The sequence below is a fragment of the Periplaneta americana genome, chromosome 4 (genome assembly GCF_040183065.1).
Source record: "Periplaneta americana isolate PAMFEO1 chromosome 4, P.americana_PAMFEO1_priV1, whole genome shotgun sequence".
Lineage (NCBI taxonomy): Eukaryota > Metazoa > Arthropoda > Insecta > Blattodea > Blattidae > Periplaneta > Periplaneta americana.
The window spans coordinates 16514782-16586870 of NC_091120.1; the positions used below are offsets into that span (position 1 = coordinate 16514782).

Below are 72089 nucleotides of genomic sequence, written 5' to 3' on the forward strand. Positions count from 1 at the left end.
ACATAATGCTATAATGTTATTACAGTAACTTCGGAGTGAATTGAGGACAGGTAAGATTAAAATAGCTTCTTATGCACAAACAACTTGACAGGCTATTCTGTGTATTCGTTTCCTGTATTTCTTAAAATAACGTTTATCTCAGAGAATTAACGAACCACAAGAGTGTATTGATTTAGTATGCAGTAATAATATGTTAGCTTAGCATTCCATTATTTTATAATCCAAATTTTAACTATGCTCAATTGAATCGTGTTAAAATACATAAAATACATATGCATTAAAGGCAATGCAAAAAAATTGGGTAATGAGCCAAGCAGGTTATGTTGCGCTGTTGTAAAATAAAATTTGTTCCTCCCGAGATTCAAGAGCCCCCATAACAAATTAAAAACTTACTTATCGGTGTACATCCGTTATCAACACATTTTTATATAATATAATATAATGTAATATAATATAATATAATATAATATAATATAATATAATATAATATAATATAATATAATATAATATAATATAATATAAGTTATTTGAAGGGTTCAGAACCATAGTGGCCCAAGCGCCATTTACTGAATACGTAGAAAACAAGGGTTAAAATTAAGTTATTATCATAATTCAATGGAAACATATAGCAAGTAAAATGAAGTAAGTATACACATTAAATCTAAATGATGTCAATCTTCATTAAAGTATGGATGCATGTAATAAAAATTAAGAAACATGTTAAAGGAATTGTCATTGCACCAAATGAGTGGTCTCTGGACCAAAATGATCGTATTTTAATTATTTAAATACAATTTAAATTAAGTAACATATTAAACGATTTATCCTTCTATCAAACACGAATCTTCCCTGGATCAAATGTCCTATTTTAATTATGTAATTACTTTATATTTATTTCTAACGGGTGCAGCGGAGCGCACGGGTACGGCTAGTAATAATAATAATTGTTTCGGACAAGTGGAGGTATATCGACTATTGTCACAGTTACTTCGATAGATCGACTGGAGTTTGCTCATTGGAATACAAAATTAAATTGCAGTTATATTTTTCTATGGATACAGGACGGCCTTAAAATAACACGTAAAGGGCCACATGCGGCTCAAGGGCCGCAAGTTTGACATACCTGCTCTAAAATAAAACGAAATCTCTGAACCTAGAACATCACACAATTAATTAATACACAAAATGCGTCCTAGATGGCGTTGCTCAAGTCCATTCGATCTGATTGCGAGATGGTCGCATAATCTGTTGTGTTTGTGTGCAGTGTTGCCAACAGGACGGAAATTCCGTCAAAACTGACGGAATTTCATCGTAGCGGACTGGGGGCGACGGATTTTCTGGTGTAAATTACGATTTACATAGTCTTTTTACTTTTTAGCTCCTGTTTAATTTTTGTAGGAGCGCAGACGTAGACCAACCCAGCACATCAACTGCAGAACTAGAGGCAGATGATGTGGATGTATTATTAATATTATTTTAATCAAGATTTGTAAGGAAGTTGCGTTAATATTTCCTCATATTTGTATGTACATATATTGAGTGGTCTTTTTCTTTTACGGATTCTGACGGATTTCCTGGTGTTAGACTGACGGGGATACAATTTAGTGTTGGCGACACTGTATTGTGTGTTCGATTCAATAGTAACATGGCGGTGTGTATGTAAGTCAACGAGTTAGAATCTAACTCGTTGATGTAAGTTATTTATATATATATATTGTACACAAATATAAATTATCATGCCTCAAGAAATTAATCTGAAGAAACCAGGTGAAAACGCACTTAAGGCTGTAAAACTTATAGAAGAGTTACAGGTATTTAAAAAACCACCTGAACCGCATTCCGTTCCAAAAATAAGGTTGAAGAAGGTTTTGGATGAAGATACATACATTCAGGTTAGTAAGTTATGTTGTTTTTCATTTATGCAATTTGCATATTCGTTTTTATTTTGGATTGGCAATATTTAATTAGTAGGAGAGCTTGAACTGATAACTAATAATAAAATAATGACTAACCTTTTCAAACGAGTAATTAGACCTAAATCTCTTTTCAGGAAATGGGTCGAATTATTCAGAGAGACTTTTTCCCAGATTTGGAAAAATTAAGAGCACAGAATGCGTATTTGGAAGCTGTAGAAAGAAACGACGTAGAAAAATTGAGGGAGATTTATGCCAAGTACAGCTCTGGAAAACGTCCGCCAACAGAAAGATGTAAGTGTGTTGTCTTATTATTTTACTAGGCCTAGGCCTATATGTTATGGATACTGCGAAATCGGCTGTCTGGTTATTATGTTAGTGTAAATTATATCCGCATTTAATATTGTCGTCACGGTAGCCAATATTACAAAGTTGCGATCTCGGAGATACGAGATCTCTTTGTAGTAATTCTCCATAGAAGCTACACTAGGTAAAGGAGGCACAACTTTTTTTTCTTGATTGGCTTCTATGAGATGTAGGCCATATAATGGTAAACACATTGTTTTAGTTAACCACATCAACAAATACTTTCAACATTAAAATCCTTTGATAGTTACACTTATAAAATATTCTAATGCACTTTTACGTACCGGTAGCCATGTCATAGCCTATTCAGTAAAGAAACTCGGGTAATTTCATAGAAGACGGGCACTTTGTTGAATATAATACGTATTACCAACTTTTTTATTTCAGAGTTAAATGTTAGTGATCTTTTAGTGACTTTTACATGTTAGTTCTAGGTTTTTTATACTAGGTGTCGCCGTGATTTTCTTTTAATTTGTTTGGTTATAGTTGTCATTTGTTCTAGAATTTTCGTTAATTTTGAATGGATAATGACGTTATCAGTTGTTCTTGGTTGTTTGACGTGAGTGGTGTTATGTTGTGTCTGATGGCTAAAGCTATTGAAAGTTTGTCATTTTATGATTTTCTTTCGACTTGATTGGTTATAATTGTAATTTATTCTAGAATTTTCATTAATTTTGAATGGATAATGACGTTGCCAGTTGTTCCTGGTTGTTTGACGTGAGTGATATTACATTGTAGATTTGTCTGCATTTGTCTAATGCGCATCATCATGCTTACGAAAAGGCACTTTTCAGTGCCAATAATTTATTTTGTGTGCACAAGGTTGGAATTTTGAAGTAAGAGGGAAAGGAAGGAATCCGTGTTGTGATATTATTGATTAAATTTTGTGTCGATTTTGGTTTAGTTCTTTCGCTGGTGATTAAGGATTGTGTTGAATGTTGAGGAGAAAACTGTTTTTTCTGTGGTTTAAAGAAATTATTTACTGAATTTTCTGTAGATGTTATGGTGTAATAAGTGTTCGAAGAGAATTTCATTTAGTGTAAAGACGTGGTTTATTTATGCAAAGTTGACTGTACGACAAAGTGTTGGTTTAGTACTTTGTTGCCTGCATGGTTTAAGTTTAGACTGCCTTAAAGCCTGTGTCATTTATATTGGAAGTGAAGTGGTTGTCGATGAAGACGTCAATGAGAATTGAATTTTATTTGATAAGGTGATAAATTATGTTTTGTTTTGTGTTTTTGTGATTTTTAGGGATAAAGTGCGGTCGAAAACTATCAGAAAAGTACTACCAACTATGAAGTTCGAATGCCACGAAACGCCAAAAAAAATCAAAGGCGAAAAATTAAATATATTTTCATTTTTTGGAGGGCTTGTTCTTATTTAAAAATACGAATATATATTTGATTTTTCATCTTTGATTTTGCTATGTTTGGTGACATTTGGACTTCATAGTTGGTAGAACGGTTTTGGTAGTTTTCGTCAGCCTTGTTGGATTTTGCCCGTCTTCTAGGAAATTACCGAAACTCGGGAAGCCAGAAACTCCTCGCTTTTCTCTCCACTGTGCAGCACTCCACCCGTTGCCCTTGCCACCCCCCCTTCCCGGCCACTTTAAAAAATAAGATACATACCACGTTGCGAATCCAACTTTTATTTCATTTTTATTGTATTTTTGGCTAGGAAAAACTCTTCTTTTACGAAAATATAGAAGTAGGCCTAGTTCTTACTGCAGTATTGCTATGTAGTCTGTACACTGACTTCCTAATGTCATATTGGATTAATATAGCCTATTATAGTTGCCATGTTCCTAATAAATTTATAAAAACCACGGAATGCATAATATATATCCAAATTTACAACATTTTAAATCTCCCTTAGCCCCCAAAAATTCACTGTGTCAACAAAACTTTCACACATCATATATCACAACATATAATAAAATAACATTTCATACAGAAACCAAAAATATAATATTTTATACAACACAAAACGTTAAAAGAGTAGGCCTACACAAGAAATAAAGAGATATTATTCACCCACAACAAAATTGAAAACGACAGTCAGAACCACAAATTGTATGATTATAACATAAATCTAATCGACATGAATATCGTACTTGAAGACAAAAGTCAACTTTCCCATTAATTGAGTCTAAATGTCATACAAGTGCAGCTCTTAAACATGGTGCTAGTTTCGACCCAAGACTTTATAATAAAATTACAAACCATTTTCCAAATTTGAAATATTTTAAAATTGAAACTTTTAAAAAAAGAAATTTATGCAATTATTCATGATTAACAAATGTGTGTATTTTTTTACTTTTTATTTCTGTCGGCTATATTCATGTTTTTATAGAATATCACTGGTGTTCTTCAAAACTCAGCCTTAAGATTATGCCAAGGAGTACCAAAAACCACGTCAACTGTTGCCCTAGAAATTGAATGTAATATTCAACCACTCAGACACTATATATTACAAAAGGATCTAAAAATACATTTAAAATTGCAAGCCTCATCCAGATCTCAGATATTCTTCAAACTGTCAGATGATATCCTGTGTAATTTCTATAAAATAAAAAAAGAATAAATACCAATATATATCACAGACACACTCATTGCTAAAACTCCAGTTGTGAACGAAATCCCTCCATGGAAATGGGTGATTCCAGAACATAGCATACAAATTCTAGGAAATCATTCCAAAAGTGATCCTCCATACATTCTTAAGTTAGATGCAATGGAACTACTCTGCAGTACATATAAGGATCACCTTCAAATTTATACAGATGAATCTCTAAATCCTAATAATGGGACATCAGGAGCAGGGTATTATATTCCAAAATATCAAGAAAGTTATTTCATACCATGTTCATCCTCCTCCGTCTTGACACTGAATTTCTAGCTATTGATGCTGCTCTTTAGTGTGTTACTCAAATTTCTGAAAAATCTATTTGCATACTTACTGACTCTAAGGGGGCTATATTTAATATAATTAAATATGTACCAAACCTATATGCACATAGAATTATTCCAATTCAGAAACAACTAAGTAAACTAAAAGAACTCCAAAAGGAAATAACATTTCAATGGATACCTAGTCATTGTGGTATACCTGGAAACGAGAAAGTCGATAATATTGCAAAACAGGCAACATATTTGCAATCAAGACCTCTTCAAGTGATATCTCTATCCAATGCTTTTGCTTCAGTAAAGTCTCATTTTACAAACCTATGGATCAACAGTTGGCTCTCTTCTGACAAAGGAAAAATTTTACAGTCTGTACAAAAGAAACCAAATGACCTGGAAATGTACAAAAACTTGCCCAGACATGTTCAAACATTTTTAACAAGAGCCAGAACACGATTTCACATTTCTGATAATCCTACTTGTCCGTGGTGTAATAATCATGATGAAGATCTGGAACACATTCTTCTATACTTCCATCCATAAACCACAAAAGAAGTAAATTAAAATCATCAGTACCAGTTGCAGAAGACACAGCCCTGCAGTATATATATTGACTACACCCCACCTCTAGCTACTAGCAACAGGCATCATTTCTTGTGAAAAACAACAACTGAATAGACTACAGTGGACTATAGTGGACTTTATGTTGTCAGCAAACAGCTGGATACATTAAGAAGATTGATAGAATATCACTGGCTTCTGTCTGGTTGTGAATTTATATTGAATGTGTTTTTTTCTCTTTTTTCCCCCTTTTTTTTTGTGTTATTTATTGGTTTGCATTAAGTTACTTACTGTATTCAGTAAACTGTCCCTGTAAATTTTATGTTAACTTATAGTATTGATTAAGGCCACACTGTACACGAGCTCTTACGGTAGTGCCTAGAAACATTTTTGTTTTATAATTTTAGTTTGTCCTCACTAGTTAGCTAGCTAGTTAAATCAATTTAATATAGGCCTAAGTCAACTTCAGAAAACACGACTTCCAATATACAGTAAAATCATGCAGTTAATAGTAAAACAACTCTCCACATTTCTCCAAATTTTAGCTAAACTTAATCAAGTAATCCGTTGATCACACTCAACATAATGTTTTACCGCAACTACCCAACTTTAAAATGTCAAAAACGTTCAAATGTCAAAATACCCTACAGCACAACTCCTTCTATCATAATACCACCTCTTACGATGTAGTAACACATATCATATTTATTTATTTATTTTTATTTATTCGATCCCAGGTGGTGACAGGATTTTTTCTCGTTGCCAAACTTTCAGAACGGCCCCGAGGTTCACTCAGCCTCCTATAAAATGAGTACCAGGTCTTTCCCAGGGGTAAAAGGCGGCCAGAGCGTGGTGCCGACCACACCACCTCATTCTAGTGCCAAGGTCATGGAAAGCATGGGGTTCTACCTCCATGCCTCCCAAATGCCTTCACGGCATGTTACGGGGATACCTTTACCTTTTTTTTTTTTTACCTTTTTATTTATTTAATACTTTACACTTGAGCTACATTAGGCATTGCAGCCCGAAAGAGCAGAAGCTTGTGCTCGGGCACAGTTCAGATCAGTTATACAACATATATCACAAAATTAAGAGAGTTCATTGAGCACAATAACATTAATAAATGGTAAAATACATACAGCATGTAATAATAGGGTCTATATACAAATAGAAAATACAAAAGTACATAAATATTAGAGTATCAATTTTTAACTCAATTAGCTTAAAGAATTAAATAATTAATCTGATTTGTTTCTTAAATCTATGTGTGTTAAGTGTACTTAGCTCAGGGTAAGCTCTAATTAATGCATTATATATTTTGGGTCCAAAATTTCTGCTGTGTTTTAATCCAGCAGTTGTGTGGCATTTGGGAGTATTTAGAAAGAAATCATCATAGCCTATACACATGAAACATACAAATATCTAAATAATATGCGTCTAGAACATAGCAAACAAAATAGGGCCAGAACTAGAAATCTGTTCCTACTCACAAAGTAAGTTTAGTAGGAAATATCATAAGTATGGCAACTAATGACCATGGGTTAGTATACTACGGGCATAGTATCGAGATATGACGTGAAGGAAATGACGACATATGGTGGTTGAAGAGGCGTGAGACATAAGAGAAGAAAGAAAGAAAGAAGAAGACAGAAGAGCCCTCTAATAAAAGTATATAAGTCAACGACTTGTTTCACTTCTTACCAGTGTTGTTGTTGTTGTTGTTTTCTAATGCCAGGTGTTTGACAATAAAGTCATTTGACCTCTTGCACTCCAATATTTTTCAAAGATATTATCATGACCAGCCAATGAACCACAGATTTTGAGGTGTTCCGAATCCATTTCTTGGTTTGAGTTGCACAATGGGCAGTTAGGGGACTGATATATTCCAATTCTATGCAGGTGTTTGGCCAAACAATCATGGCCTGTTGCCAATCTAAATGCAGCTACAGACGATTTTCGTGGTAAATCGGGAATTAACTGTGGATTTTGATGCAGAGAGTTCCATTTTTTCCCTTGGGATTGTGTTATCAAATTTTGTTTGTTGAAGTCTAAGTATGTAGATTTAATAAATCTCTTCACAGAGTAATACGTAGATTTAGTAACAGGTCTGTAAGTAGCAGTGCTGCCCTTCTTTGCTAAAGCATCCGCATTCTCGTTTCCCAGGATTCCACAATGGGATGGTATCCATTGGAATACAATTCTTTTATTGAGTGATATTAATTGAGAGAGCATTTTAGTTATTTCTTCTGTTTGAGATGAAGGTGTGTGTTTAGAGACTATTGATAGAATAGCTGCTTTGGAGTCTGACAATATAACTGCATTCCTAAATTTATTGATGTGGTACAGAAGATTCCTGAGACTTTCACTTATTGCAATGATTTCACCATGAAAACTTGTTGTTCCATATCCAAGTGATCTATAAACTGAGAAGAGACAGCACGTAACACCTGCACCGGCACCTTGTTCTCTGGAGATCAAGGATCCGTCGGTGTATAAATGAAGCCAGTTTTGTGAAGGGTACCTAATATTAATTGTCTCTAAAGACAATTGTTTCAGTATTTACTTCTGATTTCAGTATTTCTTCTGTTAAATTTAGATTATGTTCTATATTTAATAGAGTTAAAGGGTTTGGTTTAATTTGTAAGTGTTCTTTTAAATTCGGATATTGATTTACTGTTTTAATTCTTCTTACCAATGTTTATTTGAACCATTCTCGCATTGACCCCTTGTGAAAAGACTTGCTTTCCCCCCCCCCACTCTTTTCCCATCACCCTAATGCTTATTGCAGTGGAGGAAAGTGCGGTATCAGTCTAGCTTATATGGAGAATTACCAATCATAACTTGCTCGTCACATCCACATCTGGATTTCTTTGTTTATATTGCCTCTGTTCTTGACTGCCACAGATTTTTAAAAGGAGAGCTGTTAATGTCTTAATTGTGAGCTAACTTTTGATGCATTGGTTCATAACAGATGCAAGTCCTGCAACATTCGAGACACCGTTGGATGCCAGGAGGGAGGATGACCCCCCGCAGACTGAGCCAAACTCTGATAAGAATGAGCCGTTGGTGGGGGACACCGAGTCTGTGGTGCAGGAGGAAGCGATATCTTCCCAGGACACGAACAAACGTAAGATGCTCTTTGATACAAAGCCTTCCAGAGACCTAGTACTAATTTCATAGAAAGCTGAATGGTTGTAGAAATGCTATGTGAACCTTGGAAGTAACTTCAGTTCCGTCACTTCACAGCCTGCCACTCTGCCACCAGAGCCAATTCTATTATCTGAAGTAATGCTGATGTTATCAGTAAATAGAAATGGACTTTAGAAAATCCTTGACGAATTTTGGTGCACCTTATCACTTGCGCTTCTTAACACTTGACGCCCAATTTGCATCACATTGCACATTCTTACTTCCAGCGCATTCGTTTTGAATGGATGTAAAAACTGGAATAGCTTTAAAAGAATTATTACAATGAAATCTGTATTAAACGACTAATTGATAGTTCCATGTGAAGTTGGTCTTTTACAGGTATGGTTACTTGATTGATAGGAGGAGGCTTTTTTTTTACATTAATAAATTAAACTACTGTACATATAAAAAATAAAAGAACTTGGAATGTATTGTTAATTATAATAAGTTGTGTACAGAATTTTATTCTCTAACGGTCTTACTAATAAAACCCCTATATACAGACGTTTAACTGTCTTATACCTATACAATGAGTAGCTCGTTTATACGTCGTGTGTAAATTCCTTACTAATAATCACTACATACGTCGTGTATAACAGTACAACTGTTACACAGCTACGTCATAGTTTCGTCATTACTTCATTACGAAAGGTAATAGAATATCTGAGGTTCTCTATTGCATCCGGTAGAGCGCTCTAGTGTGGTGTGTTAAATATCGATAGTACAACTGGCTCTAATCGATTACCACACTATATTTTGGTCAAAGAGTACAAGCTACAGCAATATTATTCTAATAATTCTATGATCTTTGGTTTGTTCTTCTGTGGTTACAAGGTAACCATCATCATAAAATGACAGTCGATGTTAAAGGGGCGGCCATTTTTCCCTATATACAACGCTTAAGCAAGGAGTTTCGTGTATATAACTACTGCAAAGCAATTCCCATTGTATAGTTACAGCCTGTTTATACGTCCATAGCTTATTCACGATTTATTAGTAACATTTTCTGTCTCAACTCTGCATAAGTCTCGTATAAAAACTATACACGGTTTATTAGTAAGACTGTAAGTCATTACTTCTGCTTTAGGAAATCATAACTGTTGTTGTTGTTGTTATCTAATGCCGGGCTTTGGCAACGAAGCCATTAGCGTTCTTTCTCTCCAATATTTCTCTGTGGTGGCTCCATCAGGTAGAACTTCACAGGTTTGTAGAGGGAAATCATAACTTGAATTCTGCGTCATTTTATTTTTTCTCTACAGTTTCATTCTGTTGCTTTCAAAACATTAAGAAAGCCATTTGTATGTTCTCCAGTCACTTTAAACGGAATTCCACTCAGTTATAATACTTTGCTTTGATTTTAAAATTAATATATTGTCACATTTAAATTTTCGTGCTAATTTTGTTCCAGATAAACCACTTTCACTTTCACAAATCACTCGATCCTCAAACAATAGTAAATTTCTCATTTTACTGAATATTTTTTTACTTGTAACAATTTTAAACAGTACCACAAGAAATGAAACTGTTAAACTTTAAGTGCATATTTTTCTTTAGCAACATTCTTTCGTGGCATATTTAAGTGCATATTTCTCTTTAGTGGCATATTTACTCGCTCACAACACCATATCACACTCTCCATTCCTAAACACAGAACATCCTTCTACTCTTCATCTTTCACCGTCTCTGCAGCTCATCTCTGGAACTCTCTACCACAACATGTCAGAGACTGTCGGACATGGTCTAGTTTCAAAAATAAATTAAAATTGCACTTTTTGAATTAGATTCCTTTCAGTTATAAGCCCTTTTCTCTGCCATAGTTTTGTAAAAATATAGGCTATATATTTCTTTTTCCTTCCTTTCCCCTTTTTTGTTCTCTTTATCAGCCGATGAATTTATTATCATAGCCTTTTTATCATGAATTTTATTTAATTTTCGTATTTCTTTTCTTTTTTATTATTATTTTATTACATTCCATTTTGATATATTCTTCCTTATGTTTTTCCATATTAAACATTTGTATTATGTATGGTTGTGAAACTTGGACTCTCACTCTGAGAGAGGAACATAGGTTAAGCGTGTTTGAGAATAAGGTGCTTAGGAAAATATTTGGGGCTAAGCGGGATGAAGCTACAGGAGAATGGAGAAAGTTACACAACACAGAACTGCACGCATTGTATTCTTCACCTAACATAATTAGGAACATTAAATCCAGACGTTTCAGATGGGCAGGGCATGTAGCACGTATGGGCGAATCCAGAAATGCATATAGAGTGTTAGTTGGGAGACCGGAGGGAAAAAGACCTTTAGGGAGGCCGAGACGTAGATGGGAGGATAATATTAAAATGGATTTGAGGGAGGTGGGATATGATGATAGAGACTGGATTAATCTTGCACAGGATGGGACCGATGGCGGGCTTATGTGAGGGCGGCAATGAACCTTCGGGTTCCTTAAAAGCCATTTGTAAGTAAGTAAAACATTTGTATTAAATGAGTTGCTTTCACTATATTCCAGTGTATTTTACTTTCTTTTTTTTTTTCTATTATGGTACTATTTTCGTGCTGTTTAGTGTCGATTTTATTATGCTATTATTATTATTTTTTTGTAATATGTTAGTATTCTGTTCTTTAACTTTTTGTTAAATTTTAACTGCTTGTATACTTTGTGACCTGGTAGAGTGTAAGAGAAGGCCCTATGGCCTTAACTCTGCCAGTATAAATAAAGAATTATTATTATTATTATTATTATTATTATTATTATTATTATTATTATTATTATTATTATTTAAGTGCATTTTTCTCTTTAGTGGCATATTTAAATGTCTATTCTTTAGTGGCATATTTATTGTAAGTACGTATTTCTCTTTAGTGGCATACTTAACTGCATATTTCTTTTCAGTGGCATATTTAAATGCACATTTAAATTCATACCGGTATTTGGTTCATAATATCTTTGAAAAATATTGGAGTGCAAGAGGTCAAATGACTTTGTCAAATGCCTGGCATTAGAAAACAACAACAACAACATATATAGTTCATAAAAATGCGATGTCTAATTGTAACCAGTAGAGATAGAATTTAATGCGTTATTTCGTGTTTTTTAGCTTTATATTTTTGTAATTTTACATTTTTGTAATGTTATGTTTATTGGTGGTGGTGATGATGATAATTGTTATGGAAACCTATCCTTTTGTGTGCAGAGGAAGTAAAGGCGACCTTGGACGTGTATCTGAACTCCCACACAAGCGAGGATAACCAGAGTTTCCAAGAAATCATGAGGGAAGCAGATCTTAAACACAGACAAAAGGTATGTAGCTTTAGTAGAATAACTGCACAGTTGCATATCTTCTATCTGGTTATAACTAGGGGAAACCCGGGCAAAGCAGATAAGCCAAGAATAAACAATGCCACAGACTATATTTTGGTGTTCCAGAAATAAAAACTTCGTGACTTTGGTTGTGACACATGTTGTCCACATATCTAAAAAACAGCAATTCGTTTCTCGTACCTATGGAGAGTGATATGATTTGAGAAAGAAAATATAGTTAATTATTCGCTTTGCCCGGGTACACAGGCAAAGCAAATAATTAACCCGGGCAAAGTGAATATCCCTATAACATTTTCACCTTTCTATTTAATTCCTATTCACTAATAATAAAATTAAATCAACACATAAACACCATGTTAATGAGTGTAATTGATGTATTGAATATTTCGTCAATCCCTGAAGATGCTGACATCACAGAGGTGGTTGATTCTGAGTGAGCATTAACTGTTTCTTCAGCCGCTGAAGAAGCTGGCACCGCAGAATTTGTTAAATCTGAGCCAGCTGTCGTTTCGCTGATTTCTGTCTCAAGTGGGCGATCTGTAAGTTCATCTGGAGCAAACTCTTCATCAACAAACACATTATGGTTGTATGGCCAGATAGCGGAACCACTGATTGGAAGATTTTACTTCTTCAAGTGCTTTCTTCATGTCTTTTTCCGACCATTTGGCTTGCTCCGTCTTCCTCTTGAAAAATTAAACCATCTGAAAACATATTACGACCTTTTAAGTAAAAATTAAGATCAGTGTTGCTGATTTATAATTTAATTACTGTGACTTAATGCCTCCACTATGTAAAATTATCTAACACTCTTTATTACAATAGACAAATATAACAGCTGCCACTTATATAGGGGATAAGTTATCCACTTTACCCTATTTACTTTGTCCGCAGATGCCACTTCGCTTTTCATTTAAGGTTATACAAACATAAATGTCAATAATCTTCTTCGTAAGTACAGCATTTTAGAACTAATTCTATTGCCTATATATTACTATCACATAACAAAGATTTTCTGCAGTACTGTATGTTGTACATATGTTTCTCTTACCTTGAAATATTTTAAGAAAACAGTCAATTTTCTTCAAACACACGCTGACTTCTTCTCTCACTAGCTAGAATGACGACAAGTCAGTTCCAGCAGCAAAATCTGGTAGGGATTCTTTTGCCCGGGTCTCCCCTATATAAAATCAGTCACAGTCCACATATGTACAAAGCAACCATATTAGTTCCATACATTTTGCAGTGAACTCTGCTTTTGAAAGACTTGCTGACTTTAATACAGTCATGTAAAATTCACTTTCTGAGTGATGTTTATCAACACAACCTTTCAGTTCACGAAATCCTGAAATTAACTCACTCTGATTCAATTCCTTAAGAGAATGAAGTTTCCTAAAAATCGATCAGGAGAGATGGGTTAATTTTCTGTAGCAATACAGGTTTGGGATGTAGGCTAGCAAACCCTTTAAAATCTCCCTTGTTGGATCTTGAGACATCAGTATATTGACTTTCATAAACATCTTAGAAGCAGCTTGCCTAAAAGACACTTAAAGAGCAGCTGCTTGTCTGATATTATCGCCGCGCTCTCATGGTTAACATTCGGCAGGTCTTTGAGCGGCTTCGTTCATAACATTTAGCAGGTCTTTGAAATTTAATTGCGTTATTGTTTTCAATTTCTTATGTTGCCGCTGTAATCACTCGCCTCAATTTCAATATTGCAACCAATAAGCTGCTTCCATTATTAAATAACACCTACTTGTCTAAGCCACGTGGACTAAAACCGAGGTTGCATTGTTTTGTGCTGAGGACGAACATTAAGGTATGTGACTAAAAATTATTATTAAGAGTTAAAAATGTGAACATACTCGTATATGAAATAATAATAATAATAATAATAATAATAATAATAATAATAACAGCCATTTAACAATATAACAAACTAGTGCTTATTCTTATTGAGGAAGTAGACGTGACAACGTGACGCTTAGAGTGAAACCTACAGAGCAACAATCAGTCGGCAAAATTATGTTTTAAAAGAACACCGCACATTATTGTATGATGCCGACATGTTAACCATGAGAGCGCGGCGATAATAATAATAATTCTAATTTATAGACATCAGCTCAAAGAATTTTGAGTGACCACAAGGGTCCTGAATACAATAAACATGTACAATAATGTGATGTGATACATTAAAGAAAAAAGAGAGTTAATTGTTGAAGGCAAATATAAGTTGATTAATTCAAATAGAGATGATGATGTAATATTTGAAGAGAATCCTTGATAATATTTATAAGAATAGACATTACATAATCAAAAGAAATGTGAAGTTCCTTAAGATAATTCCACGTGAATTTTGTGATTGAACCTCTACTGCCAAACAGCAAACCAATGACGGACCATTGTTTAAGAGGGACGTTGTACTTTTGAGAAAGATACGGCAGACAAGGTTCATATATGGTTTTCTTCTCAATATCAACTTCGGTGGCCTGATTTAGGTTCCTTTCGAAACGGATAGAAGGGTCAAGAACAAGAGCCCGTTTTAAGCGTCCGTTGATAGCAATAATGTCTGCCCGTCTAAAAGAACCATCTGATGATACACAATGTACTTCCTCATGAATCTCCCAATTTAAAGTTTTTAACGATATCGCCAAAGCATGTCGTACACGATGATGTCTAGCATTGATCAGCAGCTCGCCTTTGGGGCATTGTCCAAGCACGTGTCCAAGTGTTTCAAGCTCGCTACAGTCTGGATGACGGCAGCAGGTTGTGCTTAGAGTTCTGCCCGGTATTGCGCGAACCGCCGAAATATTGCTTGGCATTTTTAAAGCATTGGTCCATTCTGAGGAAGATAGGCCCTTTCGATTGCTTACCCATGAGTTAGCCTTGGGGAGATCACTATAAACAATAACCCCTTTACCACACAAGGTATGGTTTGTCCAAGTTTGGAATGCGTCATTTCTTAAGTGTTTACGAATTTTACGACCTGACCAGTTGATAGCATCAATAGCTGTGATATTCAATTTTGACAGAGCAGAAACTTTTTCACTTACAAGGTCCCTAACATTGTGGAGATGGGAGTCATCAACACGAAGAAGAGTATTACAGATATTTATGTGTTGCACATAAGCTTCCCAAGATGCTTTCATTAACGAAAGACCACGATATTTTTTAGGGGAGTAAAGCATTCCGTCTGGGCAGTCATGAGGAAGACCAATAAGCTCTTTGCATGCTCCTCTGGTAACATTATCTACATCATTAAGAAATTTGGTTTTGATTTGGTAGAGTGGAGCACACTGTAAGGGATAAGTAAGAGTGGGGCAGAGATATTGATTCATAATCGTTACCTTCTGATCAGGTTTTAATAAAGGGGAGAGACAGAGTTCAGAGATATTTTTACTGAATGTGGCAAAAACTGCACATTTATCAAAAACGATTTCATCATTAAAATTAATACCAAGGTATTTAATGCGGTCATTAGGATTAGAAATGGATTGAATGAGCGAACCATTAGCGGACATGACATTAAACTGGGATAGGACACCACTTTTAATCGCTATTAAATTGCACTTGCTAGGGTTAATAGCCAAACCAAGGGTAGAAAGGTTACTTTCTGCTAGACTAATCATTTTCACTACTTGAAATCAAAGCAATGTCATCAGCAAAAGCAACGGCAGAGAGATTGTCTAGAGTAGGATCTAATGAAAAACCATGGGCGTGCGATACTTCATTATCAGTAAGGTAGATAACACCCTGCTGTATAGTTCTGAACTCTGATGGCAGTTTTCCTAATTCTTCATAAAGAAAATGAGAAGTAGATTTGATTCTTCAAGTTTGGTTGTCAGTTCAACGATGTACTGAAAATGTTCCTTCAAGAAAATTGCTTGACAGTTGGCAGCAGAAACTTCTTCAGAACTTACAGATATAAAATAGTTCATACCACAGTTTGCATGTACGTTCGTTGTGTTCAATAAAGTTCAAAAATTATTTTTATGGCATGAAATCACAATTCGCGGAAATTTGCGATATTCCTAGAAAAATGACAAAATTAGCGACATTAAAAGAAAAGGCAAAATTTTCTTAAAAGTTCGCATTATGGAAGTGAATTTTGCGGGTCCCTTCTCATGTATGTGCTAATTTTTACTTGTAATAGCGGTAATATCAGAAATTGCAAAATATGATAGTTTGCTCCAAATTAATTTAAATAAAAAAACCATTTTTAATTTTTCCTGCATTATATTCAGTGAGATGTAATACTCCTTCCAGTTTGGTTGGCTTTATAAAGCTGAAGAAGATTCCAAAGAAGAACAGAAAGATATATTGAAGCTACCTTCAATTGAAGAACAAGCAACCAATGAGAAGAGGCCTCTCATGGTCGATACCTGGGGGTACACAAACAAGAACTACATCATGTATGTACCTGATGGTGAGTGTGAAAAGCTTACTTTTCTTTGTATTATATAAGCAAGCAGGTGATTTGCAAGACAGTCCTTATCCATCATAGATGATTTTTCCACTAAACATGAAAATCTTGTAACACAAGCAATTTGAGTGTTCAATGAAAGGAACTTGTTGTGGTATAAAATTACAATGAAATGAATTGCTTGCAGATGTTTCATAAACACTCTCCTAAAAGTTAGTGTCATTTCAAATAGGGGCTAAAGCAGGGAGATGCACTATCACCTTTACTTTTTAACTTCGCTTTAGAATATGCCATTAGGAAAGTTCAGGATACCAGGCAGGGTTTGGAATTGAACGGGCTACATCAGCTTCTTGTCTATGCGGATGACGTGAATATGTTAGGAGAAAATACACAAACGATTAGGGAAAACACGGAAATTTTACTTGAAGCAAGTAAAGCGATCGGTTTGGAAGTAAATCCCGAAAAGACAAAGTATATGATTATGTCTCGTGACCAGAATATTGTACGAAATGGAAATATAAAAATTGGAGATTTATCCTTCGAAGAGGTGGAAAAATTCAAATATCTTGGAGCAACAGTAACAAATATAAATGACACTCGGGAGGAAATTAAACACAGAATAAATATGGGAAATGCGTGTTATTATTCGGTTAAGAAGCTCTTATCATCCAGTCTGCTGTCCAAAAATCTGAAAGTTAGAATTTATAAAACAGTTATATTATCGGTTGTTCTCTATGGTTGTGAAACTTGGACTCTCACTCTGAGAGAGGAACATAGGTTAAGGGTGTTTGAGAATAAGGTGCTTAGGAAAATATTTGGGGCTAAGCGGGATGAAGTTACAGGAGAATGGAGAAAGTTACACAACGCAGAACTGCACGCATTGTATTCTTCACCTGACATAATTAGGAACATTAAATCCAGACGTTTGAGATGGGCAGGGCATGTAGCACGTATGGGCGAATCCAGAAATGCATATAGAGTGTTAGTTGGGAGACCGGAGGGAAAAAGACCTTTAGGGAGGCCGAGACGTAGATGGGAGGATAATATTAAAATGGATTTGAGGGAGGTGGGATATGATGATAGAGACTGGATTAATCTTGCACAGGATAGGGACCGATGGCGGGCTTATGTGAGGGCGGCAATGAACCTTCGGGTTCCTTAAAAGCCATTTGTAAGTAAGTAAGTCATTTCAAATAACATTTTGGAAAAGGTCAGTTTTGTAGCAAACTGGAGGAAAGGGACAGTTTTGACAATAAACTCATCGGGTTAGTATAGTTTTGAAACCGAAAAATCAGTCTCAAATAATATTTATTAATGTGATGTAATTTCTTAATGATCTCTTTAACTGCGTTTATCTTTGTTTCTTATAGTTTAGAGCAGTGTTCCGCAACCTTTTTCTACTCGCGGCATATCCTAGACAGGTCTAGGCTCAACACGGCACACCAAAATGTTAATCCCCTCAAAAATACATGTGACTCTGCTGATGTAATTACGTAATGCAATGACATTTACTATTATTATTATTATTATTATTATTATTATTATTATTATTATTATTATTATTATTGTTGTTATTATTGTCATTATTATTATAAAACAAATATAGACTCTTGCATTTATTAACAATTTATGAACTGTAATTCACTGTAGAAAGTTCACATTTCTATTACTTATACTAAAGTAAATAATCCCTCTTAGCCCCAAATATCTTCTGAAGCGCCTTATTCTCAAAGTAATCAAACTAGTTTCTTGGTAATACCAAATTCAATAAGAATATCATATAAAACTTCTCTCTTAACCGAGTCATATGCCTTTTTGAAATCTATGAATAACTGATGCACTGTACCCTTATACTCCCATTTTTTCTCCATTATCTGTCGAATACAAAATATCTGGTCAATAGTTGATCTATTATGCCTAAAACCACACTGATGATCCCCAATAATTTCATCTACATATGGAGTTAATCTTCTCAAAAGAATATTGGACGCATTGCATTCTTCACCTGACATAATTAGGAACATTAAATCCAGACGTTTGAGATGGGCAGGGCATATAGCACATATGGGCGAATCCATAAATGCATATAGAGTGTTAGTTGGGAGGCCGGAGGGAAAAAGACCTTCAGGGAGGCCGAGACATAGATGGGAAGATAATATTAAAATGGATTTGAGGGAGGTGGGATATGATGATAGAGAATGGATTAATCTTCCTCAGGATAGGGACCCATGGCGGGCTTATGTCAGGGCGGCAATGAACCTCCGGGTTCCTTAAAAGCCAGTAAGTAAGTAAAGTAAATAATTCTACTCATACTTTCAAGGTGATACTTGGGCCTGCTTATCTGCACACAGCTGGCTGATCCACGGTAGAATCGTTGACAATGCAAGCCTGATTTCTTCATCGATGAATTTGAGTCTCTTCCTCTTTAATGTTTTAATTTCAGTTAACGTCGAGAAGCCCAGTTCACACATATATTATGTAGTTGAAAATGACAATAACATATTAACTGTCATCTCAGAGATAGCCGGTATTCACTCCTTATTAACAACCAAAATGTTTCCAAAGGCACTTCGAGAAGTTCTAATTTCAATGTTCTTATGTAGGAGAAGTGTAGTGTGCTCTGATCCCATTTCCTGACACAAAACAGAAAAAAGCAGCATATTTAGGGACTGAGGTTTGATAAAGTTTACGACTTTTACTACTTTGTCCATCACAATGTTCAGAGGAAATAGCAAAACAATGAGACAATGATTATGAGATAGACCTACTTCACGTATTTAGCCATGAATTCTTTAACTCGGCCAGACATAGAAGCGGCTCCATCTCTAAAACATTAATGCAATCCTCCCATGTTAATTCATTACGGACCACATATTCAATAGTTATTCGAAACATTTCTTCACCCCAGCCTCATGGTCTAGTGGTCAGAGCTTCTGGCTATAGTTCATGAGGTCCCGGGTTCGATTCCCGGTTAGAGCACAGGAATTTTTCCTTAAAGGGGATTATTCCTGTGTTCGTCCATGGTCTGGAATTTAGGTTAAGTTTAGATTTAAGACCTCTCCTGGCACTGCATTATCATAATCATCCTATCACATCATCGGGGTAATGTAACTCTGCCTTCCAGGCGCCCCAACCTCAGAAGTGGGTTACAACTAAGCCACAGCCAGGAGAGAAGACCAGAAATGTCGAAAAGACAACCTGGTGGCATTGGATAAAAAAAAAAAACATTTCTTCACCGGTTGCTCATTCGGGCAGTTTGCACAAAAAAAATTGTAATTACATCCCCGTCAATGTACCGAAAATAGGAAAGAAGTTATGCTTGACCGCTAATATTGGTGGACTGGTCGGTCTGAAGTGAGAACTTCTGACTGCTCTTTATTTTATCCTTCATAATGTCTTGGATGTCATTGGCCATGTCATTAAGTGGGCGGTTAACTATATCAGCAGAGAGAGGAATTTAATTTTAATTAATTTGATTAATTTCTTACAATAATAGGTAAAAGTTCGCATAACACCTTTCACCTTGTGGAGGCACACCGGTTGCGGAACACTGGTTTAGAGGATCCACCACCATCCCTGTTTTCTTTAGAGAAAAGTTGAGTGTACTTAAATGTTTCCGGCTTAAGTTTTGGGCAAGGTGCGACCTGTCTCTCTACAACTCTGGATACACACACCTGCCACATCTGCTCCAATCTGTTGCGAATGTTTCGTCCTTTCTTCGATATATGAAGACTTGTAATTGACTACAATCAACTCAGTTTAATCACAGTTTAGTATATACAGTTGCGAAGCTTGGGATGATTTTTTGCATTTCTCGCGATAATTGCTAGCCGCTTGGAGCGCTGTGAGTACTAGGAACAATAGACTGTGTCACTGGCATCGTGATCTAATACAGGCCGTAAGGCAGACCATGTGACTCACTTAACCTTTTTATCTTCTCAGGCTTAACCCAATCATGAAGGATGGCTTTTAACTCATATAAATTAGTTGGAATCCATAAAGAATAACATATATTTCTTTAAAATGTAATGTAATTGCAATAATAAAATTTAAAGCAATGATTATGAGACACTTCAGACATAATTCACTTGCGAGTTAAGGTGAAATATTTTTGATGTGAAAATTACGTTGTTTGTATGTGTAATACCTTCCTTTATTTGAATTAAATATTGCGAAATTCTTGTACATTCATTCATGCACGATTTAATAATTTTCAGTTGCACCACCCGAATATTTAGATATGTTGAAATTATAGGTTATGTTTACTGAACCGTTACTTCAATATTCGCATTTATACATTATAATTAAGCATAATGTCATGTATAATACGCTGCACATTCAATTTGTCTGTATTTTAATACTACAATTGAGTACGTACTGAATTATTGTATTTATCTACTTCCTAAGAGACGAAGTAACACAATTGTACATACAGTAATTTCATAGGAGTGGTATGGTAAATTTTCTATCTACAATTAAGGAAGGTAGATGTGCTAAATTAAAATCACAACATAAATTCTTTTTTATTAAACCTCAAAATAGCTTCCATTCTAAACCTAAAATGTTGATGCGAATAGATTATGTAAACATGTAAAATTCTCTTCACAATAAAATAACACAGTTTTGTAATTATTTCTACAACAAATTATGCAATAAGAAGTAAACGGAACTTATGGACACATTGCACTAAATAAAACTTAGTAATGATACGCAATGAAGTTATATAATATTTCATTGAGCTCCATACACTGAAATAAAAAACCCAAACATACATTATCGTCTGATCAGGAAAGGATCTGTGCTGAGGTTGTAGTAGCGATCCTGGTGGTCAGCAACTATCTATGTTTGCATATTTATTAAGTATTGAGCTTCGCAACTGTATATACTAAACTGTGGTTTAATGTTATCTTGTAATATCTCTCAGGAACTGATTTTTGTATATTTTGTATATGCTGCGACCATTCTACAATCCTGTTTCATTTATCTGCAAACACATTGTATCTGGTGCTTGTACTTTACGAATTTAAGTCTGATGACATTGCCATATGATGCCCTTGCTCTGCACACAACTCCTTCCTCTAATACAAGTTCTCAATTATTGTTTCATTACATCCTACCAATACGTAATTATACTACCTCATATATATAAATAGTTTCCTTATGACAATTGTTAATGTTTTATTCTATTTTAACCTATTTTAGCTAATGAAACATATGCACTACTGATATATATATATATATATATATATAGAGTGTTTGCGAGGTGGTGGTAAAACTTTCAGGGATGATGGCGAAGGGCACATGTATCAACTTGAGATAAGGAAACCTGATCCGGAAATGACTGAGTCGGAAGTTATAAGCAAAAATAATTGTGTGGAAATGGAATTGTAATTTGGCAACACGTGCCCTCCTTCCCTTAACCTTTGGAACAGTCGTGGAAAGATGGTATGGGCCAGATGTCTCCTATGTGGGTACTTGTCCCGATACAATCTGTGAGCTTGTCTACTGTTCCCATTGGCTCATCCGTATTCGAAAATCAGGTCTGCATATTCTGCTCTCGTGTACTCCTCCATTTCACTAGGACTGATCGACTGGACACTGCAACTTGTACACATACACTGCTGTCTACAGACGTGCGTATCAGGACCGACCATGTCCGTTACACATTACGCTATCTTCATTGCTTTGGTGTAGTTTCCTGTCCCCATTCCTCAGACAGCGCACTGAATGGAATACTGTAAATAGACAACGTAAACAATGTCAGATAAATACACATAAATAAGGTGTACAGAAATAAAATTATCCACACAACTATTTTTGCTCGTAACTTTAGACTTGGTCATTTCCGGACTAGGGTTCCTTATCTCAAATTGATACATGTGTCCTTCACCATCATCCCTGAAAGTTTGTAACACCACCTCGGAAACACCCTGTATTTTGTTTTTTCACTTAATACATACTTCACTGTTTGTTCCCATTATATAATGTACTCTGCAGGTTCACTTAATTAGGGTTGCCATGTTTTGATAAGCAAAAAAGAAGACACTTCATCGACACCTCTTTCCAAACAAATCGCTATCATAGAACATATATAGTATGTAGACTATTGAAGCTGAGAATTATTGCTATTTTGTAGTAGTAATTTTCTTAACCTGAAATAAAAAAATAATACAAACAAATGGAATTGCTTATAATTTAATCTTTATAACAATGAGTCTATTTTTTCCACAATAAAACTTCTTCACAATATCCGAATCTGGGAATGTTGTCTTCAGTAGGCAGATGTGCACGCCATCACGTTGTAACTATTGTGGTGTTTAACAGTGGAAAGCAAAAGTTCCTTCTGCAACAGTTACTTCATCTTCCAATTTTTTGCCTGGTTGTAGAACTTTCTTCTCTTGAACTGCTCTTTTGTGTTTTTCACAATTCAGATGAGGTTGCAAATCAAGTCCTCCTTTATTCGACACTGACACAAATGTCCCGGCTTTACATTCCTTGTATTCACCTTCGAAATCATCTCTACCTCTTTGGAAACAAAGATACTATTCTTCTGTAACTCGGCAGAAATGTAGACCTACACTTTCTTTTTGGCATTTCTTCTCGTAGAAACTACAAGCATGCACAGCACAACAAAAAACCGTTATGAAAATCGACAGCCGGTAAGTAATAGTAACCAAAAGATGACATATAGTACCTAGTGGCAATAGTTTTAAACACAAGACTCAAGCTGTCAAATATTACAAAAATAAAATATCGATAATATCGTTGTCAAAGAGTACAGAAAGGGAAGTTCATGAGAGCATTTAAAGTGGAGTGGACTAAAGCATTATACTGGTGACAGACTACAGTCACTAATCGCGATTAGCATTATCGTGATTAGCTCTGATAGCGATTACTGAAAATGTGATGACGCACTAGGTCACGCTTGATCCTGTCTGGCCAACAGCTGAATTACCATAGAGGAAATAATTTTCTCTATGTATATACGTATATGTTTGTTTCCTTCCTGGACAACACCTAAAGTTCGTACTTTCTTTTGATGTTTGTTCATTGTTTTTTCTCCCCTTTTTTTTTTTTTTTTTTTTTTTTTTTTTTTTTTTTGCAGCTTGATATGGAAATTTACTTGTTAAAATTGTTATATGCTTTACAATGTAAATTGATACAATTTATATTATTTTGAAAAGAGATTTTATAACCTATAAAATTTATATCATCATGGCAAAAATGTATATTATTTTGTAATTAAACATATTTTTAAACTCAACCATAACCTCAACGATAGTGACGTAATGGAGACTGAAATTGGAAATCTCAAAAAGAAACCAGTTCCAGTTTGTAATCCATTATTTATTGAAATGAAACATCTTTCAGCAGCCTTCTATTGCTCTCTCTCTCTCCCTCTATATATATATATATATATGAAATATGAATAATTCGTCTGTCACTTGTTAATATATTTCTATTTACTTTTCTCACATCTGCATTAAATTTCTCCACTACGTCTAATAGTTGCCAAATTCATTTTCTAACCATTCATTTTCGTTTCTATTTCATATAATACAATGGAAGGGGTAACAAAATTCCACAGCAGAAGCTATCACGATTCCTAAATAATATAAATCAAGGTGATTCGAAACCAAAGATCACTAAAATGTTAGTTTTGTCCACTGGGCCGTGCCTCAGCGTGATTATCTAGTTCTGGGAACAGGATTTAGCTCCTGATCGCGATCAGAACGGTGACACACTACAAACCCAATTGAGATTAGGTCGATAATCGTAATTAGTCACTGTAGTCTGTCACCAGTATTACTTAACTGTAATAATTAGAAGGTTCCCAGTTACAACAAAGTAACTGTTATAAACGTTTGAGGCATTTCCTTCACTAGTAATGTCGTATTTTAAACTTAACCTAAAAACCTGGACAATTAGCCAAAATCTAAAAACCCGCCTGGACGAAAAATGTAACCCTGAAAAAGAGGACATGTCCGGATAAACCCGGACATATGGCAACCCTAACTTAATTGATCTGATGATGGTTCCTTTGAACCGAAAATGTTTATTATTATCTTGTAATGTGTGTAAATAGCATCTGTGCATTCAGTCACATTTGTATACTGATAGTTTGACGGTTGTAACAATAAATTTGAATATTATTACATGTACGTCTTGATTTTACAATGTTGTTGCAGGTGTGTCACTGACTCCTGAAGAGGAAGTAGAGTTGGCAAAGCGGAGACAAGAAATTGTTCATTTGAACACGCGGCTCACAAGAAGTCCGTTTGATGAACGGCAGAATAAGGAGACCATACACCAGCTGGCCCAGTCACAAGCGCACTCCTTGGAAGGAAAGATTGGCGTGGATGGGAAGGAGCTTACACACTCAGAGACACCCAAAGTTAACGGGTTCAGTTTCGTCAAGACTCCCTCTCCTGCTCCAGGTAGAGCTGCTAATGTATCGTCATTATCATTTTTGTTTTTGAGGACCAGCCTGCAATCCAGGCCTAGATACACTACAACTTCTTTTTCCTATTTTCACCTCTTTGTTACTTACTTTGTGTCATAGAGACACTTTGTACTATGAAGAAAAACATACAGTCCACTCTGGATCTAGTGAACTTGGTTATAGCTAAGATATTTCCATTCTTAAATATATTGGCCTCACTTGATACATTTTTATTTATAATTTTATAATATCACTGTTATTAAATTTTCACTCAAGTAATTATGAATGTAAATAAATTTCACTCCAAGACGATGACATAATATGTATTATATTACTCCTAATTTTCAGTGGCGTAGCGTCATTGTAAGCTAAAAAGCTCAGCTTCCCCAGTTAATAATAATTTCATAATAAACCTGCAGTGTATGGACAAAATGATTTATTAATTTTAATAGAATTTAATTTACGCGTTAAATATTGTGATGTGGCAGCACAGGATGATTTGTGATGCAGCAGTAAACAAGAAGCCTGCACACACCAGCTTCCAAGCAGACTGGTTTCTTACACTCATTCTTCTGTGTAACCCACCCCGCAGATTTTCCATCCCTTTCTAGCTAAACTATCCTGGTCGCAAGTCTCGCAAGAAGCTAGCTTTGACATAGAAAATAAGTAGTTTCCAAGTTATCCCTTTTCGTCAGTTGTGTTCAGTTGAAGTGTTAGTGTGCATTGTGGCTGATATAATAAATAATGAGTGAAATAACAGTTCCTGACAGCAATTTACTTGAATTTTTACGACAATTCTATTATCAAGACTGATTACGAACAAAAGTGTGATCTAAAAAACAAATGACCGACTCTCTTGCTGTCAATGAAGGACACAACCAAAACACAGATGCATACTTACGTAATGATACTAATACTGTACCTATTGACCGTTAATATTGTGATTCCTCTAACTATGACAGGGAGTGAGCTAATGTTATACGTATACGTGTCCATTTGTTAGAGATATATGTAAACCGTGAAATCATATTGTACTACGTACCATTTTGGGCGGCAGGGTAGCTCAGTTGGTAGAGCAGCTGGCTACGGACTGAAAGGTCCGGGGTTCGATCCCAGGTGGTGACAGGATTTTTTCTCGTTACCAAACTTTCAGAACGGCCCCGAGGTTCACTCAGCCTTCTATAAAATTGAGTACCGGGTCTTTCCCGGGGTAAAAGGCGGTCGGAGCATGGTGCCGACCACACCACCTCATCTAGTGCCGAGGTCATGGAAAGCATGGGGCTCTACCTCCATGCCCCCCAAGTGCCTTCATGGCGTGTTACAGGGATACCTTTACCTTTTACTACGTACCATTTGAGGTCATGCCTTACTGGTGTTACTTACGAGGTTCCAACCAATCTTTGACTGCTAACTTGACATTGACTACTATTTATTTTAAGACTATATTTTTGTAATACGTTTTCTCATATTGCATGAAAGACAACTTGAATTAGCTTCCCCTGCTCAAAATTTCATGTTACGCCACTGCTAATTTTCATTATTGTAATATAAAATATCCTATTATTGCAATGTTTCCGCGAAAGAATGGATTAAAACCAAACAAATGTCAGATGATACTTGACTATGACTCAGCTGACTATATGTTTGTTGAAACACACTTTTCTCAACAACTGATTACTGTAGATGACCTAAGAATGCTGCATTATTAATTGGAGAGTACCTATATTTGACACGCATGAAAAAAGAACCAGTCACGATTGCAGTAGTACCATGCATTGTTATTTAAAAACTTGAATTTAAACATCAACAGTCCATGCATCTTACGACTTGCGATATTATTAAAACGATCTTTGTTTAGAATGAGATGCATCTATTACGTGGAGATTTTTTTTTTTTTTTTAATTTTAACGCAAAAAATTGGAGTGCATCGATTATGCGGGGTCGTCCATTATGCGGGTAAGTACTAAATCAAGTTCCATATTGCAAGAGAAATTATTTTTTTGAGCTTCCTAGATGTGATTATTTTCACCCTGATGTTTGGAATAACTAACTGACTTTGCGTGTGCATATTTAGTTCCAAACTTAAATTTTGACTTCTCTTCTTACAGGAGTGAATGAATCACCTTTAATGACTTGGGGTGAAATCGAGGGGACTCCTTTTCGGCTTGATGGTGGTGACACACCAATATGTACCACACTTCAGGGACCTTCCTTCCGAATACCAGAACCTCCGAAACGAGAGAAGCTGGCATTAGCACTGGCTGAAAAGGCAGGTGAACGACACAGAGACAGGAAGATGAAGGCCATAGAAGCGGCCCGGAAACAACTAGCAACGTATGTATAATGACATTTACAAAGTACCAGTATGGGGAAGTATTGGCAACTCACAACCAAAGACGTTATATAGTATACTAGACTCACACGGAGCGCTGGTGTGCTGTCCAAAATTGAAACCAGTCTGCGCATGTTTACGCCGCCATGAAATAGGTAGAAACAGCATTGTCATCAATGTGAGGAATCACTGTATGGCAACAAATCCCTCAAACACATAGCGTTTTTATTGAGAAAAGACAATGGGGGTTTGGCAATTCCATCAGCAGACATCGTAAAGATTTGTAGATTATGTGAATGTTGCATTAGACAGTTGTTAAAGGAAACAAATGGCATGCCACCTAAAGTCCTGTAGGTCTAAAGATAAAGAGAACTATTCTAGAACAGATAAACATAGGCTTAAATGAAATATTCCCTGAACTGCAGTAACATGTGTTAGAAAACGAGTTTCCTGACAATCACATCATAAGAATTGTATCTTTTAACAGTTGAAATGTACACTAAAATTAGATGCCATCACACAGCAAGATCTTACAACGTTAATTTACATAGAACAGTTGTCAGGCAGCATCTAACAAAATCCATCCTCTTCATGAATCGATAGGTATGTAACTATATTATCATGTGCATTTTTTGTGCTACTTATTAGTTACCGTTCATTTTTTTTCTATGTGGTTTTTATTTATTCCACTCTTTTCAGGGGTTCCCAGTTCTATTTTTCATTCGGATTTTAAATGTAAATAAAAACCTATGAGTATTACAACATAAATTAAATTGTAATGTAATTGTTAATCTCTACGTCATCTGGCAGCATCTATCAGAAACCATCCTTTCAAGAATTTAGACGTATCCCTATGTTGTTATCTTTTCATTTAAAATGGGTTTTTTGGGGTATCTATATTGTCAATTGCACATGAATTTGTTTTTGCAGGCATTCCCAATATTATCTTGCATTGTGGTTATAAATGTAAATAATTACCTAACTTACATGAAGGCCTATTATAATATCTTACATTTTAATGTGTCAATTTTTAAGTCATCATCAAGCATCATTTACCTAACCCTCCCCCCCCCCCCCCCTTCAAATTACTTTATATTTGTGAGAGGTCTATGCTGTCATTTGCACAGCAATTTTTGTTGTTGTTTTGTTTTTGCAGATATTCCTAGTGCATTATTTTTCACTGGGGGTTAAAAATGCATATGGTTCACATACAAATAATCCGTTTATATTTTGCCGGATATATATAATTAAAAAAGCAAGGAATGTCATCTTATTGATATAACATATGTGCATAAAATTACGTACTATCACTCCGCAAGCAATGATATATATTTATTTAAAATAACAATATATCATGTAAAGAAATCCACTCATAAAAAGTATATTTTTTACATAATATGATTATGTTTAGTTTTTAGGTCTTCATGTTACCTATTATTTGCAATGTATTAGATACAGATAGACTACTTTTTATAATTGATAGCATTCCCTTTATTAATTGAAGAATGACATAAATGCGATGTAATTTTGGTACCTTTGCGCATTATATTTTGCGTGGTTACTTATGTCCTGTGGTCTAAAAGTACCGGTAATATAATGTTCGATTCTCTAAAGCTTAACAACAGGTGTATACTGATTATCACATATTTATTTCACTTAAGAATTTGATTATAATAAGAACTTGTGTCATCAAGGTGCATGTATTTACGTCTTGTGATCTAAGTGTAATGTATGTTAATATAATTTTCCATTCTCTGAAACCTAACAATATGCTGATTAACGTAAAATTATACATTCTATAATGTATATTGCGTAGGCCTATTTATGGATGTATGAGCATGTTTTCTATCAATTGCTGCGTACGTATTTTCTTTCCTTTAATGCTCTGACGCACATCAATGAAACTTTGAATATATTTATTTCGTCCTAATTTTACGTTAAATGTCGAAAATGAACATAATCTGTCAATTTTAGATCATCACAGCGTTAAATTGTGTGATTTACGTACTGCTATTATGTGTCTGCTCTCCTACATCAAGATGCCAAGCGCAGCGTTCAGTTTGCCCCGGTTTCCTCGTTCCGCGCAGCCGAGACTGTAGGGGCTTGCTCACAACAGGGGAAATGTGATGAGATTCATTACTGTATTTATTCATGTAATCCTTCCTTTGACTGCTGTTATTTTGTGGCCATGGGGACATTTTTGTGGATAGAGATGGGAGGCCCACTGTATCATATTTTCCCTCCCCCAATTCCAGATATTTATTCACGGAAAGTTTTATGTTATTTGAATGAATGAATGAATGAATGTTAGCCATGATGTCCCATGTTGGGCACAGGCCTCCTGTGATGGGGTTAGAACCCCCTCGACAGGGATGGCTCAAGTGTACTCGCTTGGTGAGCCAATCCAGGCGAGCTTGTCGTGTATACTACTTTTGTGACATGGTTAACAACCCTGTTCGACTTTAACTAGTCTCCGCACTGTTCTTTGTTCAATTTTTTCTTACACTGCACACATTATACTGACACTGACACTTTGACAAACACTGATTGCTATTTACACTATTTAACTGACACTTTCTCAACACTGACTTTACTATTTACAAAACTTATCTCACACTTTCACTAATACTGACTCTACTATTTACAATATCTTAACACTGATTACGTTATCTATTTACAATGACCTTCCCTAGTTCTTTCCACAAAACTCTGTTCTTTGCTGTCCTTGACCATTGTTTCCCCGCCTCTTTGGTAAACATGTCAGACCATCTGAGCCGTGGTCTTCCCTGTCCTCTCTTTCCGAAGTGTTCGTCAGTCTTTGTAGTGTTTCGTTTGTCATTCTGTCTCGTAGCGTGATGCCCAGTATTTTTCTTTGCGTCTTCCTCTGGCATGTTTGTATACTTGAGCGTTGTCTCTCGGTCAATGTCCAAGTTTGGCAGCTGTATAGCAAAACTGGGATTACACATGTCTCTAGTGCCTCGAACTTGAGATTGCGGTTGATTGTAGTATTAGTAGTAGTATTTATTTATTTAACCTGGTAGAGATAAGGCCATCAGGCCTTCTCTGCCCCTCTACCAGGGGATTACAACTATAACATGAACAATAACATTACAATTAATATTAAATTTACAATTACAATTACAATAAAAATTAAAGTACGATAAGAATACCTGATTAATGAAAGCTAGACATTTTATCATAGAAGTTAAGAACAAAGAATATTTTTGTATTTACTAAATTACAAATTAAACCTACAATAACAAAATTCTATAGTGATGAAATTACCGGATATTGAAATATTTTGTGATAGATTAAGAGAACTATTTACCAGAAACCATGTCTGAACGAGTCTCAATTACTGACCAAGTGCCTAGTAAGTTTGCGTTTGAATTGAATTTTATTTCGACAGTCCCTGATGCTAGCAGGTAACGAATTCCAGAGTCTTGGCAGGGCTATTGTGAAAGAGGATGAGTATGAGGAGGTGCGATGGGATGGTATTGTTAGTATTGTTTCATGGCGAGAGCGTGTGTTCAGATTGTGGTGGGAAGAAAGGTAAGTGAAGCGAGACGACAGGTACGAAGGAATAGAAGAGTTCAAGATTTCGAAGAGAAGGAGAATGTAAATTTATTTTCTTATCTAGTTTAAGCCAACCTATTGCTTCCAGGGATGGGGTAATGTGATCATATTTACGAACATTGCTTACAAAACGTACACACAAGTTATGAGCACGTTGAAGTTTCGTTTTGTTGTCGCTGGAAAGGTCAGTCAGTAAAATGTCAGCATAGTCAAAATAGGGAAATACAAGGGTCTGCACAAGGGACATTTTTAAGCAAGAGGGAAGATGAACATTTATCCTGATTGTCTTGTCCGTCCATATGAACTTCAGGCTCCAGAACGCCTTCCATGCCGATGAAATTCTTCTATTGATCTCTTTGTGGTTTCTTTGTGAGAAGGTAACAAGTTGACCCAAATACACATATTCAGAGACATACTGCAATTCTTTATTCTGCAATAATTGTGGAATCCACCACTGTGTAATAACACTGTGAAGAAAGAAAAAGTTCAAAATTTGTTGGACATGTGTCGGTATATTCCCCTCTCTTCAAACCAAGAAATGGATTCGGAACACCTCAAAATCTGTGCTTCATTGGCTGGTCATGATAATATTTTTGAAAAATATTGGAGTGCAAGAGGTCAAATGACTTTATTGTCAAACGGCTGGCATTAGAAAACAACAACAACATATTCCCCTCTCTTATTAGTGATTAGGTTGAATTCTCATGCTGGTTCTCAACATTCCAGTGTTAAAATAGTGCGTGGGATTAATTTGAGTACTAATGCTTTCATTTATCATATTTAAAAAATATGTTCATATTAATACATTGCGCTGGAAGAAATGGTGAATGGGAGAAAAGTTCGCGGCAGAAGAAGATATCAGATGGTAGACAGCATTAAGATATACAGGGCTCCTATGAAAGACCTTTTTGGTTTCGAACACATGGAATTTACGTTCTATATTCATTTTCAATACTGTCACAAGTATAGAGCAATGCTGATGCATAAACAATTCATCTGAAATTAAAACAAGTCATAATTGGTTGTAAAAAGTTAGCTACAATTAATTTTTTCACTTCCCGTAAAATTTCATATTTGTGGATTACAATGTTGTAAAAGCCCCAAAGTTTAAAATGTCAACATTATATGGAACTGCCATGGTGCTAAAATATTTTGTGTATTAAAACCAAGTGTTGCAGTTTTTTTATTTTTGAAATCTGGGATTCCTACCTTAATATTTTCCTTCTCTTTTTCTTTCACATTCTTCGCCTCCATCTTTGTCTTCTTTTCTGTCTCGTTCATATTTTCTATATATATTCATATATTCACTGAAATACTAAAAAAAATTGTTAAGTGTTCATACAACTGTGATATATATATATGTGTATATATATATATATATATTGTATGTTTATTACCTAACCCATGAACACTGTTTAATTGACCTTACATGTGTGAGTTAAACTAAAACAATTGTCTTTAGAGACAATATTAGGTACGACAGATCCTTGATCTCCAGAGAACAAGGTGCCGGTGCAGGTGTTACATGCTGTCTCTTCTCACTTTATAGATCTCTTGGATATGGAACAACAAGTTTTGATGGTGAAATCATTGCAATAAGTGAAAGTCTCAGGAATCTTCTATGCCTCATCAATAAATTTAGGAATGCTGTTATATTGTCAGACTCCAAATCAGCTATTCTGTTAATAGTCTCTAAACACACACCTTCATCTCAAACAGCAGAAATAACTAAAATGCTCTCTCAATTAATATCACTCAAGAAAAGAATTGTATTCCAATGGATACCATCCCACTATGGAATCCTGGGAAACAAGAATGCAGATGCTTTAGCAAAGAAGGGCAGCACTGCTACTTACAGACCTGTTACTAAATCTACGTATTACTCTGTGAAAAGATTTATTAAATCTACATACTTAGACTTCAACAAACAGAATTTGATAACACATTCTCAAGGGAAAAAATGGAACTCTCTGCATCATAATCCACAGTTAATTCCCGATTTACCACGAAAATCGTCTGTAGCTGCATTTAGATTGGCAACAGGCCATGATTGTTTGGCCAAACACCTGCATAGAATTGGAATATATCAGTCCCCTAACTGCCCATTGTGCAGCTCAAACCAAGAAATGGATTCGGAACACCTCAAAATCTGTGCTTCAGGCGCTGGCCATGATAATATCTTTGAAAAATATTGGAGTGCAAGAGGTCAAATGACTTTATCGTCAAACGCCTGGCATTAGAAAACAACAACAACAACATATTGTCTTTGGCATAATAATATTCTTCTTTTATTTTTCCTGCTTTATTCTTATCTTTGTTGCGGTCATGGAAGTCTATTGTTCACTGTTCACGTGAAAACATTGCACATGTTGCAGCTGTAACATTGATATTGTTTGCAGACCATCTCCTCGTCCAGGCAGTGGTGCGTCGTTGGACCGCCTGAACTCTATGTCTCCTGCAGCTCGCAGATTGGCATCAACACAGCTGCGGCGATGTAGTCTTGGAAGCGACCGTGCCCTGCTGGCATCATACAGCCCGAGTCCACAGCGAAGCATTCGTAATGGGCAGCCATCACCACATCACACACCTGACCCCGTAAAGAGTGACAGTGTAAGAAGAAAACAAGCCGCCACTCCAAATCTTAATATTACAGACAATCTGTTGAATCTACCCAAAAGACCAAGAGCAGCCGATTTTTTTTAATTGGTGATGGGGCTGTGCAGACTGCTCGATATTGTGAGTTGAATTGGTTTGGACAGACAAAATGGTGAACTAGTCAGTATTTTAAAAGACTAGTGTTAGAGGTTGGCTGTTTTATTCTCCTTTTCTAATGATATGAATGTTCAGTTGATACTTTTTTCAGTAAACACATTACGTACATGAATGTATGTGGTTTATATTTTGAAAACTGGTTTCTACTGGGTGTCCATTATAAAAATGGTACGCCTCACTGTGTAACTGCACTCCATTCTTGTTGGCCTCACTTCATCTGTATTTGGCTACACTGTACCCCATGCTCTTCTTTATGACAGATGAAGCCTGGTTTCATCTGTCTGGTTATGTTAACTCACAGAATTGCAGATATTGGTCGCAGGATAACCCACATATTGTGCATGAAGAACCTCTTCACCCAGAGAAGATAGGCGTGTGGTGTGCATTGTCAGGAATGCACAATATCGGCCCCATTTTTTTCATTGAAACGGTCAACAGTGCAAGATATCTGCAGATCTTTGAATCTTTCTATACACAATTAACAGAAAATGGAAAGGAGTATGGCGTATTTCAACAAGATGCTGCCCACCTGCCACACATTTTATTTTATTGGTTTATTTTACAATGCTGTATCAACATCTAAGTTATTTAGCATCTGAATGATATGAAGGTGATAATGCCGGTGAAATGAGTCCGGGGTCCAGCACCGAAAGTTACCCAGCATTTGCTCGTATTGGGTTGAGGGAAAACCCCGGAAAAAACCTCAACCAGGTAACTTGCCCCGGCCAGGATTCGAACCCGGGCCACTGGTTTCTCAGCCAGATGCGCTGACCGTTACTCCACAGGTGTGGACCTGCCACATATCCAACCAGAATATGGCCCATATCAGCGAAGTGTTTCCTGAAAACAGGCTTGTGAGAAAAAAACCTTTGGCCTCCGCGATCGCCGGACTTAATATCTTGTGATTTTTATTTATAGGGAGCGCTGAAAGGCAAAGTGTATGCTAACAACCCTTGGACGATCGACCAACTGGAAGAGAACATTACAAATGAGATAAATAACTTCTCACCTCAAGAATTACACCATGTCAATCAGAACATTGCCATACAAGAACAGTGATGCCTGGATGCTGGTGGAGGACACTTTCAGCACTTTTTATAAACCGGCAAGTCTGGCCTATGCCATATTATGCCATATTTACATAGGAAGTTTATTGTGGAAGTAATATTGCATATATTCAGTGTTATATCTTTTAAAATGTGTTTTGCTACAGGTTTTCTACTTTCCAGTTAGCAAAAATAAGCCTTCATTTTCAAACTTTTCTTTTACATTGCCCTTTGATATAATATTATAAACAAGACATGGTGAACATTTATTTATTCAGAATATTGATTTTGGATTCATCCATATTCATCCCTCTAAGGAAACGAACACAACAATGTACAAAGACTATCTGCCAGGTGGGAAAGAGCTGAAAGAATGCCAGAAAGCTAGTAGTCTGAAATCTAAAATCAAGTCTGGTATCACTGGATATTTTAAAGTTGAGTTTTCCTAACTTACATACACATTGAAAGACACTCTTTCAACTTTCCCAATGACGGGACTGCCTCATTGGACAAAGCATGATAAACATATTGAGTGAAAACAAAAACAGACACAAAAGAGAAAGGAGGGAACGAACAAAAGGGAAAATTAAGTACAGAAAAGATATAACAGGCCTAAACATAGTAAACAAAGAGATCAGATATTCGAGCAAAATTCTCCCTTTTTAAGAAACAAAGTACAGATGATATTTTAAAATGGCAAGTGATCCTCTGATAGCGGCAAGGGAAACATCACGAATGAAGTCGTTGTTCAGCTGGAACTTCTTGCACAAACTGACAAAGAGGCGAGGTATTGTGCCCCTAGCGCCAACTACTTCAATGGAGGTGAGGTGATATGTCTCCAAATAGAATGAAACTGTGGGCTCATAAATTCTGCATTTTTCTGAGTGGACTTCAGCGGGCTGTTGTTCCTGTGCCTCAAACATGACTGTCGGGTTGATAATGTATGCTGATGTGGAGCCTGGTGGAATGGCAAGCATGTCAATTCGCCGACAGGATCCCTCTTGAGAGATGCCATGGACTTCTTCATGCACAGTGAGACCTTTCTTCCTCAAGGCTTCGGCAGTCATGGACCTGATTCTGTGATGTCTAGAGTTCCGCAGTGTCTCGCTGAAAGGACAGGCACCCAAAACGTGGCCAAGAGTTTCAATCTCACTGACGCAACGACGACAGTGGTTTCCGTCTCAGGATCTTCCTGGTATAGCACCCAGCGGACAAACATTAGCTGTCATTTTAAGAGCTTGTCTCCATTCACTGCTAGTGAGGCGAACAGATTGTCGGATCCATTTATTGGCGAGAGTGAACTCCTTATAGAGGATGATGCCTTTCCCTTTCTGATTTAAAGAGCACCAAGATTGAAATGCTCGCTCCCTGAAACCTTTATTAAACGACCACTGATAGTTCAGATAAAATTGTTCTCTTAGAGGGGTGGTTGCTTAATAGGAGAAGGTTTTTGTACACATGTAACCAATTAAAGTACTGTACATATATAAAATAAAAGAACTTGGAATGTATTGTTAATTATAATGAGTTGTGAATATTATCCTCTCCAAACCAGCAGTTGTCAGCACAGTGCACAGTGCAGTAGCTGCTGGCAGGTATGCTCTCTGCATGCTGCAGAATGGGGCATATGATGTTGCCCCAAATACCCTTTACCCATTTCAGCGAGTGATGATGACCCTGCTCTAAACCATTACTTCTGCTTTAGAAAATCATAAATTGAAGTCTGTGTCATTTTATTACTCCCCCCCCTCCCCCACCCATTTTTAATTTCATTCTCTAAAGTTCTAAACTATTCATCAAAATATTAAGAAGTCCATTTATATGTTCTCCAGTCGCACAGTCTTTTAATGGAATTCCACTATTATAATTTGTCCTTTTGATATTAAAACTGAATTAATGAGAGCATTATCATATTTAAATTTTTCTGCTAATTTTATCTGAAAGAAAATTAGCAGAAAATTTTAAATATGATAATGCTCTCATTAATTCAGTTTCAATTAATGGAGATAATGGAGAAAAAATGGGAGTATAAGGGTACAGTGCATCAGTTATTCATAGATTTCAAAAAGGCATATGATTTGGTTAAGAGAGAAGTTTTATATAATGTTCTTATTGAATTTGGTATTCCCAAGCAACTAGTTTGATTAATTAAAATGTGTCTCAGTGAAATGTACAGCAGAGTCCGTATAGGTCAGTTTCTGTCAGATGCATTTCCAATTCACTGTGGGCTAAAGCAAGGAGATGTACCATCACCTTTACTTTTTAACTTCGCTCTAGAGTATGCCATTAGGGAAGTTCAGGATAACAGAGAGGGTTTGGAATTGAACGAGTTATATCAGCTCCTTGTCTATGCGGATGACGTGAATTTGTTAGGAGAAAATCCATAAATGATTAGGGAAAATACGAGAATTTTACTTGAAGCAAGTAAAGAGGTAGGTTTGGAAGTAAATCCCGAAAAGACAAAGTATATGATTATGTCTCATGACCAGAATATTGTACGCAATGGAAATATACAAATTGGAAATCTATCCTTTGAAAAGGTGGAAAAATTCAAATACCTGGGAGCAACAGTAACAGATATAAATGATACTCAGGAGGAAATTAAACACAGAATACATATTGGGAAATGCCTGTTATTATTCGGTTGAGAAGCTTTTATCACCCAGTCTGCTGTAAAAAAATCTGAAAGTTAGAATTTATAAAACAGTTATATTACCGGTTGTTCTTTATGGTTGTGAAACTTGGATTCTCACTTTGAGAGAGGAACATCGGTTAAGGGTGTTTGAGAATAAGGTGCTTAGGAAAATATTTGGGGCTAAGAGGGATGAAGTTAAAGGAGAATGGAGAAAGTTACACAATACAGAACTGCACGCATTGTATTCTTCACTTGACATAATTAGGAACATTAAATCCAGACGTTTGAGATGGGCAGGGCATGTAGCACATATGGGCGAATCCAGAAATGCATATAGAGTGTTAGTTGGGAGGCCGGAGGGAAGAAGACCTTTGGGGAGGCCGAGACATAGATGGGAAGATAATATTAAAATGGATTTGAGGGAGTGGAATAGGCCTATGATGGTAGAGACTGGATTAATCTTGATCAGGATAGGGACCAATGATGGGCTTATGTGAAGGTGGCATTTCGTTTTAACTTTGAAAGATAAAATTTCTCAGAATTTATTTCATGCAATATACTATACCTACTGCATTGTACTATTATAATACTTTACTGGAAAATAGGCAATGACCTAAAGTTAGAGACGAGCAATGGGCCGTCCCAAGCCCACTGTAAGTTGCGTCATCATCATGCAGGTTTGTAGAGTCCTTTGCATTTACTTTGCGGGCTAAATGAAGCACACTGCAAGGGATAGCTTATTGATATAGAGCTGTAAATTCAGTACTATGGACAGTAACATATAAACAGTTTCCTTCACAGTAACGTAAAGTGAACCAAAGGTATTTACATTAAATATGCTAAAGTGTTATTAGAACGAAATACTGTATTCACAAATTAAAAAAAAGTGTGTGCATAAAATTTTGTGCCGTTTATTTTCCGGCACCCTGTTTTTCTATATTGATTTTTTCTCCCTTTCCTTATTTCCTTCCTTGTTTTAGTTTCTATTTTTTTAATAGATGGCGTTTTCTTATCCGCCATTTTCTGTCCAATTTCTTCCTTGTATAAAGAGCAAGTTTATTTCTTTCATGAACTATTTTTTCATTGGTGCTTATTTCCTGTCTTGTTCCTCATTGGTCACGGATGATTTGAAAATTTGTTTGTTACGGTTGTCTTTCCGGATATACGGGACATGGCGAGCGTGGGTGGAGTGACTGATCAACATTCGACCTAGGAGGTTGACAATCAGCAATGGGAGTAGAGAGGAGCAAGTCACTCGGGCAGTGACTGATTGGCGCCCGAACGAGAAACTTGCAATGCAGCCTGGGGGAGACGGCTGCAGCGGTGAGTTATCTGCACACCGACATTACGACCTGGCAGAGTGACTTGGTATGGACAGGCACGGCCTGATCCAGGGATTTGGAACTCTTTGTACTATGGCCTGATGATGTGGTTTTCGGTTGTGGTGTGTCCAACCGATACGATGTGGAGGGAATTTGCTTTGGGATGTGCACAAGGAAGACGAGTTCAAGTTGAGCCGGAGACTGCCCTGCCGGTGATTATAAGTTGGATCCGGCCATTTGTGAGATTATTAGTCATTAATATATGAGTCATTCCACGTCAAATCGCACAAAATTATACAAATTTTTTACCTTCATATATTTTTGATTGCGTTTATATTTTTTTTACCAACTCTATGGGTCCAATAAACCAACAAGTGTATTTTTATTTCCTCGTAAGTCCACATGTTTTTAAAATATTGCATGTTAAAATTCGTTAAAAATGTCGCACAATGCAACATTTAAAGCGTCATATTTGTGAGGATATTGATGTTAAAAATTTTTTGAAAAATGCATTTAAAAGCTTAAAGTACTGTTTTTTGTTAAATATTTACTAACTAATTTTAATATAATTATTACACATAGTTTTTTAAGATTCAATTTTTAAAAGTTAGATATCAATGTGAAATAGCTGTATTAAAAATCTAAAAAAATGCTTGCTAGATGCACTGAAATACTCTTAATAATTCCAGAAAAAATCACAATGGGATTTCCAATAATTTAATGGAAATTTAATTACTTACGATGCAATGTGTAGCGGTCGGTGCAGCAGCAGTGGACAGGAAGCGTTGAAGCACGCTGGGAGGTTTATTGGCGGTGGATGATCGAGTGAACGTTGCAAGATTACACACAGTAGGGATCAAGTCACTCGAGGAAACACTGCTAATTTACTTGTTAAGATATCTTAAAATATTTGTACATTATGCTTTTTAAACGTTTGTTTTCATTCACACTACACTTTAAATTTTCATTCGCCTACTTTCTTTCTCGAAAGAAAATTGTTTTACTAAATATTCAGTTTTTGACAACAGAATGAAAGAATGTAATTTTAATGTACCAGTTATTGGTTTTAGATTGTGGTATCTGGCCTGAAAATTTTCAGTGTGGTTTTTGTGCTTATTCAATGGACAAAATATAAATGACACGTTAGAAATGTTTTTTGTGGCCAATCAAACAGTTTTTTTTTTTTTTGTGTTGTTATAGGATCTTGTATGGGCTGCTCTCGTCGCAAGTCTTTAAACAGTTCCTCCAATGCCATCACATGGACCTTTATCATGCGACATTGCAAAGAAGTGTCATTCAGCGCTAATTCCATAATCGTCTTCATGTAAGCAATTATTTTTAAATTCTTTTTGTTTTTGTATTGTGAACTTGATCCATCGGAAAAGTAGATGAATTTTTCATATCATTGAATTCTTGCTTTCTGAGATGACAACAATACTTTTGTGACGAATTTCTGTATCTTCCTTGAAATATACTACGAAAGTGTGTATTGTGGCTTGGCATTGTGGCGTCAAAAATAAAATATGGCTGACTTTTGAAGGGATGACGATGCATTTTCTACATGGAAAAACTTTACTTGCTAGGGAGCCTTTTAATTTTTGAAACTTTTCATGGGGGTACTGTATCGTTTTTGTTGTAGTTTTCTTTTCTTGATAGGGGATTCTATTGACATCAAATTCTTGTTTAATTCCTCAATAATACTGATTTCTAGCACTGTATCCATAGAACTTCTAGAAGAAGAACTGGGATAATCACTTTCTTTGTCCGCATTTTCATTTGATTCATGTTTATTAATATCACAAGAACTACCGGCTTCACATATAACTTCACCTGACTTATTCGGAAGTTGACAGACTTTTTATGGAACAAATCACATATTCGCACATTCAAAGACTCCTTTAAATTGAGCTTTATCAATAAATCGCGACTTACGCATCTTAATGACTTTTCTTTTTAGGAAGGTCAAATGGATTTAAACACTTGTTATATATTACGCGATATTTACCATCACTCATGTTGTATACAAGTCACGTCAGTCCATGAAATTCGAACCCAGACTGATTATTTTTCTCTTCTATATTTTGGGCCCGCCATCTGTTTATTGCCATAAAGTTTACTGCCTTACCCAGCCTTGCTAACTTTAAACACTTGGCTATATTTCACTATAAAATTACAGAATTGTGAAGCGCTCCCCCTCTTAGCTAACCTGACAATAATAAAATAACTTTAGGTAAGATATTTACTGTTCCTTAAGGTATTAATCATTTGATGAATGAATGCATTTGTTTGCGACATCACTTATATCCAATGGGGGATTTCATAAAACTTTCTGCAGGAAGCCTTCTAGCATACTGCCGCAAGCAGTTCGTATTCCTCTTGTTGAAAAGTCTGTTTTGGAAGGTCAAAATGACCATTTTTTTTTTAATTTTGCCGTACTCTCTCGTCCAAACGCAGGAGGATAGAGAGTTCTCCTTTATACTGGACATAGAGTTCGACAAACTGTATTCAACGCACTCATCGGCTTTGTTGTGACCACAAGTACTGCGCAGTTATGGCGGCAAGAAAGTCGGCAGAAGGGTGGTTTAAACCCTTCCCCTTTTCTTCTCGAAAATCAGAAAGTGTTCACGATTGCCATTTTGATGCTATCGTGTAAGAAGTACGTCAAGGGGGAATACAGGGCCGCATCCCATTCCTTGGTATGGTCATTATTTCCGGAATTAGAGACTCAAATATTTCAGGTACCCAAAAATCAGGGCTAGAAAAAAGTGCGGCGGATTTGCCGGATTTTTGCGGTGTTTACTGGGGAAGATGCGGGGATGTTACAGGCAAAAGGCGGGCATCTGAGCCGCTTCGTTTTCCTTATGTAGAAAAATGTCTGTTTTCGGAAGGTCAAAATAACCGTTTTTTTTTTTAATTTGCCGGCCTCTCCCGTCCAAACGCACAGGGATAGAGAGTTGTCCTTTATACTGAAGACAGAGTTCCACGAGCTGTATTAAACGCACTCATTGGCTTTGTAGTATAGCTATAAGTATGGCAGAGTTATGGCGGCAAGAATGTCGGCGGAAGGGTCCCCCTTTTTTCTGGAAAATCAGAAAGTGTTCGCGATTGCCATTTTGATGCTATCGTGTAAGAAGTAGGTCAATGGGGAATACAGGGCCGCATCCCGTTCCTCGGTATCGCCATTATTTCCGGAATTAGAGACTCAAATATTCTCCTTGTGTAGAAAAAAGTCTGTTTGGAAAGTCAAAATGACCATTTTTTTAAATTTTGCCGGCCTCTCCCGTCCAAACGCGCGGGGATAGAGAGTTGTCCTTTATACTGAAGATAGAGTTCAAGGAGCTGTATTCAACGCACTCATCAGCTTTGTTGTAGCTATACGTACTGCGGAGTTCTGGCGGCAAGAATGTCGGCGGAAGGGTGGTTTAAACCCTTCCCCTTTTCTTCTCGAAAATCAGAAAGTGTTCGCGATTGCCATTTTGATGCTATCGTGTAAGAAGTACGTCAAGGGGGAATACAGGGCCGCATCCCATTCCTCGGTATGGTCATTATTTCCGGAATTAGAGACTCTAATATTTCAGGTACCCAAAAATTAAGGCTAGAAAAAAGTGCGGCGGATTTGCCGGATTTTTGCGGTGTTTACTGGGGAAGATGCGGGGATGTTACAGGCAAAAGGGCGGGCATCTGAGCCGCTTCGTTTTCCATGTGTAGAAAAATGTCTGTTTTCGGAAAGTCAAAATGACCGTTTTTTTTTTTAATTTGTCGGCCTCTCCCGTCCAAACGCACGGGGATAGAGAGTTGTCCTTTATACTGAAGACAGAGTTCGACGAGCTGTATTAAACGCACTCATCGGTTTTGTAGTAGCTATAAGTACGGCGGAATTATGGCGGCAAGAATGTCAGCGGAAGGGTCCCCCTTTTTTTGGAAAATCAGAAAGTGTTCGCGACTGCCATTTTGATGCTATCGTGTAAGAAGTAGGTCAATGGGGAATACAGGGCCGCATCCCGTTCCTCGGTATCGCCATTATTTCCGGAATTAGAGACTCAAATATTTTAGGTACCCAAAAATTGGGGCTAGAAAAAAGTGCTACGGATTTGCTGGATTTTTGCGGTGATTACTATGGAAGATGCGGGGATGCTACAGTTAAAAGGGAGGGCCTCTGAGCCGCTTCGTTCTCCTTATGTAGAAAAAAGTATGTTTTGCAAAGTCAAAATGACCATTCTTTTTTAATTTTGGCGGCCTCTCCCGTCCAAACGCGCGGGGATAGAGTTGTCCTTTATACTGAACATAGAGTTCGACGAGCTGTATTCAACGCACTCATCGGCTTTGTTGTAGCTATACGTACTGCGGAGTTATGGCGGCAAGAATGTCGGCGGAAGGGTAGTGCCCCTCTTTTTCTGGAAAATCAGAAAGTGTTCGCGATTGGCATTTTGGTGCTATCGTGTAAGAAGTAGGTCAATGGGGAATACAGGGCCGCATCCCGTTCCTCGGTATCGCCATTATTTCCGGAATTAGGGACTCAAATATTTTAGGTACCCAAAAATTGGGGCTAGAAAAAAGTGCCACGGATTTGCTGGATTTTTGCGGTGATTACTATGGAACATGCGGGGATGCTGCAGTTAAAAGGGCGGGCCTCTGAGCCGCTTCGTTCTCCTTGTGTAGAAAAAAGTCTGTTTTGGAAGGTCAAAATGACAATTTTTTTTTTATTTTGCTTGCCTCTCCCGTCCAAACGCGCGGAGATAGAGAGTCGTCCTTTATACTGAAGATAGAGTTCGACCAGCTGTATTCATCGCACTTATCGACTTTGTTGTAGCTATACGTACTGCGGAGTTATGGCGGCAAGATGGTCGGCGGAAGGGTGGTTTAAAAACCTTCCCCTTTCGTTCTGGAAAATCAGAAAGTGTTCGCGATTGCCATTTTGATGCTATCGTGTAAGAAGTAGGTCAATGGGGAATACAGGGCCGCATCCCGTTCCTCGGTATCGCCATTTCCGGAATTAGAGACTCAAATATTCTCCTTGTGTAGAAAAAAGTCTGTTTGGAAAGTCAAAATGACCATTTTTTTTAATTTTGCCGGCCTCTCCCGTCCAAACGCGCGGGGATAGAGAGTTGTCCTTTATACTGGAGATAGAGTTCGACGAACTGTATTCAACGCACTCATCGGCTTTGTAGTAGCTATAAGTATGGCAGAGTTATGGCGGCAAGAATGTCGGCGGAAGGGTCCCCCTTTTTTCTGGAAAATCAGAAAGTGTTCGCGATTGCCATTTTGATGCTATCGTGTAAGAAGTAGGTTAATGGGGAATACAGGGCCGCATCCCGTTCCTCGGTATCGCCATTATTTCCGGAATTAGAGACTCAAATATTTTAGGTACCCAAAAATTGGGGCTAGAAAATAGTGCTACGGATTTGCTGGATTTTTGCGGTGATTACTATGGAAGATGCGGGGATGCTACAGTTAAAAGGGCGGGCCTCTGAGCCGCTTCGTTCTCCTTATGTAGAAAAAAGTCTGTTTTGGAAAGTCAAAATGACCATTTTTTTTTTAATTTTGCCGGCCTCTCCCTTCCAAACGCGCGGGGATAGAGTTTTCCTTTATACTGAAGATAGAGTTCGACGAGCTGTATTCAACGCACTCATCGGCTTTGTTGTAGCTATACGTACAGCGGAGTTATGGCGGCAAGAATGTCGGCGGAAGGGTAGTTCCCCTTTTTTTCTGGAAAATCAGAAAGTGTTCGCGATTGGCATTTTGATGCTATCGTGTAAGAAATAGGTCAATGGGGAATACAGGGCCGCATCCCGTTCCTCGGTATCGCCATTATTTCCGGAATTAGAGACTCAAATATTTTAGGTACCCAAAAATTGGGGCAGAAAAAAGTGCCACGGATTTGCTGGATTCTTGCGGTGATTACCATGGAAGATGCGGGGATGCTACAGTTAAAAGGGCGGGCCTCTGAGCTGCTTCGTCCTCATTGTGTAGAAAAAAATCTGTTTTGGAAGGTCAAAATGACCATTTTTTGAAATTTTGCCGGCCTCTCCCGTCCAAACGCAGGGGAATAGAGTGTTGTCCTTTATACTGGAGATAGAGTTCGACGAGCTGTATTCAACGCACTCATCGGCTTTGTAGTGACCACAAGTACTGCGGAGTTACGGCCGCCAAAACGTCGGCGGAAGGGTGGTTAAACCCTTCCCCTTTTTTTCTCGAAAATCAGAAAGTGTTCGCGATTGCCAATTCGATGCTATCGTGTAAGAATTAAGTCAAGGTCGAATACAGGGCCGCATCCCGTTCCTCGTTAGGGCCCTTATTTCCTGAATTAGAGACTCAAATATTTCAGTTACCCAAAAATTAAGGCTAGATAAAAGTGCGGCGGATTTGCCGGATTTTTGCGGTGTTTGCTGGCGAAGATTTGGGGATGCTACAGTTAAAAGGGCGGGCCTCTGAGCCGCTTCGTTTTCCTTGTGTAGAGAAAAGTCTGTTTTGGAAGGTCAAAATGATCATTTTTTGAAATTTTGCCGGCCTCTCCCGTCCAAACGCAGGGGATAGAGAGTTGTCCTTTATACTGGAGGTAGAGTTCGACGAGCTGTATTCAACGCACTCATCGGCTTTGATGAGACCCCAAGTACTGCGGAGTTATGGCCGCCAGAACGAAAATCAGAAAGTGTTCGCGATTGCCAATTCGATGATATCGTGTAAGAAGTAAGTCAAGGTCGAATACAGGGCCGCATCCCGTTCCTCGTTATGGCCCTTATTTCCGGAATTAGAGACTCAAATATTTCAGTTACCCTAAAATTAAAGCTAGAAAAAAGTGCGGCGGATTTGCCGGATTCTTGCGGTGATTACTGGCGAAGTTGCGGGGATGCTACTGTTAAAAGGGCGGGCCTCTGAGCCGCTTCGTTTTCCTTGTGTAGAAAAAAGTCTGTTTTGGAAGGTCAAAATGACCATTTTTTGAAATTTTGCCGGCCTCTCCCGTCCAAACGCAGGGGGATAGAGTGTTGTCCTTTATACTGGAGATAGAGTTCGACGAGCTGTATTCAACGCACTCATCGGCTTTGTTGTGACCACAAGTACTGCGGAGTTATGGCCGCCAGAACGTCGGCGGAAGGGTGGTTCCCCTTTCTTCTCGAAAATGAGAAAGTGTTCGCGATTGCCAATTCGATGCTATCGTGTAAGAAGTAAGTCAAGGTGGAATACAGGGCCGCATCCCTTTCCTCGTTATGGCCATTATTTCCGGAATTAGAGACTCAAATATTTCAGGTACCCAAAAATTAAGGCCAGAAAAAAGTGCGGCGGATTTGCCGGATTTTTGCGGTGATTACTGGCGAAGATGCGGGGATGCTACAGTTAAAAGGGCGGGCGTCTGAGCCGCTTCGTTTTCCTTGTGTAGAAAAAAGTCTGTTTTGGAAGGTCAAAATGCCCAATTTTTTAAATTTTGCCGGCCTCTCCCGTCCAAACGCAGGGGGATAGAGAGTTGTCCTTTATACTGGAGATAGAGTTCGACGAGCAGTATTCAACGCACTCATCGGCTTTGTTGTGACCACAAGTACTGCGGAGTTATGGCCGCCAGAACGTCGGCGGAAGGGTGGTTCCCCTTTTTTCTCGAATATCAGAAAGTGTTCGCGATTGCCAATTCGATGCTATCGTGTAAGAAGTAAGTCAAGGTGGAATACAGGGCCGCATCCCGATCCTCGTTATGGCCTTTATTTCCGGAATTTGAGACTCAAATATTTCAGGTACCCAAAAATTAAGGCTAGAAAAAAGTGCGGCGGATTTGCCGGATTTTTGCGGTGATTACTGGCGAAGATGCGGTGATGCTACAGTTATAAGAGCGGGCGTCTGAGCCGCTTCGTTTTCATTGTGTAGAAAAAAGTCTGTTATGAAGGTCAAAATGACCATTTTTTTTAATTTTGCCGGCCTCTCCCGTCCAAACGCAGGGGGATAGAGAGTTGTCCTTTATACTGGAGATAGAGTTCGACGAGCTGTATTCAACGCACTCATCGCCCTTGTTATGACCACAAGTACTGCGGAGTTATGGCCGCCAGAAGGTCGGCGGAAGGGTGGTTTAAACCCTTCCCCTTTTTTTCTCGAAAATCAGAAAGTGTTCGCGATTGCCAATTCGATGCTATCGTGTAAAAGTAAGTCAAGGTGGAATACAGGGCCGCATCCCGTTCCTCGTTATGGCCATTATTTCCGGAATTAGAGACTCAAATATTTCAGGTACCCAAAAATTAAGGCTAGAAAAAAGTGCGGCGGATTTGCCGGATTTATGCGGTGATTACTGGCGAAGATGCGGGGATGCTACAGTTAAAAGGGCGGGCGTCTGTGCCGCTTCGTTTTCCTTGTGTAGAAAAAAGTCTGTTTTGGAAGGTCAAAATGACCTTTTTTTGAAAATTTTCCGGCCTCTCCCGTCCAAACGCTGGGGGATAGAGTGTTGTCCTTTATACTGGAGTTAGAGTTCGACGAGCTGTATTCGACGCACTGATCGGCTTTGTTGTGACCACAAGCACTGCGGAGTTATGGCCGCCAGAACGTCGGCGGAAGGGTGATTTAAACCCTTTACTTTTTTTTTTTCTCGAAAATCAGAAAGTGTTCGCGATTGCCAATTCGATGCTATCGTGTAAGAAGTAAGTCAAGGTGGAATACAGGGCCGCATCCTGTTCCTCGTTATTGCCTTTATTTCCGGAATTAGAGACTCAAATATTTCAGGTACCCAAAAATTAAGGCTAGAAAAACGCACGGCTGATTTGCCGGATATTTGCTTTGATTACTGGCGAAGATGCGGGGATGCTACAGTTAATATGGCGGGCCTCTGAGTCGCTTCGTTTTCCTTGTGTAGAAAAAAGTCTGTTTTGGAAGGTCAAAATGACCATTTTTTGAAAATTTTCCGGCCTCTCCCGTCCAAACGCAGGGGGATAGAGTGTTGTACTTTATGCTAGAGATAGAGTTCGACGAGCTGTATTCAACGCACTGATCGGCTTTGTTGTGACCACAAGCACTGCGGAGTTATGGCCGCCAGAACGTCGGCGGAAAGGTGGTTCCCCTTTTTTCTCGAAAATCAGAAAGTGTTCGCGATTGCCAATTCGATGCTATCGTATAAGAAGTAAGTCAAGGTGGAATACAGGGCCGCATCCCGTTCCTCGTTATGGCCTTTATTTCCGGAATTACAGACTCAAATATTTCAGGTACCCAAAAATTAAGGCTAGAAAAAAGTGCGGCGGATTTGCCGGGTTTTTTCGGTGATTACTGGCGAAGAGTCGGTGATGCTACCGTTATAAGAGCGGGAGTCTGAGCCGCTTCGTTTTCCTTGTGTAGAAAAAAGTCTGTTTTGAAGGTCAAAATGACCATTTTTTGAAATTTTGCCGGCCTCTCCCGTCCAAACGCATGGGTATAGAGAGTTGTCCTTTATACTGGAGATAGAAGTCGACGAGCTGTATTCAACGCACTGATTGGCTTTGTTGTGACCACAAGTACTGCGGAGTTATGGCCGCCAGAACATCGGCGGAAGGGTGGTTTAAACCCTTCCCCTTTCTTTCTCGAAAATCAGAAAGTGTTCGCGATTGCCAATTCGATGCTATCGTGTAAGAAGTAAGTCAAGGTGGAATACAGGGCCGCATCCCGTTCCTCGTTATGGCCATTATTTCCGGAATTAGAGACTCAAATATTTCAGATACCCAAAAATTAAGGCTAGAAAAAAGTGCGGCGGATTTGCCGGATTTTTGCGTTGATTACTGGCGAAGATGCGGGGATGCTACAGTTAAAAGGGCGGGCCTCTGACCCGCTTCGTTTTCCTTGTGTAGAGAAAAGTCTGTTTAGGAAGGTCAAAATGACCATTTTTTTTAATTTTGCCGGCCTCTCCCGTTCAAACGCAGGGGGCTAGAGAGTTGTCCTTTATACTGGAGATAGAGGTCGACGAGCTGTATTCAACGCACTGATCGGCTTTGTTGTGACCACAAGTACTGCGGAGTTATGGCCGCCAGAATGTCGGCGGAAGGGTGGTTTTTACATTCCCCTTTTTTTCTCGAAAATCAGAAAGTGTTCACGATTGCCAACTCGATGCTATCGTATAAGAAGTAAGTCAAGGTGGAATACAGGGCCGCATCCCGTTCCTCGTTATGGCCATTATTTCCGGAATTAGAGACTCAAATATTTCAGGTACCCAAAAATTAAGGCTAGAAAAAAAAGCGGCGGATTTGCCGGATTTTGCGGTGATTCTTGGCGAAGATGCGGAGATGCTACAGTTAAAAGGGCGGGCCTCTGAGCCGCTTCGTTTCCCTTGTGTAGAGAAAAGTCTGTTTTGGAAGGACAAAATGACCATTTTTTGAAATTTTGCCGGCCCCTCCCGTCCAAACGCAGGGGGATAGAGTGTTGTCCTTTAAGCAGGAATTAGAGTTCGACGAGCTGTATTCAACGCACTCATCGGCTTTGTTGTGACCACAAGTACTGCGGAGTTATGGCCGCCAGAACGTCGGCGGAAGAGTGGTTTAAACCCTTCCCCTTTTTTTTCTCGAAAATCAGAAAGTGTTCGCGATTGCCAATTCGATGCTATCGTGTAAGATGTAAGTCAAGGTCGAATACAGGGCCGCATCCCGTTCCTCGTTATGGCCCTTATTTCCGGAATTAGAGACTCAAATATTTCAGGTACCCAAAAATTAAGGCTAGAAAAACGCACGGCTGATTTGCCGGATATTTGCTTTGATTACTGGCGAAGATGCGGGGATGCTACAGTTAATATGGCGGGCCTCTGAGTCGCTTCGTTTTCCTTGTGTAGAAAAAAGTCTGTTTTGGAAGGTCAAAATGACCATTTTTTGAAAATTTTCCGGCCTCTCCCGTCCAAACGCAGGGGGATAGAGTGTTGTACTTTATGCTAGAGATAGAGTTCGACGAGCTGTATTCAACGCACTGATCGGCTTTGTTGTGACCACAAGCACTGCGGAGTTATGGCCGCCAGAACGTCGGCGGAAAGGTGGTTCCCCTTTTTTCTCGAAAATCAGAAAGTGTTCGCGATTGCCAATTCGATGCTATCGTATAAGAAGTAAGTCAAGGTGGAATACAGGGCCGCATCCCGTTCCTCGTTATGGCCTTTATTTCCGGAATTACAGACTCAAATATTTCAGGTACCCAAAAATTAAGGCTAGAAAAAAGTGCGGCGGATTTGCCGGATTTTTGCGGTGATTACTGGCGAAGATGCGGTGATGCTACAGTTAAAAGTGCGGGCCTCTGAGCCGCTTCGTTTTCCTTGTGTAGAGAAAAGTCTGTTTTGGAAGATCAAAATGACCATTTTTTGAAATTTTGCCGGCCTCTCCCTTCCAAACGCATGGGGAAAGAGTGTTGTCCTTTATACTGGAGATAGAGTTCGACGAGCTGTATTCAACGCACTCATCGGCTTTGATGAGACCCCAAGTACTGCGGAGTTATGGCCGCCAGAACGAAAATCAGAAAGTGTTCGCGATTGGCAATTCGATGCTATCGTGTAAGAAGTAAGTCAAGGTCGAATACAGGGCCGTATCCCGTTCCTCGTTATGGCCATTATTTCCGGGATTAGAGACTCAAATATTTCAGGTACCCAAAAATTAAGGCTGGAAAAAAGTGCGGCGGATTTGCCGGATTTTTCCGGTGATTACTGGCGAAGATGCGGGGATGCTACAGTTAAAAGGGCGGGCCTCTGAGCCGCTTCGTTTTCCTTGTGTAGAGAAAAGTCTGTTTTGGAAGGTCAAAATGACCATTTTTTGAAATTTTGCCGGCCTCTCCCGTCCAAACACAGGGGGATAGAGTGTTGTCCTTTATACTGGAGATAGAGTTCGACGAGCTGTATTCAACGCACTCATCGGCTTTGTTGTGACCACAAGTACTGCAGAGTTATGGCCGCCAGAACGTCGGCGGGAGAGTGGTTTTAAACCCTTCCCCTTTTTTTCTCGAAAATCAGAAAGTGTTCGCGATTGCCAATTCGATGCTATCGTGTAAGAAGTAAGTCAAGGTGGAATACAGGGCCGCATCCCGTTCCTCGTTATGGCCTTTCTTTCCGGAATTAGAGACTCAAATATTTCAGGTATCCAAAAATTAAGGCTAGTAAAAAGTGCGGCGGATTTGCCGGATTTTTGCGGTGATTACTGGCGAAGATGCGGTGATGCTACAGTTATAAGAGCGGGCGTCTGAGCCGCTTTGATTTCCATGTGTAGAAAAAAGTCTGTTATGAAGGTCAAAATGACCATTTTTTGAAATTTTGCCGGCCTCTCCCGTCCAAACGCAGGGGGATAGAGAGTTGTCCTTTATACTGGAGATAGAGTTCGACCAGCTGTATTCAAGGCACTCATCGGCTTTGTTGTGACCACAAGTACTGCGGAGTTATGGTCGCCAGAACGTCGGCGGAAGGGTGGTTCGACGAGATAGAGTTCGACGAGCTGTATACAACGCACTCATCGGCCTTGTTATAACCACAAGTACTGCGGAGTTATGACCGCCAGAAGGTCGGCGGAAGGGTGGTTTAAACCCTTCCCCTTTTTTTCTCGAAAATCAGAAAGTGTTCGCGATTGCCAATTCGATACTATCGTGTAAAAGTGAGTCAAGGTGGAATACAGGGCCGCATCCCGTTCCTGGTTATGGCCATTATTTCCGGAATTAGAGACTCAAATATTTCAGGTACCCAAAAATTAAGGCTAGAAAAAAGTGCGGCGGATTTGCCGGATTTTTGCGGTGATTACTGGCGAAGATGCGGGGATGCTACATTTAAAAGGGCGGGCGTCTGAGCCGCTTCGTTTTCCTTGTGTAGAGAAAAGTCTGTTTTGGAAAGTCAAAATGACCGTTTTTTTTTTTAATTTGTCGGCCTCTCCCGTCCAAACGCACGGGGATAGAGAGTTGTCCTTTATACTGAAGACAGAGTTCGACGAGCTGTATTAAACGCACTCATCGGTTTTGTAGTAGCTATAAGTACGGCGGAATTATGGCGGCAAGAATGTCAGCGGAAGGGTCCCCCTTTTTTTGGAAAATCAGAAAGTGTTCGCGACTGCCATTTTGATGCTATCGTGTAAGAAGTAGGTCAATGGGGAATACAGGGCCGCATCCCGTTCCTCGGTATCGCCATTATTTCCGGAATTAGAGACTCAAATATTTTAGGTACCCAAAAATTGGGGCTAGAAAAAAGTGCTACGGATTTGCTGGATTTTTGCGGTGATTACTATGGAAGATGCGGGGATGCTACAGTTAAAAGGGAGGGCCTCTGAGCCGCTTCGTTCTCCTTATGTAGAAAAAAGTATGTTTTGCAAAGTCAAAATGACCATTCTTTTTTAATTTTGGCGGCCTCTCCCGTCCAAACGCGCGGGGATAGAGTTGTCCTTTATACTGAACATAGAGTTCGACGAGCTGTATTCAACGCACTCATCGGCTTTGTTGTAGCTATACGTACTGCGGAGTTATGGCGGCAAGAATGTCGGCGGAAGGGTAGTGCCCCTCTTTTTCTGGAAAATCAGAAAGTGTTCGCGATTGGCATTTTGGTGCTATCGTGTAAGAAGTAGGTCAATGGGGAATACAGGGCCGCATCCCGTTCCTCGGTATCGCCATTATTTCCGGAATTAGGGACTCAAATATTTTAGGTACCCAAAAATTGGGGCTAGAAAAAAGTGCCACGGATTTGCTGGATTTTTGCGGTGATTACTATGGAACATGCGGGGATGCTGCAGTTAAAAGGGCGGGCCTCTGAGCCGCTTCGTTCTCCTTGTGTAGAAAAAAGTCTGTTTTGGAAGGTCAAAATGACAATTTTTTTTTTATTTTGCTTGCCTCTCCCGTCCAAACGCGCGGAGATAGAGAGTCGTCCTTTATACTGAAGATAGAGTTCGACCAGCTGTATTCATCGCACTTATCGACTTTGTTGTAGCTATACGTACTGCGGAGTTATGGCGGCAAGATGGTCGGCGGAAGGGTGGTTTAAAAACCTTCCCCTTTCGTTCTGGAAAATCAGAAAGTGTTCGCGATTGCCATTTTGATGCTATCGTGTAAGAAGTAGGTCAATGGGGAATACAGGGCCGCATCCCGTTCCTCGGTATCGCCATTTCCGGAATTAGAGACTCAAATATTCTCCTTGTGTAGAAAAAAGTCTGTTTGGAAAGTCAAAATGACCATTTTTTTTAATTTTGCCGGCCTCTCCCGTCCAAACGCGCGGGGATAGAGAGTTGTCCTTTATACTGGAGATAGAGTTCGACGAACTGTATTCAACGCACTCATCGGCTTTGTAGTAGCTATAAGTATGGCAGAGTTATGGCGGCAAGAATGTCGGCGGAAGGGTCCCCCTTTTTTCTGGAAAATCAGAAAGTGTTCGCGATTGCCATTTTGATGCTATCGTGTAAGAAGTAGGTTAATGGGGAATACAGGGCCGCATCCCGTTCCTCGGTATCGCCATTATTTCCGGAATTAGAGACTCAAATATTTTAGGTACCCAAAAATTGGGGCTAGAAAATAGTGCTACGGATTTGCTGGATTTTTGCGGTGATTACTATGGAAGATGCGGGGATGCTACAGTTAAAAGGGCGGGCCTCTGAGCCGCTTCGTTCTCCTTATGTAGAAAAAAGTCTGTTTTGGAAAGTCAAAATGACCATTTTTTTTTTAATTTTGCCGGCCTCTCCCTTCCAAACGCGCGGGGATAGAGTTTTCCTTTATACTGAAGATAGAGTTCGACGAGCTGTATTCAACGCACTCATCGGCTTTGTTGTAGCTATACGTACAGCGGAGTTATGGCGGCAAGAATGTCGGCGGAAGGGTAGTTCCCCTTTTTTTCTGGAAAATCAGAAAGTGTTCGCGATTGGCATTTTGATGCTATCGTGTAAGAAATAGGTCAATGGGGAATACAGGGCCGCATCCCGTTCCTCGGTATCGCCATTATTTCCGGAATTAGAGACTCAAATATTTTAGGTACCCAAAAATTGGGGCAGAAAAAAGTGCCACGGATTTGCTGGATTCTTGCGGTGATTACCATGGAAGATGCGGGGATGCTACAGTTAAAAGGGCGGGCCTCTGAGCTGCTTCGTCCTCATTGTGTAGAAAAAAATCTGTTTTGGAAGGTCAAAATGACCATTTTTTGAAATTTTGCCGGCCTCTCCCGTCCAAACGCAGGGGAATAGAGTGTTGTCCTTTATACTGGAGATAGAGTTCGACGAGCTGTATTCAACGCACTCATCGGCTTTGTAGTGACCACAAGTACTGCGGAGTTACGGCCGCCAAAACGTCGGCGGAAGGGTGGTTAAACCCTTCCCCTTTTTTTCTCGAAAATCAGAAAGTGTTCGCGATTGCCAATTCGATGCTATCGTGTAAGAATTAAGTCAAGGTCGAATACAGGGCCGCATCCCGTTCCTCGTTAGGGCCCTTATTTCCTGAATTAGAGACTCAAATATTTCAGTTACCCAAAAATTAAGGCTAGATAAAAGTGCGGCGGATTTGCCGGATTTTTGCGGTGTTTGCTGGCGAAGATTTGGGGATGCTACAGTTAAAAGGGCGGGCCTCTGAGCCGCTTCGTTTTCCTTGTGTAGAGAAAAGTCTGTTTTGGAAGGTCAAAATGATCATTTTTTGAAATTTTGCCGGCCTCTCCCGTCCAAACGCAGGGGATAGAGAGTTGTCCTTTATACTGGAGGTAGAGTTCGACGAGCTGTATTCAACGCACTCATCGGCTTTGATGAGACCCCAAGTACTGCGGAGTTATGGCCGCCAGAACGAAAATCAGAAAGTGTTCGCGATTGCCAATTCGATGATATCGTGTAAGAAGTAAGTCAAGGTCGAATACAGGGCCGCATCCCGTTCCTCGTTATGGCCCTTATTTCCGGAATTAGAGACTCAAATATTTCAGTTACCCTAAAATTAAAGCTAGAAAAAAGTGCGGCGGATTTGCCGGATTCTTGCGGTGATTACTGGCGAAGTTGCGGGGATGCTACTGTTAAAAGGGCGGGCCTCTGAGCCGCTTCGTTTTCCTTGTGTAGAAAAAAGTCTGTTTTGGAAGGTCAAAATGACCATTTTTTGAAATTTTGCCGGCCTCTCCCGTCCAAACGCAGGGGGATAGAGTGTTGTCCTTTATACTGGAGATAGAGTTCGACGAGCTGTATTCAACGCACTCATCGGCTTTGTTGTGACCACAAGTACTGCGGAGTTATGGCCGCCAGAACGTCGGCGGAAGGGTGGTTCCCCTTTCTTCTCGAAAATGAGAAAGTGTTCGCGATTGCCAATTCGATGCTATCGTGTAAGAAGTAAGTCAAGGTGGAATACAGGGCCGCATCCCTTTCCTCGTTATGGCCATTATTTCCGGAATTAGAGACTCAAATATTTCAGGTACCCAAAAATTAAGGCCAGAAAAAAGTGCGGCGGATTTGCCGGATTTTTGCGGTGATTACTGGCGAAGATGCGGGGATGCTACAGTTAAAAGGGCGGGCGTCTGAGCCGCTTCGTTTTCCTTGTGTAGAAAAAAGTCTGTTTTGGAAGGTCAAAATGCCCAATTTTTTAAATTTTGCCGGCCTCTCCCGTCCAAACGCAGGGGGATAGAGAGTTGTCCTTTATACTGGAGATAGAGTTCGACGAGCAGTATTCAACGCACTCATCGGCTTTGTTGTGACCACAAGTACTGCGGAGTTATGGCCGCCAGAACGTCGGCGGAAGGGTGGTTCCCCTTTTTTCTCGAATATCAGAAAGTGTTCGCGATTGCCAATTCGATGCTATCGTGTAAGAAGTAAGTCAAGGTGGAATACAGGGCCGCATCCCGATCCTCGTTATGGCCTTTATTTCCGGAATTTGAGACTCAAATATTTCAGGTACCCAAAAATTAAGGCTAGAAAAAAGTGCGGCGGATTTGCCGGATTTTTGCGGTGATTACTGGCGAAGATGCGGTGATGCTACAGTTATAAGAGCGGGCGTCTGAGCCGCTTCGTTTTCATTGTGTAGAAAAAAGTCTGTTATGAAGGTCAAAATGACCATTTTTTTTAATTTTGCCGGCCTCTCCCGTCCAAACGCAGGGGGATAGAGAGTTGTCCTTTATACTGGAGATAGAGTTCGACGAGCTGTATTCAACGCACTCATCGCCCTTGTTATGACCACAAGTACTGCGGAGTTATGGCCGCCAGAAGGTCGGCGGAAGGGTGGTTTAAACCCTTCCCCTTTTTTTCTCGAAAATCAGAAAGTGTTCGCGATTGCCAATTCGATGCTATCGTGTAAAAGTAAGTCAAGGTGGAATACAGGGCCGCATCCCGTTCCTCGTTATGGCCATTATTTCCGGAATTAGAGACTCAAATATTTCAGGTACCCAAAAATTAAGGCTAGAAAAAAGTGCGGCGGATTTGCCGGATTTATGCGGTGATTACTGGCGAAGATGCGGGGATGCTACAGTTAAAAGGGCGGGCGTCTGTGCCGCTTCGTTTTCCTTGTGTAGAAAAAAGTCTGTTTTGGAAGGTCAAAATGACCTTTTTTTGAAAATTTTCCGGCCTCTCCCGTCCAAACGCTGGGGGATAGAGTGTTGTCCTTTATACTGGAGTTAGAGTTCGACGAGCTGTATTCGACGCACTGATCGGCTTTGTTGTGACCACAAGCACTGCGGAGTTATGGCCGCCAGAACGTCGGCGGAAGGGTGATTTAAACCCTTTACTTTTTTTTTTTCTCGAAAATCAGAAAGTGTTCGCGATTGCCAATTCGATGCTATCGTGTAAGAAGTAAGTCAAGGTGGAATACAGGGCCGCATCCTGTTCCTCGTTATTGCCTTTATTTCCGGAATTAGAGACTCAAATATTTCAGGTACCCAAAAATTAAGGCTAGAAAAACGCACGGCTGATTTGCCGGATATTTGCTTTGATTACTGGCGAAGATGCGGGGATGCTACAGTTAATATGGCGGGCCTCTGAGTCGCTTCGTTTTCCTTGTGTAGAAAAAAGTCTGTTTTGGAAGGTCAAAATGACCATTTTTTGAAAATTTTCCGGCCTCTCCCGTCCAAACGCAGGGGGATAGAGTGTTGTACTTTATGCTAGAGATAGAGTTCGACGAGCTGTATTCAACGCACTGATCGGCTTTGTTGTGACCACAAGCACTGCGGAGGTTATGGCCGCCAGAACGTCGGCGGAAAGGTGGTTCCCCTTTTTTCTCGAAAATCAGAAAGTGTTCGCGATTGCCAATTCGATGCTATCGTATAAGAAGTAAGTCAAGGTGGAATACAGGGCCGCATCCCGTTCCTCGTTATGGCCTTTATTTCCGGAATTACAGACTCAAATATTTCAGGTACCCAAAAATTAAGGCTAGAAAAAAGTGCGGCGGATTTGCCGGGTTTTTTCGGTGATTACTGGCGAAGAGTCGGTGATGCTACCGTTATAAGAGCGGGAGTCTGAGCCGCTTCGTTTTTCCTTGTGTAGAAAAAAGTCTGTTTTGAAGGTCAAAATGACCATTTTTTGAAATTTTGCCGGCCTCTCCGTCCAAACGCATGGGTATAGAGAGTTGTCCTTTATACTGGAGATAGAAGTCGACGAGCTGTATTCAACGCACTGATTGGCTTTGTTGTGACCACAAGTACTGCGGAGTTATGGCCGCCAGAACATCGGCGGAGGGTGGTTTAAACCCTTCCCCTTTCTTTCTCGAAAATCAGAAAGTGTTCGCGATTGCCAATTCGATGCTATCGTGTAAGAAGTAAGTCAAGGTGGAATACAGGGCCGCATCCCGTTCCTCGTTATGGCCATTATTTCCGGAATTAGAGACTCAAATATTTCAGATACCCAAAAATTAAGGCTAGAAAAAAGTGCGGCGGATTTGCCGGATTTTTGCGTTGATTACTGGCGAAGATGCGGGGATGCTACAGTTAAAAGGGCGGGCCTCTGACCCGCTTCGTTTTCCTTGTGTAGAGAAAAGTCTGTTTAGGAAGGTCAAAATGACCATTTTTTTTAATTTTGCCGGCCTCTCCCGTTCAAACGCAGGGGGCTAGAGAGTTGTCCTTTATACTGGAGATAGAGGTCGACGAGCTGTATTCAACGCACTGATCGCTTTGTTGTGACCACAAGTACTGCGGAGTTATGGCCGCCAGAATGTCGGCGGAAGGGTGGTTTTTACATTCCCCTTTTTTTCTCGAAAATCAGAAAGTGTTCACGATTGCCAACTCGATGCTATCGTATAAGAAGTAAGTCAAGGTGGAATACAGGGCCGCATCCGTTCCTCGTTATGGCCATTATTTCCGGAATTAGAGACTCAAATATTTCAGGTACCCAAAAATTAAGGCTAGAAAAAAAAGCGGCGGATTTGCCGGATTTTGCGGTGATTCTTGGCGAAGATGCGGAGATGCTACAGTTAAAAGGGCGGGCCTCTGAGCCGCTTCGTTTCCCTTGTGTAGAGAAAAGTCTGTTTTGGAAGGACAAAATGACCATTTTTTGAAATTTTGCCGGCCCCTCCCGTCCAAACGCAGGGGGATAGAGTGTTGTCCTTTAAGCAGGAATTAGAGTTCGACGAGCTGTATTCAACGCACTCATCGGCTTTGTTGTGACCACAAGTACTGCGGAGTTATGGCCGCCAGAACGTCGGCGGAAGAGTGGTTTAAACCCTTCCCCTTTTTTTTCTCGAAAATCAGAAAGTGTTCGCGATTGCCAATTCGATGCTATCGTGTAAGATGTAAGTCAAGGTCGAATACAGGGCCGCATCCCGTTCCTCGTTATGGCCCTTATTTCCGGAATTAGAGACTCAAATATTTCAGGTACCCAAAAATTAAGGCTAGAAAAACGCACGGCTGATTTGCCGGATATTTGCTTTGATTACTGGCGAAGATGCGGGGATGCTACAGTTAATATGGCGGGCCTCTGAGTCGCTTCGTTTTCCTTGTGTAGAAAAAAGTCTGTTTTGGAAGGTCAAAATGACCATTTTTTGAAAATTTTCCGGCCTCTCCCGTCCAAACGCAGGGGGATAGAGTGTTGTACTTTATGCTAGAGATAGAGTTCGACGAGCTGTATTCAACGCACTGATCGGCTTTGTTGTGACCACAAGCACTGCGGAGTTATGGCCGCCAGAACGTCGGCGGAAAGGTGGTTCCCCTTTTTTCTCGAAAATCAGAAAGTGTTCGCGATTGCCAATTCGATGCTATCGTATAAGAAGTAAGTCAAGGTGGAATACAGGGCCGCATCCCGTTCCTCGTTATGGCCTTTATTTCCGGAATTACAGACTCAAATATTTCAGGTACCCAAAAATTAAGGCTAGAAAAAAGTGCGGCGGATTTGCCGGATTTTTGCGGTGATTACTGGCGAAGATGCGGTGATGCTACAGTTAAAAGTGCGGGCCTCTGAGCCGCTTCGTTTTCCTTGTGTAGAGAAAAGTCTGTTTTGGAAGATCAAAATGACCATTTTTTGAAATTTTGCCGGCCTCTCCCTTCCAAACGCATGGGGAAAGAGTGTTGTCCTTTATACTGGAGATAGAGTTCGACGAGCTGTATTCAACGCACTCATCGGCTTTGATGAGACCCCAAGTACTGCGGAGTTATGGCCGCCAGAACGAAAATCAGAAAGTGTTCGCGATTGGCAATTCGATGCTATCGTGTAAGAAGTAAGTCAAGGTCGAATACAGGGCCGTATCCCGTTCCTCGTTATGGCCATTATTTCCGGGATTAGAGACTCAAATATTTCAGGTACCCAAAAATTAAGGCTGGAAAAAAGTGCGGCGGATTTGCCGGATTTTTCCGGTGATTACTGGCGAAGATGCGGGGATGCTACAGTTAAAAGGGCGGGCCTCTGAGCCGCTTCGTTTTCCTTGTGTAGAGAAAAGTCTGTTTTGGAAGGTCAAAATGACCATTTTTTGAAATTTTGCCGGCCTCTCCCGTCCAAACACAGGGGGATAGAGTGTTGTCCTTTATACTGGAGATAGAGTTCGACGAGCTGTATTCAACGCACTCATCGGCTTTGTTGTGACCACAAGTACTGCAGAGTTATGGCCGCCAGAACGTCGGCGGGAGAGTGGTTTTAAACCCTTCCCCTTTTTTTCTCGAAAATCAGAAAGTGTTCGCGATTGCCAATTCGATGCTATCGTGTAAGAAGTAAGTCAAGGTGGAATACAGGGCCGCATCCCGTTCCTCGTTATGGCCTTTCTTTCCGGAATTAGAGACTCAAATATTTCAGGTATCCAAAAATTAAGGCTAGTAAAAAGTGCGGCGGATTTGCCGGATTTTTGCGGTGATTACTGGCGAAGATGCGGTGATGCTACAGTTATAAGAGCGGGCGTCTGAGCCGCTTTGATTTCCATGTGTAGAAAAAAGTCTGTTATGAAGGTCAAAATGACCATTTTTTGAAATTTTGCCGGCCTCTCCCGTCCAAACGCAGGGGGATAGAGAGTTGTCCTTTATACTGGAGATAGAGTTCGACCAGCTGTATTCAAGGCACTCATCGGCTTTGTTGTGACCACAAGTACTGCGGAGTTATGGTCGCCAGAACGTCGGCGGAAGGGTGGTTCGACGAGATAGAGTTCGACGAGCTGTATACAACGCACTCATCGGCCTTGTTATAACCACAAGTACTGCGGAGTTATGACCGCCAGAAGGTCGGCGGAAGGGTGGTTTAAACCCTTCCCCTTTTTTTCTCGAAAATCAGAAAGTGTTCGCGATTGCCAATTCGATACTATCGTGTAAAAGTGAGTCAAGGTGGAATACAGGGCCGCATCCCGTTCCTGGTTATGGCCATTATTTCCGGAATTAGAGACTCAAATATTTCAGGTACCCAAAAATTAAGGCTAGAAAAAAGTGCGGCGGATTTGCCGGATTTTTGCGGTGATTACTGGCGAAGATGCGGGGATGCTACATTTAAAAGGGCGGGCGTCTGAGCCGCTTCGTTTTCCTTGTGTAGAGAAAAGTCTGTTTTGGAAAGTCAAAATGACCATTTTTTTAAATTTTGCCGGCCTCTCCCGTCCAAACGTAGGGGGATAGAGAGTTGTCCTTTATACTGGAGATAGAGTTCAACGAGCTGTATTCAACGCACTCATCGGCTTTGTTGTGACCACAATTACTGCGGAGTTATGGTCGCCAGAACGTCGGCGGAAGGGTGGTTCGACTAGATAGAGTTCGACGAGCTGTATTCAACGCACTCATCGGCCTTCTTATGACCACAAGTACTGCGGAGTTATGGCTGCCACAACGTCGGCGGAAGGGTGGTTTAAACCATTCCCCTTTTTTTCTCGAAAATCAGAAAGTGTTCACGATTGCCAACTCGATGCTATCGTGTAAGAAGTAAGTCAAGGTGGAATACAGGGCCGCATCCCGTTCCTCGTTATGGCCATTATTTCCGGAATTAGAAACTCAAATATTTCAGGTACCCAAAAATTAAGGCTAGAAAAAAGTGCGGCGGATTTGCCGGATTTTTGCGTTGATTACTGGCGAAGATGCGGTGATGCTACAGTTATAAGAGCGGGCGTCTGAGCCGCTTCGATTTCCATGTGTAGAAAAAAGTCTGTTATGAAGGTCAAAATGATCATTTTTTGAAATTTCGCCGGCCTCTCCCGTCCAAACGCAGGGGGATAGAGAGTTGTCCTTTATACTGTGGATAGAGTTCGACGAGCTGTATTCAAGGCACTCATCGGCTTTGTTGTGACCACAAGTACTGCGGAGTTATGGTCGCCAGAACGTCGGCGGAATGGTGGTTCGACTAGATAGAGTTCGACGAGCTGTATTCAACGCACTCATCGGCCTTGTTATGACCACGAGTACTGCGGAGTTATGGCTGCCAGAACGTCGGCGGAAGGGTGGTTTAAACCATTCCCCTTTTTTTCTCGAAAATCAGAATGTGTTCGCGATTGCCAATTCGATGCTATCGTGTAAGAAGTAAGTCAAGGTGGAATACAGGGCCGCATCCCGTTCCTCGTTATGGCCATTATTTCCGGAATTAGAGACTGAAATATTTCAGGTACCCAAAAATTAAGGCTAGAAACAAGTGCGGCGGATTTGCCGGATTTTTGCGGTTATTACTGGCGAAGATGCGGGGATGCTACAGTTAAAAGGGCGGGCCTCTGAGCCGCTTCGTTTTCCCTTGTGTAGAGAAAAGTCTGTTTTGGAAGGTCAAAATGACCATTTTTGGAAATTTTGCCGGCCTCTCCCGTCCAAACGCAGGGGGATAGAGAGTTGTCCTTTATACTGGAGATAGAGTTCGACGAGCTGTATTCAACGCACTCATCGGCTTTGTTGTGACCACAAGTACTGCGGAGTTATGGCCGCCAGAACGTCGGCATAAGGGTGGTTTAAACCCTTCCCCTTTTTTTCTCGAAAATCAGAAAGTGTTCGCGATTGCCAATTCGATGCTATTGTGTAAGAAGTAAGTCAAGGTGGAATACAGGGCCGCATCCCGTTCCTCGTTAAGGCCATTATTTCCGGAATTAGAGGCTGAAATATTTCAGGTACCCAAAAATTAAGGCTAGAAAAAAGTGCGGCGGATTTGCCGGATTTTTGCGGTGATTACTGGCGAAGATGCGTGGATGCTACAGTTAAAAGGGCGGGCCTCTGAGCCGCTGTTTTCCTTGTGTAGAGAAAAGTCTGTTTTGGAAGGTCAAAATGACCATTTTTGGAAATTTTGCCGGCCTCTCCCGTCCAAACGCAGGGGGATAGAGAGTTGTCCTTTATACTGGAGATAGAGTTCGACGAGCTGTATTCAACGCACTCATCGGCTTTGTTGTGACCACAAGTACTGCGGAGTTATGGCCGCCAGAACGTCGGCGGAAGGGTTTACCTTCCCCTTTTTTTCTCGAAAATCAGAAAGTGTTCGCGATTGCCAATTCGATGCTATCGTGTAAGAAGTAAGTCAAGGTGGAATACAGGGCCGCATCCCGTCCCTCGTTATGGCCATTATTTCCGGAATTAGAGAGTTGTCCTTTATACTGGAGATAGAGTTCGACGAGCTGTATTCAACGCACTCATCGGCTTTGTTGTGACCACAAGTACTGCGGAGTTATGGCCGCCAGAACGTCGGCGGAAGGGTTTACCTTCCCCTTTTTTTCTCGAAAATCAGAAAGTGTTCGCGATTGCCAATTCGATGCTATCGTGTAAGAAGTAAGTCAAGGTGGAATACAGGGCCGCATCCCGTCCCTCGTTATGGCCATTAATTCCGGAATTAGAGACTGAAATATTTCAGGTACCCAAAACTTAAGGGTAGAAACAAGTGCGGCGGATTTGCCGGATTTTTGCGGTGATTACTGGCGAAGATGCGGGGATGCTACAGTTAAAAGGGCGGGCCTCTGAGCCGCTTCGTTTTCCTTGTGTAGAGAAAAGTCTGTTTTGGAAGGTCAAAATGACCATTTTTGGAAATTTTGCCGTCCTCTCCCGTCCAAACGCAGGGGGATAGAGAGTTGTCCTTTATACTGGAGATAGAGTTCGACGAGCTGTATTAAACGCACTCATCGGCTTTGTTGTGACCACAAGTACTGCGGAGTTATGGCCGCCAGAACGTCGGCGGAAGGGTGGTTCCCCTTTTTTTTCTCGAAAATCAGAAAGTGTTCGCGATTGCCAATTCGATGCTATCGTGTAAGAAGTAAGTCAAGGTGGAATACAGGGCCGCATCCCGTTCCTCGTTATGGCCATTATTTCCGGAATTAGAGGCTGAAATATTTCAGGTACCCAAAAATTAAGGCTAGAAAAAAGTGCGGCGGATTTGCCGGATTTTTGCGGTGATTACTGGCGAAGATGCGTGGATGCTACAGTTAAAAGGGCGGGCCTCTGAGCCGCTGTTTTCCTTGTGTAGAGAAAAGTCTGTTTTGGAAGGTCAAAATGACCATTTTTGGAAATTTTGCCCGCCTCTCTCGACCAAACGCAGGGGGATAGAGAGTTGTCCTTTATTCTGGAGATAGAGTTCGACGAGCTGTATTCAACGCACTCATCGGCTTTGTTGTGACGACAAGTACTGCGGAGTTATGGCCGCCAGAACGTCGGCGAAAATCAGAAAGTGTTCGCGATTGCCAATTCGATGCTATCGTGTAAGAAGTAAGTCAAGGTGGAATACAGGGCCGCATCCCGTTCCTCTTTATGGCCATTATTTCCGGAATTAGAGGCTAAATATTTCAGGTACCCAAAAATTAAGGCTAGAAACCAGTGCGGCGGATTTGCCGGATTTTTGCGGTGATTGCTGGCGAAGATGCGGGGATGCTACAGTTAAAAGGGCGGGCCTCTGAGCCGCTTCGTTTTCCTTGTGTAGAGAAAAGTCTGTTTTGGAAGGTCAAAATGACCATTTTCGGAAATTTTGCCGGCCTCTCCCGTCCAAACGCAGGGGGATAGACAGTTGTCCTTTATACTGGAGATAGAGTTCGACGAGCTGTATTCAACGCACTCATCGGCTTTGTTGTGACCACAAGAACTGCGGAGTTATGGCTGCCAGAACGTCGGCATTTTTTCTCGTAAATCAGAAAGTGTTCGCGATTGCCAATTCGATGCTATCGTGTAAGAAGTAAGTCAATGTGGAATACAGGGCCGCATCCCGTTCCTGTTTATGGCCATTATTTCAGGGATTAGAGACTGAAATATTTCAGGTACCCAAAAATTAAGGCTAGAAAAAAGTGCGGCGGATTTGCCGGATTTTTGCGGTGATTACTGGCGAAGATGCGGGGATGCTACAGTTAAAAGGGCGGGCCTCTGAGCCGCTTCGTTTTCCTTGTGTTGAGAAAAGTCTGTTTTGGAAGGTCAAAATGACAATTTTTTGAAATTTTGCCGGCCTCTCCCGTCCAAACACAGGGGGATAGAGAGTTGTCCTTTATACTGGAGATAGAGTTCGACGAGCTGTATTAAACGCACTCATCGGCTTTGTTGTGACCACAAGTACTGCGGAGTTATGGCCGCCAGAATGTCGGCGGTAGGGTGGTTTAAACCCTTCCCCTTTTTTTCTCGAAATTCAGAAAGTGTTCGCGATTGCCAATTCGATGCTATCGTGTAAGAAGTAAGTCAAGGTGGAATACAGGGCCGCATCCCGTTCCTCTTTATGGCCATTATTTCCGGAATTAGAGACTGAAATATTTCAGGTACCCAAAAATTAAGGCTAGACACAAGTGCGGCGGATTTGCCGGATTTTTGCGGTGATTACTGGCGAAGATGCGGGGATGCTACAGTTAAAATGGCGGGCCTCTGAGCCGCTTCGTTTTCCTTGTGTAGAGAAAAGTCTGTTTTGGAAGGTCAAAATGACCATTTTTGGAAATTTTGCCGGCCTCTCCCGTCCAAACGCAGGGGGATAGAGAGTTGTCCTTTATACTGGAGATAGAGTTCGACGAGCTGTATTAAACGCACTCATCGGCTTTGTTGTGACCACAAGTACTGCGGAGTTATGGCCGCCAGAACGTCTTTTTTCTCGAAAATCAGAAAGTGTTCGCGATTGCCAATTCGATGCTATCGTGTAAGAAGTAAGTCAAGGTGGAATACAGGGCCGCATGCCGTTCCTCTTTATGGCCATTATTTCCGGAATTAGAGGCTGAAATATTTCAGGTACCCAAAAATTAAGGCTAGAAACCAGTGCGGCGGATTTGCCGGATTTTTGCGGTGATTGCTGGCGAAGATGCGGGGATGCTACAGTTAAAAGGGCGGGCCTCTGAGCCGCTTCGTTTTCCTTGTGTAGAGAAAAGTCTGTTTCGGAAGGTCAAAATGACCATTTTTGGAAATTTTGCCGGCCTCTCCCGTCCAAACGCAGGGGGATAGAGAGTTGTCCTTTATACTGGAGATAGAGTTCGACGAGCTGTATTCAACGCACTCATCGGCTTTGTTGTGACCACAAGTACTGCGGAGTTATGGCCGCCAGAACGTCGGCAGAAGGGTGGTTTAAACCCTTCCCCTTTTTTTCTCGAAAATCAGAAAGTGTTCGCGATTGCCAATTCGATGCTATCGTGTAAGAAGTAAGTCAAGGTGGAATACAGGGCCGCATCCCGTCCCTCGTTATGGCCATTATTTCCGGAATTAGATACTGAAATATTTCAGGTACCCAAAAATTAAGGCTAGAAAAAAGTGCGGCGGATTTGCCGGATTTTTGCGGTGATTACTGGCGAAGATGCGGGGATGCTACAGTTAAAAGGGCGGGCCTCTGAGCCGCTGTTTTCCTTGTGTAGAGAAAAGTCTGTTTTGGAAGGTCAAAATGACCATTTTTGGAAATTTTGCCGGCCTCTCCCGTCCAAACGCAGGGGGATAGAGAGTTGTCCTTTATACTGGAGATAGAGTTCGACGAGCTGTATTCAACGCACTCATCGGCTTTGTTGTGACCACAAGAACTGCGGAGTTATGGCTGCCAGAACGTCGGCATTTTTTCTCGTAAATCAGAAAGTGTTCGCGATTGCCAACTCGATGCTATCGTGTAAGAAGTAAGTCAATGTGGAATACAGGGCCGCATCCCGTTCCTCTTTATGGCCATTATTTCCGGAATTAGAGACTGAAATATTTCAGGTACCCAAAAATTAAGGCTAGAAACAAGTGCGGCGGATTTGCCGGATTTTTGCGGTGATTACTGGCGAAGATGCGGGGATGCTACAGTTGAAAGGGCGGGCCTCTGAGCCGCTTCGTTTTCCTTGTGTTGAGAAAAGACTGTTTTGGAAGGTCAAAATGACAATTTTTTGAAATTTTGCCGGCCTCTCCCGTCCAAACACAGGGGGATAGAGAGTTGTCCTTTATACTGGAGATAGAGTTCGACGAGCTGTATTAAACGCACACATCGGCTTTGTTGTGACCACAAGTACTGCGGAGTTATGGCCGCCAGAATGTCGGCTTTAGGGTGGTTTAAACCCTTCCCCTTTTTTTCTCGAAATTCAGAAAGTGTTCGCGATTGCCAATTCGATGCTATCGTGTAAGAAGTAAGTCAAGGTGGAATACAGGGCCGCATCCCGTTCCTCTTTATGGCCATTATTTCCGGAAATAGAGACTGAAATATTTCAGGTACCCAAAAATTAAGGCTAGACACAAGTGCGGCGGATTTGCCGGATTTTTGCGGTGATTACTGGCGAAGATGCGTGGATGCTACAGTTAAAAGGGCGGGCCTCTGAGCCGCTTCGTTTTCCTTGTGTAGAGAAAAGTCTGTTTTGGAAGGTCAAAATGACCATTTTTGGAAATTTTGCCGGCCTCTCCCGTCCAAACGCAGGGGGATAGAGAGTTGTCCTTTATACTGGAGATAGAGTTCGACGAGCTGAATTAAACGCACTCATCGGCTTTGTTGTGACCACAAGTACTGCGGAGTTATGGCCGCCAGAACGTCGGCGGAAGGGTGGTTCCCCTTTTTTTTCTCGAAAATCAGAAAGTGTTCGCGATTGCCAATTCGATGCTATCGTGTAAGAAGTAAGTCAAGGTGGAATACAGGGCCGCATCCCGTTCCTCGTTAAGGCCATTATTTCCGGAATTAGAGGCTGAAATATTTCAGGTACCCAAAAATTAAGGCTAGAAAAAAGTGCGGCGGATTTGCCGGATTTTTGCGGTGATTACTGGCGAAGATGCGTGGATGCTACAGTTAAAAGGGCGGGCCTCTGAGCCGCTGTTTTCCTTGTGTAGAGAAAAGTCTGTTTTGGATGGTCAAAATGACCATTTTTGGAAATTTTCCCGGCCTCTCCCGTCCAAACGCAGGGGGATAGAGAGTTGTCCTTTATACTAGAGATAGAGTTCGACGAGCTGTATTCAACGCACTCATCGGCTTTGTTGTGACCACAAGTACTGCGGAGTTATGGCCGCCAGAACGTCGGCGGAAGGGTGGTTTAAACCCTTCCCCTTTTTTTCTCGAAAATCAGAAAGTGTTCGCGATTTGCCAATTCGATGCTATCGTGTAAGAAGTAAGTCAAGGTGGAATACAGGGCCGCATCCCGTTCCTCGTTATGGCCATTATTTCCGGAATTAGAGACTGAAATATTTCAGGTACCCAAAAATTAAGGCTAGAAAAAAGTGCGGCGGATTTGCCGGATTTTTGCGGTGATTACTGGCGAAGATGCGGGGATGCTACAGTTAAAAGGGCGGGCCTCTGAGCCGCTTCGTTTTCCTTGGGTAGAGAAAAGTCTGTTTTGGAAGGTCAAAATGACCATTTTTGGAAATTTTGCCGGCCTCTCCCGTCCAAACGCAGGGGGATAGAGAGTTGTCCTTTATACTGGAGATAGAGTTCGACGAGCTGTATTCAACGCACTCATCGGCTTTGTTGTGACCACAAGTACTGCGGAGTTATGGCCGCCAGAACGTCGGCGAAAATCAGAAAGTGTTCGCGATTGCCAATTCGATGCTATCGTGTAAGAAGTAAGTCAAGGTGGAATACAGGGCCGCATGCCGTTCCTCTTTATGGCCATTATTTCCGGAATTAGAGGCTAAATATTTCAGGTACCCAAAAATTAAGGCTAGAAACCAAGTGCGGCGGATTTGCCCGATTTTTGCGGTGATTGCTGGCGAAGATGCGGGGATGCTACAGTTAAAAGGGCGGGCCTCTGAGCCGCTTCGTTTTCCTTGTGTAGAGAAAAGTCTGTTTTGGAAGGTCAAAATGACCATTTTTGGAAATTTTGCCGGCATCTCCCGTCCAAACGCAGGGGGATAGACAGTTGTCCTTTATACTGGAGATAGAGTTCGACGAGCTGTATTCAACGCACTCATCGGCTTTGTTGTGACCACAAGAACTGCGGAGTTATGGCTGCCAGAACGTCGGCATTTTTTCTCGTAAATCAGAAAGTGTTCGCGATTGCCAATTCGATGCTATCGTGTAAGAAGTAAGTCAATGTGGAATACAGGCCGCATCCCGTTCCTCTTTATGGCCATTATTTCCGGAATTAGAGACTGAAATATTTCAGGTACCCAAAAATTAAGGCTAGAAAAAAGTGCGGCGGATTTGCCGGATTTTTGCGGTGATTACTGGCGAAGATGCGGGGATGCTACAGTTAAAAGGGCGGGCCTCTGAGCCGCTTCGTTTTCCTTGTGTTGAGAAAAGTCTGTTTTGGAAGGTCAAAATGACAATTTTTTGAAATTTTGCCGGCCTCTCCCGTCCAAACACAGGGGGATAGAGAGTTGTCCTTTATACTGGAGATAGAGTTCGACGAGCTGTATTAAACGCACTCATCGGCTTTGTTGTGACCACAAGTACTGCGGAGTTATGGCCGCCAGAATGTCGGCGGTAGGGTGGTTTAAACCCTTCCCCTTTTTTTCTCGAAATTCAGAAAGTGTTCGCGATTGCCAATTCGATGCTATCGTGTAAGAAGTAAGTCAAGGTGGAATACAGGGCCGCATCCCGTTCCTCTTTATGGCCATTATTTCCGGAATTAGAGACTGAAATATTTCAGGTACCCAAAAATTAAGGCTAGACACAAGTGCGGCGGATTTGCCGGATTTTTGCGGTGATTACTGGCGAAGATGCGGGGATGCTACAGTTAAAATGGCGGGCCTCTGAGCCGCTTCGTTTTCCTTGTGTAGAGAAAAGTCTGTTTTGGAAGGTCAAAATGACCATTTTTGGAAATTTTGCCGGCCTCTCCCGTCCAAACGCAGGGGGATAGAGAGTTGTCCTTTATACTGGAGATAGAGTTCGACGAGCTGTATTAAACGCACTCATCGGCTTTGTTGTGACCACAAGTACTGCGGAGTTATGGCCGCCAGAACGTCTTTTTTCTCGAAAATCAGAAAGTGTTCGCGATTGCCAATTCGATGCTATCGTGTAAGAAGTAAGTCAAGGTGGAATACAGGGCCGCATGCCGTTCCTCTTTATGGCCATTATTTCCGGAATTAGAGGCTGAAATATTTCAGGTACCCAAAAATTAAGGCTAGAAACCAGTGCGGCGGATTTGCCGGATTTTTGCGGTGATTGCTGGCGAAGATGCGGGGATGCTACAGTTAAAAGGGCGAGCCTCTGAGCCGCTTCGTTTTCCTTGTGTAGAGAAAAGTCTGTTTCGGAAGGTCAAAATGACCATTTTTGGAAATTTTGCCGGCCTCTCCCGTCCAAACGCAGGGGGATAGAGAGTTGTCCTTTATACTGGAGATAGAGTTCGACGAGCTGTATTCAACGCACTCATCGGCTTTGTTGTGACCACAAGTACTGCGGAGTTATGGCCGCCAGAACGTCGGCAGAAGGGTGGTTTAAACCCTTCCCCTTTTTTTCTCGAAAATCAGAAAGTGTTCGCGATTGCCAATTCGATGCTATCGTGTAAGAAGTAAGTCAAGGTGGAATACAGGGCCGCATCCCGTCCCTCGTTATGGCCATTATTTCCGGAATTAGATACTGAAATATTTCAGGTACCCAAAAATTAAGGCTAGAAAAAAGTGCGGCGGATTTGCCGGATTTTTGCGGTGATTACTGGCGAAGATGCGGGGATGCTACAGTTAAAAGGGCGGGCCTCTGAGCCGCTGTTTTCCTTGTGTAGAGAAAAGTCTGTTTTGGAAGGTCAAAATGACCATTTTTGGAAATTTTGCCGGCCTCTCCCGTCCAAACGCAGGGGGATAGAGAGTTGTCCTTTATACTGGAGATAGAGTTCGACGAGCTGTATTCAACGCACTCATCGGCTTTGTTGTGACCACAAGAACTGCGGAGTTATGGCTGCCAGAACGTCGGCATTTTTTCTCGTAAATCAGAAAGTGTTCGCGATTGCCAATTCGATGCTATCGTGTAAGAAGTAAGTCAATGTGGAATACAGGGCCGCATCCCGTTCCTCTTTATGGCCATTATTTCCGGAATTAGAGACTGAAATATTTCAGGTACCCAAAAATTAAGGCTAGAAACAAGTGCGGCGGATTTGCCGGATTTTTGCGGTGATTACTGGCGAAGATGCGGGGATGCTACAGTTGAAAGGGCGGGCCTCTGAGCCGCTTCGTTTTCCTTGTGTTGAGAAAAGACTGTTTTGGAAGGTCAAAATGACAATTTTTTGAAATTTTGCCGGCCTCTCCCGTCCAAACACAGGGGGATAGAGAGTTGTCCTTTATACTGGAGATAGAGTTCGACGAGCTGTATTAAACGCACACATCGGCTTTGTTGTGACCACAAGTACTGCGGAGTTATGGCCGCCAGAATGTCGGCTTTAGGGTGGTTTAAACCCTTCCCCTTTTTTTCTCGAAATTCAGAAAGTGTTCGCGATTGCCAATTCGATGCTATCGTGTAAGAAGTAAGTCAAGGTGGAATACAGGGCCGCATCCCGTTCCTCTTTATGGCCATTATTTCCGGAAATAGAGACTGAAATATTTCAGGTACCCAAAAATTAAGGCTAGACACAAGTGCGGCGGATTTGCCGGATTTTTGCGGTGATTACTGGCGAAGATGCGTGGATGCTACAGTTAAAAGGGCGGGCCTCTGAGCCGCTTCGTTTTCCTTGTGTAGAGAAAAGTCTGTTTTGGAAGGTCAAAATGACCATTTTTGGAAATTTTGCCGGCCTCTCCCGTCCAAACGCAGGGGGATAGAGAGTTGTCCTTTATACTGGAGATAGAGTTCGACGAGCTGAATTAAACGCACTCATCGGCTTTGTTGTGACCACAAGTACTGCGGAGTTATGGCCGCCAGAACGTCGGCGGAAGGGTGGTTAAAACCCTTCCCCTTTTTTTCTCGAAAATCAGAAAGTGTTCGCGATTGCCAATTCGATGCTATCGTGTAAGAAGTAAGTCAAGGTGGAATACAGGGCCGCATCCCGTTCCTCGTTAAGGCCATTATTTCCGGAATTAGAGGCTGAAATATTTCAGGTACCCAAAAATTAAGGCTAGAAAAAAGTGCGGCGGATTTGCCGGATTTTTGCGGTGATTACTGGCGAAGATGCGTGGATGCTACAGTTAAAAGGGCGGGCCTCTGAGCCGCTGTTTTCCTTGTGTAGAGAAAAGTCTGTTTTGGATGGTCAAAATGACCATTTTTGGAAATTTTCCCGGCCTCTCCCGTCCAAACGCAGGGGGATAGAGAGTTGTCCTTTATACTAGAGATAGAGTTCGACGAGCTGTATTCAACGCACTCATCGGCTTTGTTGTGACCACAAGTACTGCGGAGTTATGGCCGCCAGAACGTCGGCGGAAGGGTGGTTTAAACCCTTCCCCTTTTTTTCTCGAAAATCAGAAAGTGTTCGCGATTTGCCAATTCGATGCTATCGTGTAAGAAGTAAGTCAAGGTGGAATACAGGGCCGCATCCCGTTCCTCGTTATGGCCATTATTTCCGGAATTAGAGACTGAAATATTTCAGGTACCCAAAAATTAAGGCTAGAAAAAAGTGCGGCGGATTTGCCGGATTTTTGCGGTGATTACTGGCGAAGATGCGGGGATGCTACAGTTAAAAGGGCGGGCCTCTGAGCCGCTTCGTTTTCCTTGGGTAGAGAAAAGTCTGTTTTGGAAGGTCAAAATGACCATTTTTGGAAATTTTGCCGGCCTCTCCCGTCCAAACGCAGGGGGATAGAGAGTTGTCCTTTATACTGGAGATAGAG

At 40.4% G+C, this 72089-nt stretch overlaps 1 protein-coding gene across 1 annotated transcript; it reads left to right on the plus strand.

Annotated features, from left to right (window-relative positions):
* The first annotated feature begins 1628 nt into the window (after positions 1-1628).
* On the plus strand, positions 1629-36364 carry Es2 (ess-2 splicing factor homolog). The gene is made up of 8 exons (XM_069822892.1): positions 1629-1892; positions 2051-2207; positions 8715-8870; positions 12130-12236; positions 16521-16680; positions 24867-25115; positions 27229-27454; positions 33428-36364. The coding sequence occupies exons 1-8, from the start codon at positions 1737-1739 to the stop codon at positions 33729-33731; spliced, it is 1515 nt and encodes a 504-aa protein (XP_069678993.1). The 5' UTR covers positions 1629-1736; the 3' UTR covers positions 33732-36364.
* The last annotated feature ends 35725 nt before the right edge of the window (positions 36365-72089 follow it).

Excerpts from the sequence above, each read along its gene's own strand:
- Es2 (XM_069822892.1), top strand. The coding sequence starts at position 1,737 with ATGCCTCAAGAAATTAATCTGAAGAAACCAGGTGAAAACGCACTTAAG. Across the intron at positions 12,237-16,520 it reads ATCTTAAACACAGACAAAAG|TTTGGTTGGCTTTATAAAGC; the intron begins GTATGTAGCTTT and ends TACTCCTTCCAG. Across the intron at positions 16,681-24,866 it reads CATCATGTATGTACCTGATG|GTGTGTCACTGACTCCTGAA; the intron begins GTGAGTGTGAAA and ends ATGTTGTTGCAG.